The sequence below is a fragment of the Bidens hawaiensis genome, unplaced genomic scaffold, assembly GCF_021521415.1.
Source record: "Bidens hawaiensis isolate Kalapana, Puna unplaced genomic scaffold, B.hawaiensis_p1.1 tig00012269_1, whole genome shotgun sequence".
NCBI classification, from domain to species: Eukaryota; Viridiplantae; Streptophyta; class Magnoliopsida; order Asterales; family Asteraceae; genus Bidens; species Bidens hawaiensis.
The window spans coordinates 252,653-324,741 of record NW_027491994.1 but is presented as its reverse complement, the minus strand read 5'-3'; the positions used below and the strand labels follow the sequence as shown (position 1 = coordinate 324,741).

At 37.6% G+C, this 72,089-nt stretch overlaps 2 protein-coding genes and 1 pseudogene across 2 annotated transcripts; 1 reads left to right on the top strand and 2 right to left on the bottom strand.

Moving 5' to 3' along the window:
• Window positions 1-46,236: 46,236 nt before the first annotated feature.
• On the bottom strand, window positions 46,237-46,517 carry LOC143540528 (18S ribosomal RNA; annotated as a pseudogene).
• Window positions 46,407-49,255, top strand: LOC143540511 (protein NRT1/ PTR FAMILY 5.5-like). Its single transcript, XM_077033552.1, has 4 exons — window positions 46,407-46,454; window positions 46,555-46,769; window positions 47,734-48,218; window positions 48,349-49,255. Exons 1-4 carry the CDS (start codon window positions 46,427-46,429, stop codon window positions 49,160-49,162), a joined length of 1,542 nt encoding a protein of 513 aa, XP_076889667.1. The 5' UTR covers window positions 46,407-46,426; the 3' UTR covers window positions 49,163-49,255.
• Window positions 49,256-51,869: 2,614 nt separating this feature from the next.
• On the bottom strand, window positions 51,870-56,523 carry LOC143540510 (uncharacterized). The gene is made up of 8 exons (XM_077033551.1): window positions 56,497-56,523; window positions 55,183-55,686; window positions 54,559-54,714; window positions 54,403-54,474; window positions 54,232-54,333; window positions 53,676-53,732; window positions 53,158-53,585; window positions 51,870-52,562 (listed from the first exon to the last, which is right to left on the bottom strand). The coding sequence occupies exons 1-8, from the start codon at window positions 56,513-56,515 to the stop codon at window positions 51,936-51,938; spliced, it is 1,965 nt and encodes a 654-aa protein (XP_076889666.1). The 5' UTR covers window positions 56,516-56,523; the 3' UTR covers window positions 51,870-51,935.
• Between the last annotated feature and the right edge of the window lie 15,566 nt (window positions 56,524-72,089).

Here is a 72,089-nt window from a genome sequence, read left to right as displayed (position 1 = left end):
GAATGTCACATAAAACGTGTCCATATTTCTCGATTTCCGTGTCCGTTTCCTCGAAGTGCGTGCCACATACGGACGATACTTCAACAAAGAAGGTGTTGCCATCCTGACGTCCCGACAAATCGCCTCGTAAAGCGTGCCGACATGTTGAGAAGTATTGGTGTGCCTCGTTTTGCGTGTCAAGGTGGAGTGTTGATCAAGAAAGCATTGAAAAGGGTAAAAGACGTCGAAGTGCTGCTCGATTGTCTAAGGATATTATAAGCCAACGAAGGTAGCCATAATGCCCGAATAAAATAATAATAAAATATTGAAAAAGGCTTAAAACCCTAAGTTGAGGAAATACTTGATACCTCGATAAATAAAAGAAAACATAACAAAGAAAAGAAATATCAATATAATACAATGTGATTATTATTCTATGTTATAAATATTATTTATGTTTAATATAATTATTCTTAAATAATAAAGAAAAAGAAAAGAATATGTTTTTTAAAGAAGAAGAAACGTAAGGTTTAAAGAAAATAAGATTTAACTAAAGGTTTATCTTATAAAAGAATATAAGTTAAAATAAAGACTTTTAATTTATAAAAGAAAGAAAGAATACTTTTTAACTAAGGTTTTAAAGTCGAGGGAAAGATTATAAAAGACTAAAGGTCTTAAGCCGGATTGAATATCCGACTAACAAAACGTTATACTCGTACTATAGGTGCTAGATAGCAAGGGAAAGACCATCGAACAGTGTTTGAAGCTGATCAAAATCAAAAAGGTGAATACGCCCTAAACTTTACAAACTTGTTTTACAACGAGTCAAATATGTTAAATGAAAAGGTTTACATGGACTACGTCTCTCTAAAACATTATAAACAAAGGTACAAGTGCTAGCCCTCAGGCTGTCGTGTACGTTTTTCTGGATCCTTACATATGTGGTAAACACGGTGGGCACATCGCACCACACCTGGTCATACTACGCTTTCCTGCGGGGAGCATGACCATGTGTATACGAACATGTACTTAACTAAGTCGAACGCTACGATGTTTGCTGGGGTATTTAGTGTAGAAACTTGAGTTTATAATTGTGTTGTTTCAAAGCTTGGTTATTCCTATACCACGTTGGGCCGAGACCTACGTAGTCTCGAGGGGTAATCAAGTAAAAGAAAATATTTTAGCGTCAACATATTCACCAGCATGTGTTGCTGACATATTTTCTAAACATTTTGTAGGTTATCAAGAATAGGGCTTGGAAGCTCGAAGTGCTCAAGATATCCGATGGCTCGGATCTTTTTGTTAAACATAAATGTTAAATGAATGGTGGTTTTGTAAATAAACAAGTTATCTTAAACACTAAACGGGAACTTTTAAATCTTGTCTTTTGTTAATGTAAATATTATATTTTAAATCCACATGTTATAAAAACTTCCGCTCTTAAAACCGTTAACTCTGATATATATTTACAAATGTGGTACCAATTGTTGGTCATACGCCCAGCCCTAAGATGGGGGTGTGACAGACGGTCCGTATAAGCTTGTGACAGGCCGATGCTGTATAAATAATTGACTTTGACCCGTATCAAGTTTGGTTGAGATGGGTCGTATCATTATTAATCTTTTGTTTTGGCCCGATAAGGCTAAAAATCATTTTAACATGCTTTTAAGATTCGTTTAAGCGTTATATGACTTTGGACATGTTTGAAAACACTTTGTGAGTACTCTAAATCATTTTTACTAAGGTCCGATCGATAAATGCTTGGATACTCGCTTAAGCTAATAAAACAAAATTTAAACGAGTGCCAGATCATGCCTACCTTACTTCCAAGAAATTACAAAACTTAGGAATGACTTGTGAATGTTCCCAACACCTCTTGAACTTAATAAAAAACCTTATATTGCCTTAGAACACCTTGAACCTACTTGAACTTGCTTAGAACTTCCAGAACACTTGCTTATACTTGATTTTTGAGTGTGATGAGAATCAGAAGTTGTGTGGTGGAAATGGACGCGAAATGCCCTCATTTTTTAGGCACATGCATCTTATTTGAGTCACAATCGTGAAATAACACGCAAGAACTGAGTTTTGACACCTTTCGCTAAAATGGGCGGTGATACAGACTATATCAAAACGAGATGGTCTGTCTCATTCTTAACTTCAATATTAAGATTTACTTGAGATAGTCTGTCACCAAACAGTAGGTGTTTGAGACGGTCCGTCTCAATTGAAAACTTAGTACCTAGATCACATTTGATATATGACTGTCTAACGAGGAGAATGTATCATAAATTTATTTATTTATATATTAGACCCTAGACTTTAAGTTTGGGTGAGTGACAATTTGGTCTCTCAACTTTATAAGTTGGCAATTTTGGCACGGAAGTTTTTGCAATGTTGCAATAAAGAAGGAAAAGATTAGTATTTAAATTTGAATTGTTATTCAAGTTAAGCAATTTTTTTTTAAATTCGAATACGGAACTTGAATAGCAAGTTTAGAATGGCTATAAAAGACGCATGTATTTGTCTATTTTCTTCTTGTGTCGTTTGAGTCAATTAAATAAGAAAAGAGACGTTGTGTACAAAATCCCGGTGTCAGTAGTTCGTAGTTATTTTGATTCACCACTTGAATCTTTTTCATTATATAAATACATACTATAGTGAAGTCTGTTCAAACATACATAATCAAATTCATAATTTTATTTGAGACTTGAGAAATAATAAAGGGACCTCTTATCTAGACATCCGAATCTTATTTGGATTTCCCATACACGACGTATTGGTCTATATGCGGCGTATTAATCTCTCAAATCCCAGAGTCCGACACTCCCTGTGTGACTTAGAAATCTGTCAAAGTAATACGCCACATATAGGCCTAAACTCGATGTATTGCCCTTGAGAATATATTTTAGGTGATTTCACCCGTGTTTGGAAGTTATGGCTTTCATATGCATCGTATTGTTCTATACATAGCATATGTTGGAAAATTATACGCGGTGTATAGGCTTATACGAGTTGTATTTTTTTTAAATCTTACTTATGTGATCAATTACACATACGTAATGCTTAGAAGTGAAACATTCAATTGGCTTTTTTATGAGGATCATGTATACTTGCAATACGTATTAACATATTTGAATTTTGTACATTTATTGTTTAATACCTCTATGTGATCATAGGGTTCTTCAATCTCGGTATCTAGCCTTAAAGAATCTACTTATTAGTATAGGAAGGGTGTTGATGTCCAACATTTTCATTATGTGGTTGATTGTAATCTAAAATAGATATGAGAAATGGTGGACTGCAATACATTTGCCCCGCTTCATCAATTGCACCAATTTCCATTTGTCACAACTTATAGACATGACGTAAAGTAATTTACAAAACTATCATCAAACAAAATCAACAAGCTTAGCTTTTATGTAAGCACAAAGTAAAATTCAGTTTATTTGGGGTTTTACGAGAATGTTAATTTAAATTGCGAGTATTATTGATGTCCTCATCAAAAACATATGTTGAGGATTCAAATATGTTAATATATATTGCGAGTTTGACTTTGTAGATTAAGAGGATGCTTAAACTCGAAAAGTACTAAACAACATATGTTGTATTTAGATGACACAAAATCATAGTACGGAACTTTAAGTAATATGACAATATATTATATATCAACAAAAGGAGTATTTTATCAAGTGTCAAAACACCAATCAAAACAAAGTTCATCATATATTTCACTAATTTGAATGGTCTTTCTGTTGACCATCATCGAATAAGGAGGATTTTTTCGTGCGGTTGTTAGATGAACCCTTATAACTTACATGTGGTTTCTTAGAAGGGGACTTAGGTCAGGAAGTTGACAATACAAAGGCATTACATATATGTAATCACCATTTTACATATGTGTAACAATTCAATTACAATTATGTAACTCACATGAGATAATCATGTGTGGAAATGAATTCACTCTCATTAATGGAGTGGAGCATCGAGTTCTTTGATCACAATATCTAGATAGATGACAATCAAACTATGTAGCTATTAGCAACCATTATGGTCACAAAACATTGACGTTGACTATTGATTTGATAAACTATTAATTTCAAAGCGATTATGATGGTTACCGGAGAAGTTTACAAATGACTATGATTGAGGAAGACATATGTAATGGTGATTACATATTTGTAACTGAGATATTGCACACGAATTATCTAACAATTGTAGGGATTTTATTTGTTTGAGGGCGAAGATTCATGGTATATTCATAAGTTGTCCAACACTTGTAGGGTTTTGGATTATGCTAATCGTGAAAATGTAAGTAATTTAGTATAATTTTTACAAGGATTTCATCAAATAAATGAAAAGAAGTATTTGGGTTGTGTTTGTTGAAATGCCATGAATTTAATTGAGATGTTACACACATCTAAAATTTATAATAAAAAGATAAATAAATAAAATAACAAGCAGTCACAAGTTCATTTTGCTCACAAAAGTATAAAAAACATCCAATATTAACACCAACATATCATTATATAAGTCGTTACAAAAAACCTAAACATAACCAACACTCTCACTAATATAGGAAAAGAGAGTCTATAATCCACATTCTCGTTAACATGAAACAAATGATTTTAACCAGCTTTCATAATTTCACACTTGTTGAATAAGATATTGCACAACTATTTTTAGCGTCTTTGGTTGTTTCTCTTTTTTTTTATCTTGCAAAACCTAACATTCTAACCAGTAACCATAGAGCACAAAATCATTAATAACTACATAAACCACACGTTGTAAATGCCAAATAAATCATTAACGCCAACAAAAAACCTTCAAATTATTAAGAAATCTCTACAGTTTTACTTGATTACCTTAATCAATAACCAAACATATATATTCGATCATGAAATAGCAAAATAATATTCGTTAAAGCAAACAAACAAAAAAAAAACCCAGAAATCTGATTCTTTCTATGGCAGACAAAGAGATCGATTGTGGTTACTTCAAACCTATAATCACACAAATTCTGGTTCATAAACAACAAATATATTTCTCAAATGTGGCTTCAAATTATACCCACACACAATATACTCATACATTGATACATATTATTCTCAGAAATGTACGCGATGTACCAATGCAGTGTTGCAACAGCACACATCATATTCTAGTGATCAATTTTGTAATTAACGAGTCTTTCAATATCCTAAATATTCGAAACTCTTTGTTAAACTTAGTTAAAAAATAATGATAAAATTTTAATTATAACTAGTGTTCAACCCGGAACGTTGCGCCGCGAGTGGCGGATCCAGGAAATATTCTCACAGGGATCGGAAATATTTTGAGTCGGTATCTAGTTATATAAAAAAATTGTGTTCGGTTGGGCGGTTTAGATCGGGTCATACCGGTATATAAATTTTTTAGTTCCAAAAGCTATAAAAATACATATAATCTAAAATTAGAAAAGAAAATAAGTAAAGTTAAATAAAATATAATCAAGAGAATTTATGTGGTTTAATACTATATTGAATAGAATAATAACAAAATAAACTACAGTTAGATTCATTTCTTTTATATTTGCAAAAGATGAACCTTTATATCTAAAAATTTGAAATGAAGCCTTCACGTCTTTATTAAACACTTTCATACCCAAACAATTTAACTTTATAATTAGGCCCAAAGTAAACTAAAGCCCATTTCAATCAGGGCATCTTCCAACTTCCACATGCAGTCTTCTTTCACTTTCATTTGCATAAGCCGTCGGAGAAATTTCCAGTCATGTCATCTTCTTTCTTCTACCTTTTTTTCTTCATCCATCAGTTTTTGAAATTCTACATGGGTCGACGTCAAAATTTCACAGGGGTCGATCAAGATTTTAACACTATGATAGCACTAATTATATTTTTTCACACGGAGTAGGGTCCGCCCTGTGCGCTGAGCATGCTGAATATGTTCATGTACCTGTCGTATTGAAACGATGCACTAATATGGCTTCGTTTAGTACCATAATTAAACCAAAAAACTAAATTTGTAGAACTAAAAACATTAACATGTAAAAATTAAATCACTTAAAAACATTTATTCGGTTCTGTTTGTTACGGTAAGGAATACACAACATTGGTGAAACGCAAGCGTTAAAACACAAATTAAATACTTCAAATTAACATATAACAAATTAACATTTAAAAAATATGTATTTAAGTTGGAGTTTATTCGGTCAGTAAAACCCGAACATTGGTAAAACCGAGAGTTGTCGGTCCCGAGCGTTGGGGCGGTGAGACAAAGCAAATTCATTTGGTTTTGGTTACATTTTTTATGGTACCGGAACTAAAAAAAGGTCGGTAAAATTTGAACATTGTCGGTACCGGGAACGGCGTCGGTAAAACCCAAGCGTTGCCGGTCTCAGCTGTCGTGGCGGTTAGTCGACACGAATTTGGTTGGTCTCAGTTACGTTCGTTACATTACAAGAACTAAAACAAAAGGGCCGATAAAATCTGAGTATTGTTGGTCATGTGCGTTGCGGTGGCGAGTCGACGCAAATTCGATCCAGTTACGTTACTTACGGTTCCAGATTTAAAACAAAAGGTTGTTAAAACACGAGTGTTGCGACAGTGAGTCGGCAAAACCTGAGCGTTGTGTTAGTGTAATCTTGCGTAAGTGCGGGGACCTAGTTGTCGCACTTACAAACCTAGGGGTTATTGAGTTAGTTTTCTTCCTATTCTTGTCTAACTGGTAATTTTAAGGTTATAAATAGGGTTATTTGTAATCAAGTAATCACAACAACTTATTAATCAATACAATAAAGGTTTAGACTTAATCTTATTGTCTTCAATTGGCATCAGAGCTACGTTTAGGGTTCTGCACCGGCGGCGTGAGGCATCTCCGATCGAAGACCGAGTCCGGCGAGGAAGGCAATCACATCTGTTTTCAAGACCTCCGCGACGGGTTCAGAAGACAGATTGGAGATCAAGAGTGGCAACCAAGAAGAAAGATTCGGTGTTCACCTGATCTCCGACGAGGTTGGCGTCAAGTTTCCGGCGTAGAACAAAGACAACCTGTAACGTGATCGGAGTTCAAGATTCCGGCGAACAAGGTTTAACCGGCGGCGAACGAAATCTTCTGGTGTTCATCGAATTTCCGGTGAGGTTGGCGCCAAGTCTCCGACATACAAAGAGATATTCGTGAGCAACCCGGGTCACGGCGAAAGTAGTTTTCGTTTGTCGGCGGAAGGCAAAAACGTAACAGGAAAGTTTAAGGGTAGTTGTGTTGGGTTCACGAAAAGAAACTCAAAAGTTTCCTTGAGTTTTATGATTAAATCAAGGTTCACAAAAGTCAAAGCATCTTGATTGTTTTGTGGTCAGGAGCTCCCGAAATAAAGAATAACATAATATTTTAATTTTCTTTAGGCAAAGTTTTTAATAATTTGCATACTGTTATAATACTTCCACTAAATCATAACAAGATTAATATTAATATAGAAAATAATTAGAAAGAGAGTAAAGAAATTTTTATTGCAGGGATGATCTTTTACTCCTTACACACATGCATATTTATAATACTACAATGCAGACATGTACGTATAGTTGGTTTGAAATATGTGTGCATCCACATGCCTTTTACTTGCAAGACTATCCAAAATAATTCATTGAATCATAACACTCCCCCTTGGATGACACTTTTCAAACTTCGGGGTTTTGAAGTACTGCCTCATTAAAAACCTTGCTAAAGGAAAACCCAATGGGAAAAAACTTTAGCTAAGGGAAAAAGAGTGCAGTATATAGCTCCCCCTCAAATTGTAGGTCGTTACATTGTTCGTACATGGCGCATGCCAATATCATGAACATGTTTCCTGAATGTTGCTGTGGGAAGTGCTTTTGTGAAAAGATCAGCTGAGTTGTTGCTGGACTGGACATATCTCATTTCAACCTGATTGTCTTTAATAAGGTCTCGAGTATACTCAAAGTATCTTGGTGGTATATGCTTTGTTCTGTCACTTTTGATATATCATTCCTTCATTTGCGAGACACAAGCTGCATTATCTTCATAGATAGGAGTTGGAATTCGATCTTTCTCTAGTCCACAAGAAATCAATATGTGTCGTGACATAGATCTTAACCATACACATTCTCTTGAAGCTTCATGCAATGCAATGACTTCAGCATGATTTGAAGATGTTGCAATGAGTGTTTGTTTCTGAGAACGCCATGAAATCGCAGTTCCTCCATTCTTAAATACATATCCAGTTTGAGATTTTGCTTTGTGGGGATCAGATAAATAACCTGCATCTGCATAACCAACTAACCCTTCTTTTGAATCGTTAGGATAAAATAAACCTAAATCAACAGTTCCTTTTAAATACCGAAAAATATGTTTAATGCCATTCCAATGTCTTTTAGTAGGGGATGAACTGAATCTTGCCAATAAATTAACTGCAAAAGAAATGTCAGGTCTTGTACAGTTAGTAAGATACATAAGTGCTCCAATTGCACTGAGGTATGGTACTTCGGGACCAAGAATCTCTTCATTATCTTCGCAAGGACGAAATGGATCATTGTCAACATTGAGTGATCTAACAACCATGGGTGTGCTTAAAGGATTTGCTTTGTCCATATTGAAACGTTTTAAGAGTTTCTCAGTATAAGTTGACTGATGCACAAGTATCCCATTATGCATATGCTCAATTTGTAAACCAAGACAATATTTGGTTTTTCCAAGATCTTTCATTTCGAATTCTTTCTTTAAAAGAGCAATTGCTTCATTAATTTCTTTTTGTGTCCCAATTAAATTTAGATCGTCAACATACACAGCTATGATCACATATCCTGATGTTGTCTTCTTGATAAAGACACATGGACAAATAAGATTATTTGTGTATCCTTTGCTTATCAAATAATCACTCAAACGATTGTACCACATCCTTCCAGATTGTTTCAGTCCATACAAGGATCTTTGTAATTTGATGGAATACATTTCCTTAGGCTTTGAGCTTATTGCATCGGGGAGTTTAAATCCTTCGGGAATTTTCATATAGATGTCACTATCTAGTGATCCATACAAGTAAGCTGTGACAACATCCATAAGGCGCATCTCTAAATTTTTAGAGACTGCTAAGCTGATTAAATATCTAAACGTAATAGCATCCATGACAGGAGAATATGTTTCTTCATAGTCAATTCCTGGCCTCTGAGAAAAACCTTGAGCTACAAGTCTTGCTTTATATCTTGTAACTTCATTTTTCTCATTTCGTTTTCTCACAAAAACCCATTTATATCCTACAGGTTTCATTGACTTTGGTGTAATGACAATAGGTCCAAAAACCTTTCGATTGTTTAGTGAGTTTAATTCAGCTTGCATAGCATCTTTCCATTTGTTCCAATCTTGTCGATTTTTACAATCATCTACAGATTTTGGTTCAGGGTCATCATTTTCTTCCATGATATCGCTTGCCACAGAATAAGAAAATATATCATCAATATTTTCCATTTCATCTCGATCCCACATTATATGTGATTTACCATAGTTTATTGAGAATTCTTTATTGGAATCATTTATTTCTTCCTGAGGAAATGTTATATCATTTATTCTTTCCTGAGGGAAGGTTTTGTCAATCATTCCTTCCTTAGGGTCAGTATCCTTCTCAGAACCCTTTCTTTTTCGAGGATTTTTATCCTTTGAACCGATTGGCCTTCCACGTTTTAAACGTTTTTGAGATTCATTAGGTGCATTATTATGGTTTTGCTTGCTTGGAATCTCAACTCGAGCTGGAGCATTAGCAGCTGGTATATGAGATTTAGTGACCCTGTTTATATCAGTAAATGCATCAGGTAACTGATTTGCAATTTCTTGTAGATGTATTATTTTTTGAACCTCTGTCTCACTTTGTTTTGATCTTGGGTCTAGGTGTAACAATGATGGCACACACCATGATATATCTCTTTCTTGCCTTTTCATTTCTCCCCCTAATGTCGGGAACATTGTCTCGTTAAAATGACACTCAGCAAAACGTGCTGTAAATACATCACCTGTTAAAGGTTCAAGGTATCTTATGATGGAAGATGTTTCATATCCAACATATATTCCCAACCTTCTTTGGGGACCCATTTTTGTGCGTTGTGGTGGTGCAATAGGAACATACACAACACAACCAAAAATTCTAAGATGAGAGATATTTGGCTCATTTCCAGAAACAAGTTGTGTGGGAGAGTATTTATGATTTGCACTTGGTCTTACGCGGATTAATGATCCAGCATGCATAATTGCATGACCCCAAATAGAAACAGGGAGTTTTGTCCTCATTATTAATGGTCTAGCTATTAGCTGTAGGCGTTTGATCAACGACTCGGCTAAGCCATTTTGTGAGTGTACATGAGCAACAGGGTGTTCTACAACAATCCCCACAGACATGCAATAATCATCAAAAGCATGTGATGTAAATTCTCCCGCATTATCAAGCCTTACTCTTTTAATGGTATAATCCGGAAAATGTGCACGTAATTTGATAATTTGAGCAAGAAATTTTGTAAAAGCAACATTACGAGTCGATAATAAAGAGATATTAGACCATCTGCTGGATGCGTCTATTAAGACCATGAAGTATCTAAATGGTCCACATGGTGGATGAATTGGTCCACATATGTCACCTTGAATTCTTTCAAGAAACATTGGTGTTTCTTTATCGACTTTTAATGGCGAAGGCCTTGAAATTAATTTTCCAAGAGAACAAGATGTACATTGAGGCATTTTATCTATTTTGTGGATCTTTTGACCTTTCAGTGGATGCCCATGTGTATTTTCAATGATCCTTTTCATCATTGTGGATCCTGGATGGCCTAATCTGTCATGCCATAAGTTTATGATACCAGAATCGCAACAATTTTCTTTGACTGCCATATGTGCTTGAGGCACATTTATATATGTATAATGCAAACCAGAATGGAGCATTGGCAATTTTTCCAATATTTGATCTTTGCTTATGATATGCAAATATTTTTCATTACTAACGGTCCTTGACTGAGTATCATATCCATTATGATATATGTTTCTGAAACTCAACAAATTTCTTGTTGATTTTGGGGAAAATAAAGCATTTTCTATTTTGAGCTTTGTACCATTTGGTAATGCTAAATTAGCTTTTCCCACTCCTTCTATCAAGTTTGTAGGACCTGATATTGTATTGATGATCCCTTTTGTTGGTTTCAGTTTATAAAAATATTTTTTAGATCTAAGTATAGTGTGCCACGACAGGTGCTCTGGGAGTGCTTGGAGGGTAGAAGAGTGCCCAGGAAATACATAGAGATAATTATGGATATGTATACCAGGAGTGAAACAAGTGTCCGTGCGCCAGTGGGGGATACTGATTTCTTTCCTGTAGAGGTAGGTCTTCACCAGGGGTCAGCGTTGAGCCCGTTTCTTTTTGCAGTAGTCTTGGATGAGTTGTCAAAGTCGATTCAGGGGACTCTCCCGTGGTGCATGATGTTCGCAGACGATATTGTGTTACTTGCTGAGAAAAAACAAGATCTAAACATGAGGCTTGAGGAGTGGCGAACAACCTTAGAGACAAAAGGTTTAAAGATTAGCCGATCTAAGATGGAGTACCTCCACTGTGATTTTGGTGGGATAAACGACAATGAAGACACACAGATCACAATTGAAGGGCAGGTGGTCCCGCAGGTAACGAAGTTCAAGTATTTAGGATCTTTTGTCAGAGCGATGGGGAATTAGACAGTGATGTGACCCACCGAGTTCAGGTAGGATGGTGTAGATGGAAAGCAGCCACAGGTATATTGTGTGACAAGAGTTTCCCGACTAAACTAAAGGGAAAATTCTATAGGGTGGTAGTTAGACCTGCAATGCTATATGGAACAGATTGTTGGGCCATCAAGAAGGCACAAGTGCGGAAGATGGAGGTAGCAGAAATGAGAATGGTACGTTGGATGTGTGGGCACACAAGGCTAGACCGAATAAGAAACGTTGTGTTTCGCGAGAGATTAGGGGTGGCGAACATAGCAGACAAGATAAGAGAGTGGAGATTGAGATGGTTTGGACATGTAAAGAGAAGACAGACGACGAATCCTGTTAGATCCGTAGAAAACATTACTATAGAGGGGATGAGGGGTAGAGGACGACCGAAATTGACTTGGGATGAGAGGATTAGGCATGATTTGATAGACCTAAACCTCTCCGAGGACATGGTTGAGGATAGGAATTCGTGGAGAAGTAGAATTAAAGTTAAGGATTTTTAGAGAGAATTGAATACCTTAGGGCTTAGACTTAACTTATTTAGGCCACATACCATAATGGTATTTCCCTTACATATATTATTATTATTATAATTATTATTAGCTTTTATATAGCTGTTAAACTGTGATCTTATTATTAATATTATTATAATTAGTAGTAGTTTTTATATAACTGTTAAACTTTGATTTCCTTTATTTTGCTTTATTTTCCTTTATTTTGCTTCATACACATGTACTTAGAGCCGAGGGTCTCTCTGGAAGCCACCTCTTTATTTCTTTGAATAGAGGTACGGTGTGCCTACATCCCACCCTCCTCAGACCCTACTTATAGCTTTGCTGTCGGTGGGATTTTACTGGGCATGATTGATTGATTGATTGATTGAAGTATAGTATGCGTGGCTCCACTATCCGCTATACATATATCTTCTTCATTTGTTTGATCTTGTGCTCCGGTGATTTTCATTTTAAATCTTGAAAAATATTAAGAAAAAAAATAAGTGTATAACGAAGACATATGATATTTTAATAAGAACTTTATTTAATTGAAACACAAGTAGTACATGAAAGAGGAACTACATAATTAAAGATAATGAGAACACACTTAATAACTGCATCTAATTATAGTAGTCAAGCAACTTTGTTTCAAAGTTTTACCCCAAAGTCTTCAACGCTCAGGTCAGCATTGATATTATTAAAGTTATCAACATGGTTCACTTCTTTCTCTTTTCCTTTTAGAGAGGCTTGGTACAGTTCACACAGATGTGGAGCTGTGCGACAAGCCTTTGCCCAGTGGTTTGTACTTCCACATCTAAAACATGAAGTGCCATTGTTTTCGGACCTACCAGCTTCATTCCATTTATTTTGGTGGTTGGAATTGGTATTGTGTGGGACATGATAATTATTGGCTCTCTGGTTACGACCACGACCACGGCCACGACCACGACCGTAAGAGTTATTGTTCCATTTGAATGAATGCTTACGATCATTAAAATGCCTTTTGTCAAAATGACCACGTCCACGTCCACGGCCTCGTCCTCGACTTTGTTCCCATTTATGATCAGAATTTTTATGAGAACTTTTGTGAGCAACATGTGCTTCTGGTATTGCTAATGAACCCGTGGGACGAGATTGATGATTTTTCATCAATAATTCATTATTTTTCTCTGCTACAAGGAGTAATGCATTTAGATCAGAGTATCTCTTAAAATTCTGCAAACGATAATGTGTTTGCAAGTTTATATTTGATGCATGAAACGTGGAGAAAGTTTTCTCTAACTTTTCTTCCTCTGTTACGGGATACTCACAAAATTCTAGCTTTGAACAAATTTGGTATAAAGCAGAGGTGTAATCATTTACCCTCTTAAAATCTTGGAACCTAAGACTGTTCCATTCATCTCTAGAAGTAGGAAGTAAAACTTCCTTTAGATGACCGAATCTGCTTTTCAAATCTTCCCATATCATATATGGGTTATCATAATTAAAATACTCACGCTGTAGTAATTCATCAATATGTTTATGGATGAAAACATCAGCTCTTGCTTTATCCTGGTCAGAGCAATCATTGTATTCTTGGATTGCGTCTAACACATCCATAGATTTTAAATGTCTTTTGACATTTGTTGTCCAAGACATATAATTTTCTCCAGAAATGTTGAGTGCAGGGAATTCGAGTTTGCTATATTTGACATTTTGTTGCTAAACATAATAAGATAAATATTAGAATCCATATATATCAATCAACAATGAGATACAATACATTGGTAGAGCTATAAACATATAAAAGAAAAAGAAAATGCCGAAATCTTCAGATGGGAGATTAAAAATTAGAATGAGAAGTAGTATAAGCATTATAGTGACCAACAGTAAAACCGGGTGAATCATTTTGAGAACTTTATCTTGGATAAATTTAATAAGAAGAATGTTTGTTGTAAATGAAATGGGGTTAATGATTGGTTATTTATAGTGAAAATTTATAACCTTTTACAACGGTTATATTACCATTTATAACGGTAACATTACCGTTTGTGTGTATATATATAATATATAATATTAATTATTTTAAAGTAAGATAATAAATAAGATATTAAATACAGTTTATTTTATAAAATATATATAATTAGTATGCACAATAATAAGAATAGAATTGTTAGTGTAAATAAATCTAACTTCTAAATGAGATATTAGTGTGCATATATAAATAAAAGTTAGAATAGTTATCAAATTTTAATAACAATGTTTATACACATTATTGCTATTACTCAGTATATTAGTTAGTATATGTATATGCATAGATATATATATCTAATGTACATAATTAAAGAAGTGTTTATGATGCTTATGTAGATACCTTTGTGTCTATTACCTTTCTTGGTTAGGATATAAGCGGCTCGTGCTGATAACGTGTTATAATACTTCCACTAAATCATAACAAGATTAACATTAATATAGAAAATAATTAGAAAGAGAGTAAAGAAATTTTTATTGCAGGGATGATCTTTTACTCCTTACACACATGCATATTTATAATACTACAATGCAGACATGTACGTATAGTTGATTTGAAATATGTGTGCATCCACATGCCTTTTACTTGCAAGACTATCCAAAATAATTCATTGAATCATAACACATACCATGATTATAAGGTTTTTTTTTCTTTCGTCGATTAAAGAAACTGAATTAAGGTTTGGTTTGAAGCATCAACGAATAAGAAAAGATGGGTGATCAACAAAACAATCAAGTCGTAGGGCCAAGTAATCAAGTCGGTTTTCCTAAAGAACCGAGTTCCCTCTCGATTCAGTTTCCGATTCTTACGTCCACTAATTATACAATTTGGACGGTAAAAATCAAGGTCATCTTCAAGGTTCAAGGGTTGTTGGAGGCTATCGAACCAAGAACGGGAATGGTAGTTGATCCAAAGATAGATGGGTTGGCAATTGTGTATCTTTATCAAGGCATGCCGGAGGCTTTGGTGATGCAAGTGACTCACCTTTCCACCGCTAAAGAGATATGGGATACTCTTAAGACTCGTTTTGTTGGGGTTGATAGGGTTCGGGAAGCACGGATCGAGTCTCTTCAACATGAGTTCGATGTACTCAAGATGAAAGAAACGGAAACGATTGATGACTTCTCGACTAAGATTAGCCAAATAGCTTCCAAAGCAAGCAATCTTGGAGAACCGTTTGAAGAAAAGACCCTTGTGAGAAAGCTTTTAAAGTCCGTTCCGAGAAAGAGGTATATAGCGATTGTTGCTACTATTGAACAGTTTGCCGATATAAAGACCATGACGTTCCACAAACCCATTTCCGGTAAGCAAGAACAACTCCTATATACATATGAAGAATGGAAAGCTAAAAGCAATCAAGAAAGGCGTCATGGGAAAGGCAAGATGGGAACCGAATCAAGTCAACAGAACAAGGGAAAAGGTAAGGTTGTGGATTGGGAAAAGAAAGAACCCCGAGTGAAGAAGGATCGGTCAAAGATTAAATGTTATCGATGTGATGAACTAGGACACTTTGCCACATCATGTCCTAACCGAAACAATGAGACGAACGATCAAAGTAACCTCACTCAAGATGGCAGACCGGTTCTAAACATGATGACGGTGGCTCGGAGTAAGGAAGATGTCGTTTTTCTAAAAGAAGACCGGGTTGATCCGAAGCAATATGCTTCAACCCCATGTGATAAAAACACATGGATTCTTGATAACGGGGCGAGTAACCATATGACGGGAAATCCGGAATGGTTTTCCAACATCGATCGTAACAAGACCGGTAAAGTAAGTTTCGGTGATGGTTCGTGTGTCGAAATCGAAGGTCGGGGCACGATAGTAGTAGAAGGTCAAAGGGGAGAACAACGAGCCTTGAGTAACGTTTATTTCATTCCATCTCTCAAAAATAATATTATAAGTCTCGGGCAATTAGACAAAGGAGGATGCAAGATCGCGATCCAAGACGGTATCTTATGGATATTTGAACAAGATGGAAGACTTCTAATCAAGGTACCGCGTTCCTTTAACCGGGTTTATAAAATTAATTTAAAGGTTGTTTATCCGGTTTGCTTACAAGTCAATTTGCATAATGTTGCATGGATATGGCATGCTCGATTGGGGCATTTGAATTTCGATGCCCTTCGAGGCCTCTCGAAACTCGCGGATGGAGTGCCAAGAATCGAACACCCGATGCAAATTTGTGATGTATGTATGCTAGGCAAACTAACAAGATCAGATATCCCAAAAGAATCTAATTATCGTGCAAAGGTACCGCTCGAGCTCATTTATGCCGATGTTTGTGGCTCGATTACTCCCGAGACACATGGTGGCAACCGATACTTTTTACTAGTTGTTGACGACTACACCTGCTATATGTGGGTTTTCACGATAAAGACGAAAGACCAAGTTGCGGGTTTACTCATTGATTTCGTGAAAAGGGTGGAAAACGAAACGGGCAAGAAACTCAAAACCATACGAACCGACAACGGAGGTGAGTTTACATCCCATGTGTTGGAAGATTACTTATCAAGTATAGGTGTGGCACATCAGTTTACGGCCCCGTACACCCCACATCAAAACGGAGTAGTTGAAAGAAGAAACCGAACCATACTTGGTACGACTCGAAGTTTGTTAAAGGCGATGTCACTACCACAAGATCTATGGGGAGAAGTGGTTCATCACTTGGTTTATTTACTAAACCGGTCACCAACAAAATCTTTGAAGGATTCGACTCCGTACGAGCGTTTTAAAGAAAGAAAACCAAACCTTTCACACGTTAAAGGGTTCAGATGCACGGGGTATGTAAAAGTCCTTGGTACCGGTCAAAAGAAATTGGATGACCGAAGTGTTGTGATGATTCACTTAGGTACTCAATCGTATGTTTGATCCGATCAAAAGGGTAGTACACGTTACACGGGATGTCAAGTTTGACGAGTGTAATAGGTACGTGTGGGCTGATCTTGACAAACAAGAGGGCGAAAAAGGTCCTGAATGGACTGAGTTTATTGTTAGGTGTGATATTGAACCCGAATCAGAGCATGTGACATCCGGGTTTGACACCGGGTCCGTAGACCGTCATGATACCGGTGAGTTGGTTCGTATCAGAAATGGAAGTGAGTCGTCAAGTTCAGAAGGTGGCAGCCCACCTATAAGCCCGACTAGGCACGACACTAGCCTAAACGAAGAACCGTTACAAGTTATCCAGCCGTGTCTAACTACTCGAAAGACGGTTTTACCCAAGAAATTTAGCGACTTTCTGGTTGAAGGTATACCGACACCCGCCGAGCAAGACCCGACAACCGACGAGGTAAATCTCCTATTATTATTCGATGATGAGCCGGTTAATTTTCGAGAAGCGAATAATGAAAAACATTGGAGAAAATCCATGGAAGCGGAGATCGAGTCGATTGAAAGAAATAAGACATGGCGGTTAGTCGAAGCACCACCCAATGTAAAACCGATAGGTTTAAAGTGGGTCTATAAGATCAAAAGAGATGAAGCCGGGAAAATAACCAAGTACAAGGCCCGACTTGTAGCTAAGGGGTATGTTCAGAAATATGGGATCGATTTCGAAGAGGTGTTCGCACCAGTGGCGAGAATCGAAACCGTTCGACTTCTGATTCGGGTTTGTTGGAAACCGAACCATACTTGGTACGACTCGAAGTTTGTTATAGGCGATGTCACTACCACAAGATCTATGGGGAGAAGTGGTTCATCACTTGGTTTATTTACTAAACCGGTCACCAACAAAATCTTTGAAGGATTCGACTCCGTACGAGCGTTTTAAAGAAAGAAAACCAAACCTTTCACACGTTAAAGGGTTCAGATGCACGGGGTATGTAAAAGTCCTTGGTACCGGTCAAAAGAAATTGGATGACCGAAGTGTTGTGATGATTCACTTAGGTACTCAATCGTATGTTTGATCCGATCAAAAGGGTAGTACACGTTACACGGGATGTCAAGTTTGACGAGTGTAATAGTTACGTGTGGGCTGATCTTGACAAACAAGAGGGCGAAAAAGGTCCTGAATGGACTGAGTTTATTGTTAGGTGTGATATTGAACCCGAATCAGAGCATGTGACATCCGGGTTTGACACCGGGTCCGTAGACCGTCATGATACCGGTGAGTTGGTTCGTATCAGAAATGGAAGTGAGTCGTCAAGTTCAGAAGGTGGCAGCCCACCTATAAGCCCGACTAGGCACGACACTAGCCTAAACGAAGAACCGTTACAAGTTATCCAGCCGTGTCGAACTACTCGAAAGACGGTTTTACCCAAGAAATTTAGCGACTTTCTGGTTGAAGGTATACCGACACCCGCCGAGCAAGACCCGACAACCGACGAGGTAAATCTCCTATTATTATTCGATGATGAGCCGGTTAATTTTCGAGAAGCGAATAATGAAAAACATTGGAGAAAATCCATGGAAGCGGAGATCGAGTCGATTGAAAGAAATAAGACATGGCGGTTAGTCGAAGCACCACCCAATGTAAAACCGATAGGTTTAAAGTGGGTCTATAAGATCAAAAGAGATGAAGCCGGGAAAATAACCAAGTACAAGGCCCGACTTGTAGCTAAGGGGTATGTTCAGAAATATGGGATCGATTTCGAAGAGGTGTTCGCACCAGTGGCGAGAATCGAAACCGTTCGACTTTTACTCGTGTTAGCAGCAAACCGAGGTTGGGAAGTGCATCACTTGGATGTAAAATCCGTGTTTCTTCATGGTGATTTGAAAGAAGAGGTGTACGTATTTCAACCGGATGGGTTCGTTAAGAAAGGTGAAGAAAGAAAAGTGTACAAGTTGGCTAAAGCGTTATACGATCTACGCCAAGCTCCAAGGGCGTGGAATACTAAACTAGATGGGTCGTTAAAGGAACTCAGTTTCACTCGATGTAAACAAGAACAAGCGGTTTACAAACGGTGTTCCGGCCAAATGCTACTACTTGTTGGAGTTTACGTTGATGATTTGATAGTCACGGGTACAAGTGTGCAAGAAATTGCAAATTTCAAAAGACAAATGGAGTCACGGTTCGAGATGAGTGACCTCGGGTTGTTGCATTACTATCTCGCGATCGAAGTGAAGCAAAGCGATCGTGGGATAACCTTAAAGAAAAGTGGTTATGCAACGAAGATCCTAAAAGAAGCAAGTCTTTGGGAGTGCAACTCGACTCAATTTCCTATGGAACCGGGCTTAAAGTTGTCAAAGGAAGATGAAAATCCGATGGTAGATCCGACCGGTTATAGAAAGATAATCGGAAGCTTGCGATATTTAACTCATACGAGACCCGATTTGAGCTACTCGGTTGGTTATGCAAGTCGGTTCATGCAATCACCAACTCAAGCTCATGCTCAGGCAGTTAAATATATTCTTCGATATCTAAGAGGTTCACTAGACTTTGGTATTATTTACTCGAGAGGCGATAACAATATGTTGCACGGGTATAGTGATAGTAGTCATGCGGTGGATATGGATAATGGTCGGAGCACATCAGGTTTGATTTTATACTATGGTACATCACCGATATCATTGGTTTCTCAGAAACAAGGAACGGTGGCGTTATCATCATGTGAGGCTGAATTTATGGCAGCTACATCGGCTGCGTGACAAGCCTTGTGGCTTCGAGGTTTGTTGTCAGAGATAACTGGAGAAAAGGAAGAGATCGTGACGTTGAAGGTGGATAATTCATCGGCTATTGCCTTGATGAAGAACCCGGTTTTTCATGGGAGAAGCAAGCACATCAACACACGGTACCATTTCATTCGGGAGTGCATCGAGAGAGAACAAATCAAGATGGAGCATGTCAGTGGAGATTTACAAAGAGCAGACATCCTTACAAAAGTGTTGCCACAGTTGAAGTTTAACGAGATGCGAAGCTTCATTAGTGTCACAAGATTAGGGGGGTGATTGTTAGTGTAATCTTGCGTAAGTGCGGGGACCTAGTTGTCTCACTTACAAACCTAGGGGGTTATTGAGTTAGTTTTCCTCCTATTCTTATCTAACAAGTAATTGTTATTTGTAATCAAGTAATCACAACAACTTATTAATCAATACAATAAAGGTTTAAACTTGAATCTTATTGTCTTCACGTTGTTGGTCGGGCTTTGTGGCGGTAAGTCAACACGAATTTAATTTGTTTTAGTTGTGTTCATTTACGGTACCAAAAAAAAAAAAAGACAACTTCATTCAATGCCGGACCGCCACTTGGCCCAATAAGATGCCTAACAGCACCAAACTTTCATTTTAGATAATAAATAATATGTTTATTACGATACCGGAAAAAAAAAAACCAACTTCATTCTATGTCGGACCATCACTTGACCCAATAAAATGCCTAACGACACCAAACTCCCATTTTATATATATTAGATAATAATTGCTATGTTCAACGAGTTTACCCAACTTATTAACTACGAGTGAAAGGGTTGAATGTAACAGGCCACTGCTTCTTATAAGACGGTATAAGGGGCCTTGTCGGCCACACACACGTTTCCATTCTTTGAAAATCTTTGACCACATTTATTTCAATTTTCAATTAAATAAATAAATAAAATACGAACCGTATTTTTAAGGTCTAAATGTCTAATTAGACAAATATCCTACGAGTAGTGTTTTATATGAGGAGTTGCTCTAAGGTAGGTCGGTAAAACTAGGATGGTGGTAAAACTTAAACGTTGTCGATTACAAGCGTCGATGCGGTAAGTCGACGCGAATTCGGTCGGTTTCAGTTACGCGTGTTATTGTACCGAAACTAAAATAAAAAATAAACAAAAAATTATAAACATTGAGGTGGATAAACAAGGTGTCGCCGCTAAACTCGAGCGTTGGTAAAACCCAACCGTTGTTGATCCCGGATGTTGAGGCGCTGAGTATATCCTAATTCGATCGGTTTCCGTCATGTTCATTACGATACCGGAACAAAAACAAAAAAAATGCATTCGGTTGATTTTCGTTATGTTTATACTTTACTAGAAGCAAAACAAAATTGCGGTAAATATACGAGAATTCAGTCCCTTTCATCACGTTCGTTACAGTATGGAACTAAAACAAAACAACGAAAACAAAGCAAAAAAAATGGTATTTAGTTTGTTTTCATTATGCTCATGACCGGAAAACAAACAAACAAACAAATCACCTTGCACCAATAAGGTTGTCACACCCCAATAAAATGGGTGCAACCAACAGTTAGATTTACACTAAAACAGAGCTTTTAATAATGATCATAGCAGAAGTCTTACAAATAAAGATAATACAATTCAAAAATTGTATAAAGTATTTTAGTACTTTCTTCTTGCCAAATAGCCAACCCGTGCCTTCAAATTCCCAAGTCAAAGTCTACTAGTCATCATATGTTGCCTTGTCCATAATACATGCTAAATCAAGTTAGCTTACATCAGTGAGTTCTAAGTTAAGGCATGGTAATAATATTGGTTTTCGAATGTGTTTCATAACAGTCATCGGGTACATAGCCTCATAGTTTAATAAAGTGTTAATGTAAATAAGTTTTCGTGGTGAATTTGGTTAAAAAATTATTTATTGGATAAAGTAATTTTGATTAGTTAGCTGGATTGATACTTCCTGAGCAAATAATCGCAACATAATCTAATCAATTTGTTGTTAAAACTAACTTGTTTCCTTACAAGTTTATTATTATAACATAGTTTCATTATTTATTAAATCCATTCAAAATGATTATGAATTATCCTTGTTTATCTTTTTCCCTGAAATATCCAAATTATGAAGAGCCAGGGCTGGCTTGGGTTTCTTACAAAAACTTAGTTTAAACTTGCTTGATGATGAAATGTAGCTTGGTTATGCTCTTGTGAATTCACTTTGATTCTTACTACACAAGCTGAATCAGTAGCAATCCTATGAAGAACACCCTAGAACAGGATGAAGACCCACTGAAACTCTTAAAGATGAAAGAATGATTGTTGTTTGAGGTGTTAAATAGGGGAATGAAGATGTAAGTACGAGGCTTACACATTTATCCACCAGGTGTTTTACTCACCGACAAGTCACCATACACGTTCCAAAATGGCCAATCAAAACGCAGCAGTTCAAAAACTTCACTATCTGAAGTTTGCACTTAGCCATGGTTCTTGGTTTTCAATCCGCACGGTCATGGCTGAGGAAACCATGGTCATGGTCAGGAAGATTTTTCCTAAAAACTTAATAACCTTAATTCAATATTTGAAATATACAAAATTTCTTGGATAAATATTTATATATACATATGCACTTTTATACGAGGTATTACAAAGGTGTCGTTAGGTGGCCCAACGAGATGGGGTCTTTATGACACCAAAACTCTTAATTATATATAGGTGTATCGGTTGTTATTGATTTCAACAATCATTGTTTGGTCGCTGTTGGTCTCAACTAACGAATTGACTGCTAACGGTCCCATCTTTTAACATATTTGTTCCCAACGGTCCGTGACTAACAGAATAATAACGCTGTTACTTGCAGGTCGCCGGAAAAAAAACGTTTTTTGGTCAGAAAACTCACATTTTTTTCCGGAAAACTCAACATTCCGTCCCAAACATCTTTGTAACCTTGGATCAGACATTTAGGAACTTTTGTCTACAAACATCCCTAATTATGAGGTCGTCGGAACCCTATAATCATAGCCGAAATCAGTTGGTAGTGCTCAAGTGGTCGTGGTCGTTGGTGGTGTTCTGGTTAAGTTTTCCGGCAAAAAAAAATGTGATTTTTTTGACCAAAAGCATTTTTTTGGCAACCTGCAAGTAACGACGTTAAGATTTTTTTAGTCGAGGATCGTTGGGAACAAATACGTTAAAACATTGAATCATCACCAGCCAATTCATTAGCCGGGATATTAATAAAAACCAATATAGCTTATATATATATATACACACACACACATACACACACATATAGGATTATGATCTTGTGAGAACCATTTTGAAATTGAGAACTTTGAAAACTATTTTGGACCACAAAAAAACTTTTTTTAAAAAAACAAAAGTTTTATAAAACAAAAAAAACGTATTTTTCATCCCGGTTTCATAAAAAAATTTAAAAAAAATATTGGTTTAGCAAAGTAATACACATATGTATAATATATATTTTTTAATTCTATACATGTTATTTTTTATACACATATGTACAATTAAGATAAATGATAATGTACATATGCGTATATTACCGAAATCGAGATTAAATACAAATATAAATATGTGTATAATTAGGTGGATTTTTTTTGGTTTTTTATGAAACTAGAATGAAAATAACAATTTTTTTTTGTGTTTTTACATTTTAAAAATTTTCATTTTTTTTCGTTATATAAATTTTTTTATTATTTTTTTAAAAGAGTTTTTTGTGGTTGAAAATGGTTTTCAAAGTTCTGTTAGGATCTTCACTATTTATATATATATATATATATATATAAAAGATAATATGTTAAATTATTTAAATATTTTTGCTCAAAGAATAATGTTTAATTTAATTCTTCTTTTGTTTAAAGCTCAAATGTGCTATCGGTAGTTGGGCCAATGAAATTTTTTTGTTAATGTCTCACTAAGGAAATACATCAATGGAACTAAGAGCATCCAAAACAATAAACTCATACAAATCGCTACATCATCGTCACATCATATTTTAAACTTTTCTCAAAAGTCCAACTTTCTTTCACAACAACAAACATTCACAAACCTTTAAAAAATATTAAATATGTATACATATGTGTAATATTATATGGGTTTGTAAGAGAGATAGGGGGGGGGGGCATACTCCAAGTTTGCAAAATCAAACTTACAACAATCCTTAATTCTTCACAAGGATGAAGTTGGGCTCCCTTAAAGTTTGCGGGTTGCCACATGGATTTGGACATTGGGGGTATGTAGCCATTTGTGATTTGTGAATACTCAACATTTTTAATTTTATCTTTGGCGATAAGCGACAAGGTTTTACTACGATATACCACTTTTTCTACATAACTCCAAACACTCATTTACTATCCTTCCTCGATGTTTCCAGCCTGTCGTATTTTATAATACTATCTTTTTATAATACTATCTTTTTAAATCTAGCTATAAATGCAATTAATTTGGGGTGCAACTCCGTCTATAATATTGTCGAAAATAGGTGAGACTTCTCTAAAACATAATATTGTTTTTTTGCTCCGGGGTAGAATCTAAGAATGCTTGTCATATCTAAAGATCGTAGGATGCCATCACTTGAAGGATTAATGTTGGGTATAGATGATTACCTCACGATGTTAACCACACCAAGTTATGGGACAATTTGACCACTATCAATGCATGTAATTACCTAAAACGTAAAGTTAAAAATGGGTTTTACAAAAGACTACGCCAACTGCTCAGGCGTTCAAATGTATGGTTTGCAGACCACTTTCTTGCATGCACATTGTTGAAATGTTATATTAGAGGACTAAGATAGAGCCTCTGTGATACACGAGTGATTAAATAAATATAAAAAAAATTAATTTTAATAATATATATAATAAAATACCTAGTGGATTCATAGATAAACAAAAGTTTGCAATTTATAAATCCCTAAAACTTCTTTGAATACATTGGATAGTGATCTGTGCTACACACCGATGAAAAATATTTAAACGTCATATATATGTGTATATATAAATTTAATGAAATGCAAATGTCATATTTATAAAAATAATAATAATTTTACATGAAATATAAGAAATTACATTGTTATTTAATTTAAATACAAAAACATACAAAGACTAACAGAGATAAATAAAAAGTTAAAATATGTTTATAACTAAAAATAACAACAATGTAAAAAGTAATAGGTCAGAATGTTTACGGGTCATATGGTTATATATAAAATTGTTTAAAGTTAACAGTAAGTAAAAAGTATATTAAAATTGTAAATGACAGCTTTAACAACAATGTAAATGACATTGTAACATGCAATCAACAAAATCATATTATTACAATCCATTATTATTATCCTTAAAACATATGTTTTATCAATATCGAGTAAATAACATATGTAAAAGAAAAACATTTTATGAGTTATTAAAATTGATAGAGCGGTTAATTTTTTAAATACAAACGTAATTATAGGTTATAATTAATCCGTAAATAAACCGTTGTTATAATTATGTTAACTGTTGTGATATGTGAATTTACTAATGGAATGTCATTTACAAAGACCATTCAATATTTATTTTTATTAATTGTTAATTAGATGAGAAATATAAAGATGGTAACGATCTATTAGAATCTTATGTGGACATGCTAGAATGATGATATGTGTCCATATTATAGTGTTTTAATAGTATAGGTAGATTATTGGATGCATTTCAAATAGTTATTGTCATGGTAGCTTATGTTAAGAAAGCTCTTAAGTAAAAATGTTGTACAAAGGGGCGTTTGGGTAACTTTGCTTAATGTAACATGTAAAGATTGCATTTGTTTTAAATTTCAACACTTGTATTCAAAAATAAGTTATGTATTTTATCAAAATACTTTGAAAAATCAAGGTCATGTAATTTAAAAGCTCTAGGTCACTCTTGTACGTTAATAATGGAGCACGCACGATGTCTAAACGTAAATACAAAAATTGCCCTTATACTTTAGAATACATAAATTCGACCCCTAAACAAATGCACCTAAGTTTAGATTAACTATTTCATTTCAATTTCTGTTTTGGAGGAAAAATGATTTGATTTATATATAATTTGAAAGAACCAAGTGTAAATATTACAACAATTCAAATTAGACAAGTTATTGAGTCTGCATTATATACAGTATCCTTTGCAAAACAACCTTCATTCATCAAGTCAACCAGAGTGACCACCAACTATTTACATTTGGTCCTATACATTTACACACCGTTGACGAGAATAGGGGTGCGATCTCTTGTTGAAGCATCGATACACCAAAAACCATATGGTAAAAACAAGAACGCATAACATAGTTAATGTCCAATAAAACAAGTCTAACCGGCTGTTTTCTGTGTCATGTTGGAACCAATTTGTTTTCCCTCCCATCTCGCTAATCTTTCCAACTACATAAACTACTAACACGCTACTTATAGTCGCGACCCCGATGAAACTTTCGAACACAAATATTTTAAAGTTTAACATAGGCAAAGGCATATCTTCATTGAAGAAAATCTGAAGAATTTGCTCCAACCTCACATTAACATAACCAAGCATTAATAGTTGCGGAAGCAGCCAAAACGTTGACATTGGGATGATCTCCCCTGGCTTATTAGCTAGACCATAGTTTCTTATCACGCCTAGTCTTGACTTCTCGACTAATGCGGCTATTACACAACACATAATTGCTTTGATCATAGCGTCCATTTCTAGCGTACATAATGTTTCCATGTTTTGGTACATATTGTTGTATTTGAACTTGTCTCTTATTTCCTCATTAAGATAAATCCATGCAAGGTACGAGACACTAATCATGACTTCAGCTCCTAAAAATGTTAAAAATGTGACGGGCTGCATGCGCTTGGCTTGTTGAAGAAAGTAAGTGCGACAAGTGTGCTTATTAGCACAAGGTAACCATACATAACACATACCGGTAACATCCTTACAAGGGTTTTCATATCTTCAACTTCTTGGATGCTACAAAGTGTCCACCTATTTTGCCTACCTTTGTCATTTGGTGGTCGAATTGCAGCTTTCTCTATGAACCTAAACACAAAACTAGGTTCAAGTTAAAAAAAAGCCAATATTTAAAAAATCGGGTAACTTTGTAGAATACTAGTCAAATTTCATAAGTGTTCCACTAAAGTTACTCAAAATTTATATATTCTTCCAATCCAATGTAATTTTTTTGTAAATGTTTTTTTTAAAAGAAAACTAAGTTAGTTAAATCAAACATATATGAATTTAGGTTACTAAAAAGAGAGAACTTTTTTTCTAGTTTGAATTATATTTTAAAAATTATGAAACTTAGTTATTGGTTAGTAAATTGTTTTTCTTCACTATTATACCATTAACTAAAACTTTATTGAGAAACATATCAGTTATGAATCACCAATATTTATATATTTTTCAACTGCATTGCATATCTTAATTTTTTATTACTAGACATCAATATACTATATATATATATGAAGCATTTATTGTACGCTAATGCCTTAATGTACGGTAGGTACGCGAGACGCTTAAAGGCAAAAACCTAAAACGCTCAGAAAACTTAAACGCTCAGCAAACGCTCAAAAAACGGTCTTCGTGAAAAAAAAATGAAAAATTGATCGATTAACCATCCAAAATTGTTTTTTCGGAGAACAAATGATTGATTGGATATGTATTGACGATTCCGAGATGCTTGGATGTGATTTCATGGATCGATTCATGAAAAAATGGATTCCTGTATGTTAATGTACGTTAAGGATTAGTGTATTGGATCTTTTCAATACATATATATGCAAACACACTTTTTACTTGCCTATCTTATTTTTTAAAAATTTACAAAAAAGATTGTATATGATTGGAGCACCTCAGTAAACTTGGGTGACTTTATAGGAACATAAAAGTTCGAGTGATTTTAATAGAACATTTAGAAAATCTGATTTCCATTAGGTGAATTTTCTTTATTAAAGCATTCACTAAAAAAAAGAAGAAACATGAACCTGAAGGTAGTGATCCTACGTAGTGACAAATCACCACTTTTGATTTCCTGGGCTTTCTTTGAAATAGAGGCCACATATACCCTTAAGACACCGGTAACAGGACTTATTTCAGGATTATCGATGTATATTTTGTGTGACCATGATTTGTCCATTAAGAGAAACACACTCGTTGAGCTATAAAATGATGAAACCGCAAATATGATTGACCATGGTAGTAAAACAAGAAGAGTAGCTTGCACGACTACATAACCACTCCCAGATTTTATAAATTGTTGCTTCCAATCTTTTTCATCAGCATTGCCTATGAAATTAAGTGTTTTGATGGTAGCGTCACGAGTAGATCTTCCGATCATTATCAGTATTAAAGCAAAATAGAAAAATGATTGTTGTGTTTCAGTGATGCATTTCATTTTGTATTCACTACATGATCCAGTAATGAGACTGTAAAGCTTTGATGGTGTTGAAATCGACAGAAGCCCCATTCCCTATCCAAGGTTTAAACAAAACATTTCATCAATTCTGTCATTCTTGAAACAAGTTTGTATGTGTTCTTTATCTAATATTTTAAGAGATACATAGGAGATGTAGGCTGGCAACCTTTGGTCAATAATATTAGAATACTCACTGTTACAAGATGTTAGAAATATATATAACTTGAAAGTTAGGTGTGTCACGACCTATAGTAGTAGAGGGGTAGATTTACTTTTAGAGTGTGTTTGAGTAAGCTTTTCAAAGTTACTTATTTTTTCTCAAAAATCAAAAAAGCAAATTATTATGTTTGGGTGTATCATAAAAGCACTTCTAGGCTTTGCCTTTTTTTGTGTGCTACAAAGATGGTTTCTATAAGCAAGTTGATCCAAACCTTTTGTTTTGCATTTTACTTCTAGAGCACCAAATTATAAATACACCCATCATTTCATTATCCGTAAAACTAATAAATATATAAGAATGTTAGAATGTTCTTTTTGATCATTTTACCTACTTTTCTAGTTTTCCAACCACAAAAGCTAATTCAAACACCTTTCTTAAAAACTAATTTTGAGAAAGCCATAAGTAAATAAACACTTTTGTCAAAAACACTTTTGGAGTTATATAAGCTTAGCCAAACACCCTTTTAGATATTTACTTTTAAACTCATAAATGAAGTTTTAATCACATATATACTTAGGATATAATTAGTTTATTTGTTTATGTAATTATTAATTAGTGCAGGGTTAGTTATGTAAATATTAAAATAGATAGCGTACAAACTGTTAGGGTTATGACAGTTATGATTTAGACGGTTATACACAACACTCGTGACTGTTGTTTGCAGCGTTTGAAAACTATATATACGATCATGTACTCTTGTATTCATTCAATTCGTTAATAATTCCATTCAGATTATAGTTGTTCTATTATTTATCATCCCAATCCCCTATGGATTGTTAATTAGTTAATTCCAACAATTGGTATTCAGAGCCTAGGTTTGATCGATCGATCATAAGAAATTGAAATCCCGCAATAGAAGGATGAAACGTTTAAAGAGTATGAAAGAACACAGGGATGTTCCACTCAAAACCTATGTATGCAAGAAGAAACATGAAGAAGCGATCAAGAGATTCCACGATGTGGAATCTGGACAATCGAGTGTCCCTAATTCCGGTCAGATAAGGGCCGATGATGGCTGGAAAGAATGCCATGGTGTTCACCCAGACGGGGTGGTTATCGCATCACGTATTGCAGAAGGTAAAAGACTTTATGATCAATTCAAGAAGGAAATTGAAGAACGATTTGCGGGTTTAACAATCGGTGATGATCGTCTCCTCTACAAAGATGGAAAGAGGCTGACGAAACAACAGGCAAAAAGATTAAGAAGAAAGTTTAAAAGAATTAAACTTAACGGGAAACAGATTCAGATCGAGCAACGATCCTCTAACCAAACTGAAAAGATATTTTTAAATTGTTATAAGTGTAACAGTTCAGAACACTTTTCATTTGATGGCCCATCGGATCAGTACCAAAATAAAGTGCGTTTTGAATTAGACGAAACCAAAGAATTTTTAGTTTATGGAACTAATCATAAGACATGGGAAAATGTTTGGGTTATGAACACCTATTATACTGTCACACCCCCATTCTAGGCCTAGGGGTATGATCCATATTTGGTACCATGTTTGTAAATAAATCAGAGTAGCGGGTTATAGCGGAAGCCTTTATAATATATTCTATAACAAAGAATAATTATATACTTATATATATATACTCATATATATATATTTATTTTCTTTTCTTTCTTTTATTTGTTATTTATTTTCTCTTTTTATATTCATCGAGTATAATTCCGACTTAGGCATTAAGCCTTTATAATATTTTAATATTATTTTGGTCGGGCATTATGCCTACCTTGCTTGGCTTAGAAATACCCTACACACTTAGGCAGCACTTCGACGCCGTTCAATCGATACTCTTTTCTTTTCAACTCCTTCTCCTCACTTGGCATGCTTTTCGAGACACCAATACTTTTGGCACGCACTTTGAGGAAATAACCGGGTCGTCGGGGCAGTACTTCCTTCTTGTTCGGGATGTCGGGGAATGGCACAAAAATAGAGGTAACGGGCACGGAAAACGAGGTAACGGCACACGCTTTTTGAGATGGATCGAGGGCACGGACTTCGAGGTTTAGAGAGAGTAGTGAGAGAGTAATGTGTGTGTTTGGAGTGAGAATAGCATGAACCCGTAGCTGCTATTTATAGGGCTGATTTGGGACCCCATCGCGGTACGCAATGGGTTCCTTGGCTGGACCATCACGTACCGCGATGTAGGCCTGGCCAGTCACCCACTAGGCTTGCCACGTGGCGACACGTGGCAGGCACCGAGCCACGTGGCGAACGTGTTGTCACTTGGTGACACGTGGCGGACGTGTTGCCATTTGGTGACACGTGGCGGCAGACGCTGCCACCGTGTGCCACGTGGCACACGTGTCACATGTGTCAGACAACCCCATCGCGGTACGAGATGGGGTGCTCCTCTGATCCATCGCATAGCGCGATGGGTCAGAAATTTCGGATTTTGCAATTTAGTCCATGGGGTTTGGATTTTTGCAAATTTGATCCCTATACTTTAGAAACTTGACATTTTTTGCTAGAAATTTACGTGATGTTACATCCTCCCCACCTTGAAATAAATCTCGTCCTCGAGATTGCTTATGAGAACAAGTGGGGGTATTTCTTTCTCATTTCGGACTCGAGTTCCCAAGTATACTCGGGTCCTCGTCGGGAATCCCATTTTACTTTCACAATTTTTAAAGTTCGTCTTTTAAGTTTCTTAGTTTTTGAATCTTCAATTTGAATTGGTCTTTCGATAAATTTTAAGTTCTCGTTAATTTCTACATCTTTCAATGGCATTGAAAGAGATTCGTCTGCTAAACACTTACGTAGATTCGAAATATGGAATACGTCGTGTATCCCTTGCATTTCCTCGGGTAGTCACAAACGGTATGCGACAGTACCAATTCGTTCGAGTACCTCAAAGGGTCCAACGAATCGAGGACTTAACTTGCCTTTCTTGCCGAAGCGGACTATGCCTTTCCATGGCGAGACTTTCAAAAGAACTTTGTCACCGACACTAAATTCTAACGGCTTACGACGGACATCGACGTAACTCTTTTGGCGATCACGTGCCGTTTTAGGTTGTTCGCGGATTTGGAGAATTTTGTCGGTGGTTTCTTGGACTATTTCGGGTCCAGATAATTGATTATCTCCAGTTTCAGACCAGCACACGGGTGTTCTACATTTTCGACCATATAACGCCTCGAATGGTGCGGCTTGAATGCTCGAGTGATAGCTATTGTTATATGAAAATTCCATTAGGGGTAAGTGGTCATCCCAACTTCCTCCTAAGTCTATCACACAAGCGCGGAGCATATCTTCCAACATTTGAATTGTCCTTTCGCTTTGCCCATTGGTTTGCGGATGATAGGCAGTGCTAAGGTTTAACTTTGTATCGAGTTCTTGTTGGAAGCTTTTCCAAAAATGAGACGTGAAACGACTGTCTCGATCGGAAATTATAGATAGCGGTACTCCATGCAAAGCAACGATGTTGTTCACATAGATACGTGCTAATCTATCCATTGAGTACAACTCATTGATAGGAATGAAGTGTGCGGATTTTGTTAAACGATCCACAATTACCCATATCGCGTTATGTTGTCGAGTCGTCTTTGGGAGTTTGGTTATAAAATCCATGGTTATCAACTCCCACTTCCATACATGAAGTTCGGGTTGCTGAAGTAATCCCGAAGACTTTTGATGTTCAGCCTTAACTTTTAAACAAGTTAGACATTTTGCAACATGTGAAACGATATCCTTTTTCATCCCATTCCACCAGTAGTTTGGTTAAAGATTTTGATACATTTTGTCACTACCGGGGTGCATCATGTACTTAGATTTATGGGCTTCGTTCAAAATCTTTTCACGCAAGTCTCCGACCATCGGTACCCAAATTCGGTTTCCCATTATAAGGATACCATCGTCACCTTTGACAAGCGAGTCAATGGTGCCGTTATGTTTTTCATCGGAGATCTGGTTTTCATGAATAGCTTGAGCTTGAGCAGATTTAATTTGGTCGATAAGATCAATTTGAATTTCTAGCCTTAACGCTCAGACTCTTTTTGGCTTTTCGTGTTCTTTACGACTTAAGGCATCAGCCACAACGTTGGCTTTACCTTCGTGATAAACGATTTCACAGTCGTAGTCGTTAAGAGTTTCCATCCAGCGTCGTTGGCGCATATTAAGCTCTTTTTGCTCAAAGATGTGTTTCAAGCTTTTATGATCGGTGTACACGATAAATCTTACTCCATAGAGATAGTGCCTCCAAATCTTAAGTGCAAAGATTATGGCGCCTAACTCTAGATCGTGAGTTGTATAGTTCTTCTCGTGCACTTTGAGTTGACGATAGGCGTAGGCGATTACTTTCTTTCGTTGCATTAGCACACATACCAAACCAGAATGAGATGCATCACTAAAGACAACAAAGTCTTCGGTACCTTCTGGCAAGGCCAGTATAGGAGCTTGGGTAAGCTTTTGTTTGAGTATATCGAACGCCACTTGTTGCTTTGTTCCCCATTCATACTTGATGTTCTTATGAGTTAAAGAAGTTAAGGGAACAACGATTCGGGAAAAGTTTTCGATGAACCTACGGTAGTAGCCGGCCAATCCCAATAAACTTCGGATTTCGGTTGGCGATTTTGGGATTTCCCACTTAGAGATAGCTTCAATCTTCGAGGGGTCCACTTGAATACCGTTAACGTTTATGATATGTCCTAGAAATTGAACTTCGTGTAGCCAGAACTCGCATTTCGAGAATTTGGCGTATAACTTCTCGTTCTAAGAATTTCGAGTAGGGTTCGAAGGTGATTTTCATGATCGTCCTTAGACTTAGAATAAATGAGTATGTCGTCGATGAAAACGATAACAAATTTATCCAAGTAAGGCTTACAAATTCGGCTCATCATGTCCATGAATGCGGCTTGCGCATTAGTAAGTCCGAATGGCATAACAGTGAACTCATAATGGTCATACCTTGTTCGAAAAGCGGTTTTCGGAATGTCTTCGGATTGAACTTTAAGTTGGTGATAGCCGGAACGAAGATCGATTTTTGAAAAGTAGCTAGCACCTTGAAGTTGATCGAAAAGGTCGTCGATTCGAGGGAGTGGATATCGATTTTTGATTGTAACTTTGTTGAGAGCTCGGTAATCGATGCACATTCGCATGGATCCATCTTTCTTCTTGACGAATAGTATCGGTGCTCCCCATGGTGATGAACTAGGTCTTATAAAACCTTTCTCGAGAAGCTCGTCCAATTGTTTCTTCAGTTCCTTCATCTCGGTTGGCGCGAGGCGATACGGAGCTTTGGCGATCGGAGCAGTACCAGGAATAAGATCAATCCTAAACTCTACTTCACGATCGGGAGGAATGCCAGGGAGTTCGTCGGGAAAGACATCGGCATAATCGGAAACAACAAGAACGTCTTTGATATCTTTGGGCTTTGATTCTTCGGTAACGTAGGCCATGAATGCTAAGCATCCTTGATTTAGACATTTGTTAGCCCCTAACATAGAAATTAGGGTAACTCGGCCAGCGTCTTTATCCCCTTCAATTCGAATAGTTCGTTTATCAGGGGCTCTAAGTTCAATGGTCTTTTTATTGCAAAGGATACGTGCATGGTTATCGGATAACCAATCCATACCCAATACAACATCAAAACCAGTAAGAGTCATGGGTAGCAATTGAATAGGCAAAACATAACCGGCTAACAAGATTTTTTCCGTTTTCTAAAGCTTCGGTAATTTTAACAGTTTCGCCGTTAGTGGTCTCGACGCTTAGAGTTTTATTGAGTTCGATTAAAGGTTCGTTTAATAGACTACAAAACTTATAATCTATAAAACTTAAGTTGGCACCCGAATCAAACAGGACTCTAGCATAAGCGTTGTTAATAAGAAACGTACCGGTAATTGTTTCCGGCATGCCGGCCGCTTTCTTTGTGTCTAAGACAAAGACCCTTGCATTGCCCTTCTTGGGCTCATTCTTCTGACTGCTACCACCCGCACCACCAGCCGCGGGCTTATTCTTGGGGCACTCAAAGCTAATATGTCCCATCTCTTTACAATTATAGCAGGTCATCTTCTTCTTCCAACAATCAGCCGTAGCGTGGCAGGGTCGGTTACATGATTCACAGACTTGAGAATCAAAGTTGCATCTACCTCTATGGTATTTCTTCAAAATTTTACATTGAGGGATGCCAAGATTGGAGCTAGACCTTCGTTGATCTTTACCCTTGAAGGGGGTATCTCCACCTTTCCTTGAGTCATGTGTTGTTATCACCTTTTTGTCTTCCTCTTTATTGTGGATCATTCTGCCCATCAAGTACCCAGCCAACTCCATCGCAGAGTCGGCGGTTTGTGGCAAGTGCGATCTCACCATGTCACGAATCTCTCGTGGCAGTCCCCAAATGTAACGTGTCACTTTGCTGGAATCAGGGGTAACCAGCTGGGGAACCAATCGACAGTATTCGTGAAATTTCGTATTGTACTCACGAAGGTTTGTTCCAACAACCTTGTGAGCCAAGAATTTGGTTTGGATTTGGTCCGTCTCGTGCATCGGACAGAACTTTGACAATAACAACTCTTTAAACTCGTTCCAAGTCAAACTATACATAACTTCCCTTCCTCTACTCATCATCAGCGTGTTCCACCATTCTAGTGCTTCGCCTTTGAACATTTGGGCGGAGTATTGAATCTTCTCCTCCTCCGTACACTTGCTGGTGATAACAATCGTCTCCATCTCTTCAAGCTACCTTACAGTATTGATGGCCCCCTTGTCACCGTGAAATTCTTTCGGTCCGTAATACTTAAAGTCTTTAAATGAACATCCTCCTATCTTGAGTTTCTTAAATTCTTTACGAACCCCTACATCAGCGTTTGATTCATGCACGCTCTCTTCCTCACGTGAAGGTCGAGTACGGGGTTTAGAAATAGATTTACGAGAAGGATTTTCAGATTGAGTATGTTTTGTTTGTCTAGATCGTGATCTATTTTCAGATTCTTCTCGAACAACTTTTCTGATCATTTGTTGTATTTGATTCATGTATTTATCGGGAATCGGTTCCTCTCATTCTTTTTCTGGACCTTTCCCTTTCACTTCGCGTCTCTCGGCTTCCTTTCGGGAGGCCTCTCGATTATCACTTTGTCGAGACATATTTTTATCTTTTATTCTTTTTATCTGAAATTTTAACACATTTCTTTTCTTAATATACAAATTTATTTATTTCACATTCATATACATATCATAAATGATATGTATATTATTGTTACAACAAACTTATAGATCCTATCCTTATTACATATGATACACATATCATAAAAACTATATTACACACATAACTTCATCTCTTAAACACATCATCTTCATTTTCTCAATCCTTCATAAACTTCTTCACAACTTTGGTGAGCTTGTTGCATTTGCGAAGAAGCTTGTCTCCCATCTTCTTCTTTTTCTTCTCATCCATAGTAATCTTTTTCCTAAGGTCATCAGTTTCGTGCAATGCTCGATCCAAATGCTCCTCCTGGGACTGAGGCATGTTAGTCGGATACCCATATCTTGAAGGTGGGTCGCGGTAACCCATCATCACAATATCGTAGTGGTTCTTGGGATCAGGGTATGGAGTTGCCGTCTCATCAGATTGGTAATTGAAGAAAGCATTGGCAGCCTCATTTTGTTCTTGAATTTCTTTTGCTTGCTCTTCAAGGGATGGAATCTCACTTTGGTATGGTGGGAAGCTTGATGACGCCTTACCCTTGAGTTCCTGGAGAAATTTCATGTATGGATCCACAGAACCATAGCTTGGAGCTGAGTGTTGTTCTTCCTCCGGTGTGGTTACTTCATTTGGGTTGTCGGGAAATTCTTCTTCCTCAGGATCTGTCTCCTCCTCAGGTTCCTCTTCCGATTCTTCCTCGGGGTCGGTTTCTTCTTCTGGTTCCTCTTCTTGTTTCTTTTCTAGTTCCTCCTCGGTCATTGTGAGCATGTGAATCTTCTCGTATGGCATAGTCACCCTCATCTTGGGTTTGCTAGATGATCCTTCCTTGTTGACATGAGAATTGGCAGTATCCATAGTTGAAGTGCCGGTATACCACCTTCGTTGATCGGAGTGGCATTGCATCCAGTCAGAGGATGAAGAAGATTTTGGTTCTTTCTTAATTGGTAAATTGGAGAGGAAAGCATATGAAGGATGAGGATTCAATGGTAATTGTGTTGAACTTCCGGATGGATGATAGGTGGAAATTTCAGAAGGATAGTATGTCGGGATCTCGGAAGGTTGATACATAGGAAGGCTTGACGGATGATAACTTGAATGCCTTGGGGGTTGGTATATTTCATGTGGTGTGTTATCTAGGTGGTAGATTGGACTTGGGTTGGGGTTTTGTTTGTGTTCTTCATTGAAGAATGATTCAAAGTAGTCCTTACTCATGACGCCTTGTGGAAATTTGTAACACTTCTTTGCTCTTCTTACTTCCTTGTCATAATATTCCATTAATTCTTCATAAGACATCTTTAGGGTGGTATAGATTGTAGAGAGGGAAAGAAAATGTTACCAACCAATATTATCCCTATTCAAATAAACAAGTAAATATTTCCTATGCTTGAATCGAAGCTTGGGTATTGTTTTATGATACTCAATTCGCTAAGATTGATGGCTCTGATACCAACCTGTCACACCCCCATTCTAGGCCTAGGGGTATGATCCATATTTGGTACCATGTTTGTAAATAAATCAGAGTAGCGGGTTATAGCGGAAGTCTTTATAAAAACATAAGGATCGATATTATAAATATTTACATTATAAAAGACGAGACAAAAGTCTCGTTTAGTATTTACTTGTTTATAGTTTACAAAACCACCATGTTTTAATATTTACACAAAATTATCTGAGCCATCGGATTCTAGAGCTTCTTCGTTCTTCAAGCTCTAATCTTGATTACCTGCAAAATGTTATTAAAATACGTCAGCAACGAATGCTGGTGAATATGCTAACGCTAAAATATTTTCTTTACTTAATTACCCCTCGAGACCACGTAAGTCTCGGCCCATCTTGGCTTAGGAATAATCAAGTTAAAACAATCATCATAAACTTGAGTCTCTGCACTAGGTTACCTCAGCGAAACACCGCAGCGTTTATGACATAACTTAGGTACAATAAATATACACATGGCCATTCCCCACTCGGACGTAACTTAGGTCCGGCACATCGTGGCTGGAGGTCGTGACCAAGCGTGGTGCGATGTGCCCACCGCATTCCACACATGTAAGGATCCAGACAAACGTATACCATAGCCTGAGGGCTGGCTTATACACTTATTTATAATGTTTTTAGAGACACGAAGTCTCATGTAAAGTCTTACACATAACACGTTTTTTTGTTTGAAAACAAATTTGTAAAACTAGGGCGTATTCACCTTTCAATGGGATCAGCTTCCAACACCGTCCGTATGTCTTTCCTTCGCTATCTCGTACCTATAGTACGAGTATAACATTCATTAGTCGGATAAACGATCCGGCTTAAGACCTTTAGTCTTATCATCTCGATGAACCTTTAGTTCATTATTTCTTTTACTTTAAAACCTTTAGTTATAAAGTATTCTTTATAAACCTTTAGTTTATATTTAAAAACCCGACGTTTCTTCTACTTTAAGAAACGTATTTATTTTATTATTTAAGCATATTCATAATACTTAAATAATATATTCTATAACAAAGAATAATTATATACTTATATATATATACTCATATATATATATATATTTATTTTCTTTTCTTTCTTTTATTTGTTATTTATTTTCTCTTTTTATATTCATCGAGCATAATTCCGACTTAGGCATTAAGCCTTTATAATATTTTAATATTATTTTGGTCGGGCATTATGCCTACCTTGCTTGGCTTAGAAATAACCTACACACTTGGGCAGCACTTCGACGCCGTTCAATCGATACTCTTTTCTTTTCAACTCCTTCTCCTCACTTGGCACGCTTTTCGAGACACCAATACTTTTGGCACGCACTTCGAGGAAATAACCGGGTCGTCGGGGGCAGTACTTCCTTCTTGTTCGGGATGTCGGGGAGTGGCACAGAAATAGAGGTAACGGGCACGAAAAACGAGGTAACGGTACACGCTTTTCGAGATGGATCGAGGGCACGAACTTCGAGGTTTAGAGAGAGAGTAGTGAGAGAGTAATGTGTGTGCTTTGGAGTGAGAATAGCATGAACCCGTAGCTGCTATTTATAGGGCTGATTTGGGACCCCATCGCGGTACGCAATGGGTTCCTTGGCTGGCCCATCGCGTATCGCGATGTAGGCCTGGCCAGTCACCCACTAGGCTTGCCACGTGGCGACACGTGGCAGGCACCGAGCCACGTGGCGGACGTGTTGCCACTTGGTGACATGTGGCGGCAGACGCTGCCACCGTGTGCCACGTGGCACACGTGTCACATGTGTCAGACAACCCCATAGCGGTACGAGATGGGGTGCTCCTCTAATCCATCGCGTAGCGCAATGGGTCAGAAATTTCGGATTTTGCAATTTAGTCCATGGGGTTTGGATTTTTGCAAATTTGATCCCTATGCTTTAGAAACTTGACATTTTTGGCCCGAAATTTACGTGATGTTACATATACCAATCACATGTGTGGTAATCGAGGTTTGTTCATAAGGATGGAAGAGGATTTTGGGGTAAAAACCAACCAGAAAATGAAAAATATTGATTTAATAATGGGAATGGGAGATGTTTTGGTAAACCTGAATGGAAAAGATACACTGATCAAAGGAGTGTATTATATTCTAAGTTTAGACAAGAACGTGTTAAGCTTGGAGCATTTAATTAAACAAGGATTTAAGGTTGAAGTTGAAGGAGATATGTGTCGCATTAATTGGGATAATGGTGACATCATGCAAGTCGAAAACTCGAACAGGTCGGGTTCAATCGAGAAGGATAAAGAAGCATCCTTGGAAGAATATTATGTAGCCCTAAATTTGCAGACGAGGCAAATCCGCAGTAGTGAAGAAACGGTCCCGAAGCACCCGAGAATATCTTCCTTAAACGATTGCATGACGATACTTAACACCTTGCATATTTATAACCTTGTTTATAGATACAATGACGAATTCAGATCTACATTTAAAGATCTTGTGGAATGGTATCATGAGGTAAATTTGAAGTCTCAATTTGAAAGACCCATTCCACCATACCTAAGTGATGGCACTGAAATAGATCTTTATGATATATACATGATGACCCTGTTAAACGGAGGTTATGTAGAAGCGACTGTCAACAACGCTTGGAACTACATCGCAATGGACATCGGATGCGAAGTAACCATGAAGTATGAAATAAAAGCCGTGTATCTCCTCTACCTTTTGAAGGTATCGAATGGTGCTACGAGATATTAAAGACTAATGGATTGAAGAAACCGGAAACTCCTACCACTCCACCCGGATTGAAGGAAGGAACGGCATCCAACTAAAGATCCATGCAAAGACCTAAGTATCTAGTGATTAAGGGGGATAATGAAGTTTTAATCACATATATACTTAGGATATAATTAGTTTATTTGTTTATGTAATTATTAATTAGTGCAGGGTTAGTTATGTAAATATTAAAATAGATAGCGTACAAACTGTTAGGGTTATGACAGTTATGATTTAGACGGTTATACACAACAGTCGTGACTGTTGTTTGCAGCGTTTGAAAAACTATATATACGATCATGTACTCTTGTATTCATTCAATTCGTTAATAAAGATTATTCCATTCAGATTATAGTTGTTCTATTATTTGTCATCCCATTCCCCTACTGATTGTTAATTAGTTAATTCCAACAATAAATGAAGTTATTTTCTGTATGCGAGCCTATGAATGCAGTAGTAAGTTTAATTTTCTTTTATACTTACGTTTTGTGCTTCATATATGCAATTTTTTTTAAATAACTAAAGTAATTGAGTAGGGTAGTATAAGCTAGAACTCATTTGTTGATTTATATGCACATCAAGTTGACATGTAAATTGATCAGGCAGGGTTAAGGACTAACACGCATTTGGACGAATTATCTGATTATGGACTGCTGTTCATTTTAGTTAAACTTTTACTGTTTAGTTACTCTTTAAAGACATTGCTTTTATGCCTTGTTTAAAGTTTGACTTTGTATGAGATACTTCGTTGTTGTTATGCTTAATCGAGGTTTAACAACTATTTTGCATGTGTAAACCCAACCTCTGATACACCCTGAATTCAGGGTGTTTCACCAATAATCTACATTTGGTGACAAACCAATTTAAGCTTATGAGCATATTCCACAATAGATAAGGTGCTTTTCTGAAGTTGTCGCAGAGAGTTGCAAGAGTGTGTGAATGTTAGGGGCTTAACTTCTTATGGGTCATGGGGTCCTAAGTGGAGATTTCTCATGAAATTTTCCAGGAGATCGATAACCTATCCTGATACTACTCCCATGTGAGCATGTTTAACTGTAGAGTTTTTCTTTCATCCACTTACATTAAGCCAAAACGCGTTGGTGATATTTGAGGCGAGACATTCCATATGAACCAAGAAACTCTCATGTCCACAACTGATGTGGGATTCCCCAATGGTGTTACAGATGATAAGCAAGGTTTGTTGATTGGACTCAATCTTTAATGTATACGTTGGATTTCGAGACCGCTTTTCGCTCAAGGGTGGAAGAAGAAGCAGACAATGAACCATCAACATATCGGAGATGATCTTGATGGATTAGAAGGTTAAGGACCTGAGTTCTCCACAAAAAAGGTAATTTGCAGAGGACAATTTAATTATGAGAAGGTGAAAGCATGGTAGGATCGGAAGAGGTTCCAAGTGCAAAGTCATTGGCCATGGTAAGGGTGTTCAGGGTCCGGTTTTCGCGGTTTTTAGGTCAAACCGTGAACCAAACTGTTAACAACGGTTTTTATTTTTTTGTAAACCGAAATCAAACCGTAGAACTTTTAAACCAAAACAAACCGTTAGTAAAGGTTTGGTTCCGGTTTGGTTTCACGGTTTAAGATTGTTGGATTTTTATACAAGATATCAAAGATAAAGATTGATATAGTTATAATAAAGTTGTAAATAATTTGCATATATTAATAAGTTTATACTTGTCCACATTCAAGTTTAAACACAAGCTTATCTAAGATACGCAAAGCACAAAGCTGTCTAAATATGAACAAAACACAACTACACAAGTGTATATGATCGGGATTAGGGGCTTAGCGCATTTCTTCTTAAATGTTAGTATATTTCATAACACTTAACAACTATGATTTAATTATGAATAGCAATATATATGTGCACACACATATATAATATAAAATATTTACATAAGTAAATCACACGGTCCAGTCCGGTTTTATACGGTTGGTTTTCGACATAAACCGTAAACCAAACCGTTTGCTACAATTTGAAATTTTAAAACCGGCCGATCAAAAGTTAGGATTAAAAACCAACAATGAAACCAAACTGATCACCGGTTTGGATGGTTTCAGGGTTTCAAACCGAACCGTGAACACCCCTAGCCCATGGAAGTAAAATGGAAGGATAATTTGATTGTGTAGTGTAAATTATCCGTTTTAATCTGAAAATTTTCAACCCCCACTTTATAAAAAAATTTATACGCATCGAGTAAAAACATCATATTCATACATTTAAAATATCACAAGAAAGAGAAATACAAATGCAGAGGTTGTAGTGGAGATGACGAGCATCGAGTAGCTGCCGATGTAATTATCCATTAGAAAAAGAAAGACCAGTGGCAAGATCTTTGTTATGCCTACCCAAGTGCTTATCAAACCAGCAGCATGGGTAATTCCAAGGCCCCAAACGTCGGTTAAATATAGGACCAAGAACATCACAGCATAACTTTCAAATACTCCAGCATTATGTATCACTGTCATTATAATAAACAGATGATCATAAACATACACTTACAACAAAACAAATCATTATACTGAAAGAAGGTGACTCACATTTCAGATCGAGCATCCAAGAAGTTTAGCATTTTCGTTTTGTGTCTCCACTTGAATAGTTGAATGCTTTGAGTTTTGACTGAGTATATGAGAGACGTGTTTCCTTGGTTGGTATTTGTAGTGTTAGAACTTAGAAGAAATATCTTACTTGTATACCTATATAATTTCTCTTTTCATACGGCATTCCGTTTTTCTATGTGTTTTTAATACATATTTTGAATTTTTTGATTCATTCATCCTATCCGTATTTAACAAAACTTATCTTTTCCTGCTAAAAGATGATTTAACAATGCCTATTTAATTTTAGTAAGGAATATTTTTTAATTTTTTTTTATTAAAGTCGGTGGAAAGCAAAAGCCTACATGTTTGCGTGGTGTTGTTTTCAAAAGCAAATAGACAAATACTTGAATCCACTAAATGGTACTGTAGAATTATAAACTTTGTTGAATAATATGTTCATTAAGGCATGATACATCCCCTTTAATTCAGGGTATTCATTTTTAAGTTCAACTATTCATTTTTCTTTTTAAGTTCTCCTTTAATTCAAGGTTTATGTGGCAGCTTCTTAATAATTACATTAATAAGCTATATCTAATCGATAAGAGGTAAAGTATATTTGGTTTATTAAAAAAGATAACTTTTTAATGGATAAGTTTTAGAAACACCCTGAATAATAATTTAGATGTTACCATTTAGTCTGTCATGCCTCTTAATGATTAAGTACAATTGCTAAACAACACTAAGTATCACTTGTTTTTTTCTTTGTGTGTGTGTAAAAAGAATAGTTGAATTACTTAGTAACCATGTATTAAACTGAAAGTTTTATGCCTTAATAATCAACAAATAGATGCATGAGATCATTTGGCTGTATACTTGAAATGTTATTTATGCATTAACTACCGATGCTTTATTTTATCAGCGTCCTATGTAATCTGCCGAACTTATCGGTTATAATCCTAACTTTATGAGTTAAGGTCTCTGTTGGTTGTCAATTATCGAGGGATTACCAACAGATATTTCAACCTTTCATTTTTTACATATTTATATTTTAATGGAATCCGTCTCATCATCACTAACAGATTTTTGTCAATAATACTCTCTCGTCCGTCACTAACAGATCGTCGTCAATAATACTCTTACATCTGGTAATCTCTAAGGTATCTCTTGTATTATTTTTCTTGTAGTTGTGTGGTGCTTTCTCATCAAACCTCCCTGATCAAAATACCTTGTGTTGTACGTGATCATTCACATCCAGTTAAAAATAACACAATCATAGCCTATTAGCCACAAAGGGGGAAACAAAAACATAACAAAAACTCCTATCCAACAATTTTTTGATGCAAAAGTTCTCTGTGTGGAGTTTGTTTTTATTTCAAAATGTAACTAAAACGAAGACAACCTAAAGAGTCCACTCTACTCTAATATCTGGTGTTCAAGCAAAAGGAGAGGTCCAGGATCACAAATTGTGGATATTTATTTGTCCTTTACGTTACTCAGTTCTACTCAGTTGGCTCACCAAAACAGACTAGATTGGCTTGTTATGCATATTTTTCTTTTGTTTGTATATCGTTTGCCGTTGAATATGATTTTTGCTTTCTAGATAACAAATTTATTAAAATAAACTCTATCATAACATAACTAAAGAGTTTGGTTTAGCGACAAGTTAATATACTCGATCAAACCTGATAACACTTCTACCAACATGAAAGGGCGATGGTTCATAAAATGAGATTTACTATAACATACCATGGTAATTTGATTCAAACATTAACCATATTGAGTAACAATATATTACATGTCACTTCCATGTTATCTTTGAATAAGAATATCAAATAATTAAGCGGTTTCCCTAACAAATCAAAAATAAGGTTATCTTCTTCGTAATACAAGATAAGTAATAAAGTTGAAGGGTAAAACTATTTAATGATATGAACAAGTATTGTTAAGATATTTGCTACCGACCAGATCGCAGACTATTACTCAGTCAACTTTTCATTTTTTTGCTTGTCCGAATGGCTTGTGATTGCAAATGTACCCAGAAGACCAGCACACAATATTTCATCTGCAGTTAGAATACAAATTTAGATCAAAATCATGCTTTTAATATAATCATATTAACTTTACAGCTTTACTACAAACCTCTTCTAATTTGAACTTGGACCGTTTTTTAGAAGAAGGGGTTTGGGATTCCTATTTTTCCCTCCTTATGACTTTTAGAAATAAGTTATAAGTTATACGTTTGTAACTTATCAACTTATCCTCTCACATAATAAGTAATCCCAAACACCTTTTTTAAACTTTTCATAAGTTATAAGTCATAAAGAGATAAAAATAAGGAATCTCAAACACCATGATGCCTTATTGTGGTTGGGTGCTTTCTACGATTCCGTATTAACATGATGCTAGTACTCATGCAATTTTAAATTCGGCTAAGGGTTAAACGAGATAATCAAATCAGACAATTTGGTATGAATGTAACATCAGGGTTGAAATGTTTTCGGCTTTCACAGATTATGATGTGAAGAAAGAAAGACAACAAGGAATGGATTATTTCACGGGATGAATCACATTGATCAAGCACTTGATTTACTTGATTTCCTGAGTGTTTTTTTTTTCTTTTAATTATGGGCCTTTATTAAAATGCCCAAACTAAGATTTTCTTTATTTGACTCCTTTGATTTATGGTATATTTAAATACCACAATAAGAAAATGGCACAATGTTATTTTGAACAATTATTGAATCGGATGTTCCCTTCTGACTTAACTTACCCACTTTGCCACCTAGATTTAATTATAAGCTAATAGTAGTTATGTTAATCTTAGGATTCTATTTGTATTTTCCTAATGTAGTTCAAAAGCTTGCTCACTTGGTGTTCAATTATGTGAATGTAAATGGTAGCGACCTATTTTGTTTGTTTAGTGAAAGATGGTTTTATTAACTTTTAGGTTTTATTTTTATTATTTTTTTTTTTTGTAAAACGTAAGCATTTTTTTGTAAACAAAAGATGAAAAGTTCTTTAACATAAAGCAACTAAATTTTATAAAAGTGACAACGAGCATCTTGGATGCATTATTTGACTTTGCACAAGGGAGGAGATATATTAAAGGTTTATTGGATTTTAGTAATACTAATTAAGTGCTATTAATCGATAGTAAATTTAATTGAGTTTATCGTCTCTGATAGTTTTAAATTTAAAAATATTGGCTCTTAGTAAGCCCTCATTAAGAAAACCTAACGATGTTAACTTTTTTCCTGTATTTCAAAATGATATTTTATGACTTTTGATTGGAAGGAGGATACGAGTCGATTGATGAAAAACTTAGTTCGGAACTTAAAGCGGAAGGAGGATACGAGTCAAAATGTAACTAAACGAAGACACCCTCAAATAGACACGGTTTTCCAACCGAAAGAGTCTATGTTACTCGGTTCTACTATGTTGGACCACAAAAACCGACTACATTGGATTGCTATGCATATTTTTGTATTGTTAATATATCTTTTAAAAAATTAATGCTAGTTATTTTTATTGAAATATGTTGGAATTACTTATCACTAACATTTGTTGAAAATTTTATAGAAAAATGACTTGTTTTATAGTAGTAATGATATAACTTTAATCTTTAACTATAAACTAATGTTAACAAAGTGTATATTTTTTTTGGACTAACTCCTTGCTACGCTTCTTTATTTCCGTTAAAATAAAGAAGAAATATGGTACTAAACTCAATTATTATCCACTTGTTATTATATTCTCGTTACTACATTGATAACACCCTTCAAGAAGTCAAACGCGTTTTCCTGGCATAAATATTCAACGAAACCACGTCTACGTATACTCGGTACAATATTTATTTTCTTCGCTGAAAATTCCCCACTGCTGCCTCCCGTAGGAGTCTGGGCCGTGTCTCAGTCCCAGTGTGGCTGATCATCCTCTCGGACCAGCTACTGATCATCGCCTTGGTAAGCTATTGCCTCACCAACTAGCTAATCAGACGCGAGCCCCTCCTCGGGCGGATTCCTCCTTTTGTTTCGATCGTACAGCTGTAAACTTGAAAACGAAAATGGTGAATTTCTTGGATGCACTAAACAGTAAGCCACTTCCTTTCAATTTTATACGTGTCACTGTCAATATACGTACGTACATATATTAATTATTCAAAACTTTCTGATCTCGTGTTTTGAATAACAGTGATACATAATGCTACAATAGTCCAGACATACGCTCTGCTTATGTTGATGGTATATTTAACCGATGTTTGGGGTCTTGGAATCACCCATGCTGCTTGTTTAATAAACATTTGGGCCGGCATAACAAAGATCATGCCATTGGTCTTTCTCTTTATTATGGATAACTACATCGACACCTACTCGATGCTCGTCTTCTCCACCACCACCTCTGCATTGGTTAGCCATAATACATCTTCTATAAACTAATTAACACCAATATTTACCTATGTATATGCGGTATGTGTCTATTAAAATATCAGATAAATTAAGAACACACACAAACTTGTTATGAGATGAGTTGATCGACTTGAAGAAATGTTTATTAGAGATAATATATTATACTCCGTTAATAGTGGCAGATCTAGAAAAAAATTTCATGGGTATCCAAAAACTTTTTTTTGGAGGTAGTGGTATCCTAGCAAATATTTGCTTAAGGGTATCCAAATACATAAAACGAAGAAGGAAATTATGTTTGCACTTTGTTGTGAAAGTTGAGAGTAATCTCGGGCACCCCTTAGATCTGCGCATGCAATAGTTATGGTTATACTTAACTAGTGATTTACATGCACGTTGCACGACGATATCAATCGCTAAATCTGGTGCGATGGTGAAACCCAAACATTGTTTTCTCATGTCGTTGAGGCGATTAACTTGACGTGAATTTAGTCGATTTCGGTTACGATCGTTACGCTACGGAATTGTAAAAAAAATACATATAAAAATTGAGTTGGACCAATGTGGTGGTCATTTAGTACAACCCAGGCGTTGAGGCGGCCAGTCTGCACAAATTCGGCCGAATTCCCTTATTTTCGCTACGGGACCCGAACTAAAACTAAAAATATTTGATCAATATTTGTTATGTTCGTTACGATACTGGATTTAAAACAAAGAGAACTTGTGTTCGGTCGGTTTGTGTTACGTTCATTACTATACCAGATAAAAAATTGTGGACCAAGACGGCGCCGTTACATGGCCCAATCAGGGCTTAGCGGCACCAAAGTCCTCATTTGTTCATATTAGATAATGGATAATTATCTTTACCAAAATTATGTGATTTTATTATGTTTCATTTGTATCTTTATCTTTCCTAATTATGTAAAATATATTATCTCTAATAATGTTGTGGTTTAATCTTGGATAGGGAATGGGGATTCTGTCGATTTCAACACCATCTTGGCTTTACAGTCTCATTACTGGATCATGTAGCGAATACAAAATGAAATGCATTAGTGAAACACAACAAATTGTTTTCTATTTTGCATTGGTATTGATAATGATTGGAAGATCTGGTTGTGACGTTATCATTGAAACACTTGATTTTAAAGGCAATGCTATTGAACAAGAGTTGATGTTCAATTTTGTGACATCGGGGACTAATTTCACAGCTGTGCAAGCTAGTTTTCTTCTTCTAACACCATGGTCATTTATTTTCGGGTTTTCAGCTGTGTATAGCTCGTTGGCCGTTTATCTCTTGAAGGGGAAATCTTGGTCACAAAGAATATACATAAATAATCCTGAAAGAAGTCCGGTTACAAGGGTTTTAAGGGTATTTGTGGCCACTATTTTAAGGATACCCACGGAAATCAAAAGGCGCGCCTTGCCATTTCGTAGCAGCTCAAGTTACAGGTTGTATAGATTGAAGTTTGAACTTGAGATAGCATTTTTTTTCTCATTTTTCTTAATAAAATATCTAACATGTGTGTCTCAAAATATTGGTTCTGGTTCTGTTGTTTAACTTGAACTTGCTTTGTGTTAGGTTCTTAGGCAATGCTGCAATTCGACCATCAAATGACAAAGGTAGGCAAAATCGGTGGACACATTGTAGCGTACAAGAAATCGAAGATGCAAAAACCTTTGTAAGGATGTTACCAGTGGGTTTTATGTATGCATTCCTTGTGCTAATAAGTACAATCTTTAGCACCTACATTCTTCAACAAGCCAAGCGCCTAAAACCGGTGAGTGTTTTTGGACTTCCGTTATTTAATTTCTCATACATTGCATGGCTTTATCTTAATGAAGAAGTAAGAAACAAATTCAAATACAACTATACGTACAAAAACAAGGAAATGTTGGGTACACTCGTGATAGACGCTATGATCAATGCAACAGTATGTTGTGTAATAGCAGCACTAGTCGAGACATCAAGACTAGGCGTGATAAGAGAACATGGTCTAGCTAACAAGCCTGGTGAGATTATCCCAATGTCAAGTGTTTGGATGATTCCACTATTTTTGATGGTTGGTTATTTTAACTCAAGTTTAGGTCCAATTCTTCAGATCTTTAGTGATAAAGATATGCCTTTTCCTATGAGAAACTTTCAAGTATTTGTGTTTGAGGGTTTCATTGGCGTTGGAATCATGAGTAGCGCGTTGGTTGTGTGTTTAGTTGGAAAGATTAGCCAGATGGGAGGGAGACCAAGTTGGTTCCAACATGACACTGAGAATAGTCGGTTAGACTTGTTTTATTGGGCATTAGCTCTGTTATGTGTTATAGTTCTTACCATATGGTTTCAGGTGACCCGCTACTTCAAAAGGAGATGGTACGCGAAACCTAGACATTTTAATGTATAAGATGTAATGCATATAGTTGGTGAAGGCTATTGTACGTATGATCGACTTTGTAAATAGATAAGAATCGTTGATAACTCCATTAATTGTGAGAACCTGTTACGTGCTTTATTTGGTTATGCATAATAATATATTATTAGTTGTTTTATCATTTATTTAATTATAAATAGTTTGCCAAGTAATAGGTAGTTATTCCTTTGTGGAGATTATCAATGAAAACATTATGATTTGATAAATCAAAGTCTCTCTCAAAAATCTGATTTCTATTATGGTTTCTATCTATTTTCTTTAGACCATTTGATTAACGAATGAGGTTCGTAACAGCGGTCTTGATCCACTCTATGAACGCTCAAGAATGGAACGAGTCGTTAGATCGAATCATATCAACTATTGCTGAGATGATCGATCTTCTCAAAAGCATTCGGTTCCCAACACATGTCGCTTCCGCACCCACAATGCCAACGCTGGCCACCTCTTCCGCCACTACAAAGCCAACACATGCCACTGCCGCCTCACTACCACCCACCATTGTCATCAAATCACCTCCATCAACCTTTGCACCGCCACTAAAATCTGCTACAACGTTAGTCACCCCGAAACCAACAGTAAAATGGGTGTTGTCTGACACAAAGCCAGCCTCAAAACAGGGTTGTTTATCTACGCCATCGACACCGAAATCAGCCCCGCAACAAGTACCACCACCTGCACTAATAACCCGGCCAACACTTACAGCCGTATCAATGCCTAAAACTACACCATCACATGTTCATAAAGTGACAAAGCAGGTCACGGATCCAACAGAGGAAATAAAACAAATGACACCAATTAAATGGGCGGTCGAAAAGCGCGAGTGGCGGCCACCATGGCGTCTCAATATTACTTCTCCAAATGCCGTAGGAAGGACCGAGTGGCGGCCACCGTGGCCTATCACCGAGCTTTTTCCAATCTCATCCTTGAGGACAAGGATTGTTTAACGGGGATGGATGGTTACGTGCTTTACTTAGTTATGCATAATAATATATTATTAGTTGTTTTATCATTTATTTAATTAGAATTAGTGTGTCAAGTAATAGGTAGTTATTCCATTATTTTAGTAGAACATGGGTTAAGTAGTGGGTAGTTTGAGTCTTGTTTCTATTTAATAGTCATGCATTTATTTTGTGGAGATTATGAATGAAAACATTATGATTTGATAAATTTCTCCTAAAAATCTAATTTCTATTCTGGTTTCTATCTATTTTCTTTAGACCATTTGATTAACGAGCGAGGTTCGTAACAAAACCTTTTAAATTTAGCTCTAACCAAATCCTTTCTTCCCAAATGAATATAGTAAACATATGGCTGGCCAGTGTTCGATAAGTCCGTTTGGTGTAACACTCAAGATTTTATTTTTATTTGTAGCTTTTCGTTTAATTACTTACTAGTGGAAGAGCTCACACGTTACGACGGGGACACAATGGAATTTTGGTCGGTAACGGTTTGGTTGAGTATGGCACATGTATTTGCTATAACAAAATTTATATTTACTATAGCTTACGATACAAAAAGTTAAATAGCAACATTATCAAAATAAATAATGAAAGATTGATCGCTCCTATAAACTACAAACGTGAAATAAGCCTGGATGTCTGTGTGTATAGTACGACGGCCCCTGAAACAAAATTTTACAGGGGTTGGAAGAGATTTGATGTTAAAATTTCATAGGGGTCAATCGGGATTTTAATATATATATATATATACCTTTAAAAAAAATTTCACAAGGACGACCGACACCTACACCTTTGGTGTAGGTCCGCCACTGTGAGTGTATATGGTTTTTTAACGATGGGCAGGAAGGAAGATTAATGGGAATGGATTGTTAAACTAGGAATCGTTTCACAAGTGATAATTACACCACAATTTAGAACACAAGCTGCGAACATTCTATTTTTCTTTCAATCGAACAAAAAGAAAATCAAATAAAACTTGTTCGAATTTAGAATCAATCTATTTCTGATCTTATTTGCGAATTAATTAGAGGTGTATGGTAGCATGCGTGCTTCTATTATTCTTTCTTTCAATTTACAGCCGTGGGAACTTTTGAGGTGCTCGGTTGCCTGCTTGCTACTTGGCTCATGTTTTCTTTTTGATCCTATTGGCTTCTTCTTGATGAACAGAAGGAATAAAAGGAGTTTGGTTCCAATCAATTTGAACACACAATAATTGCTTATATTTTTTTATTTTTATTTATTTATTGTTTACATGTGCCATTAGCCAACTATATCTCCTCTAACAGAACTAGATGTTCATTATCGGTCACCCTGTCATCCCAAACGGCACTCCCACACGGCAATGGTCGACCTGGAACACCTTGTAACTCCCTCACAGTCACTTGTTCATCACTGAACCGTTGTAGTGCATGGCAAACCAAATTCTCCTTTTCTTTGTCGTTGCCAACTTATGTAAAATATGAACATGTGTAGTTCCTTCCATCATACATACAATCTAAACAATAGTTATAAGTACAATCATTATACCCCACCTAAATGCCACACATTATCTGAAAGTTACAGCTTTTGTAATTTATCATGTTTTGTAAAATCGATTCAGTTTGATCAGTTTATGATTGATTTTCGACGGGTAAACTACATATTTTCACCAAAAAACTCCCGCGTGCTCAATTCGAAAAACTTCTCACTATGCTTCAACTTGAAACACCACCTTTTTACATATCAACTAAAGTTTCAAAGCCAGTAAACAAAAGATTTGAGCGTGTGCCTTACATAATAATACAAATTCACCCGTGAATGTCACTTAAATTTGCTACTTTTTTCTTGCTCAGTATATTACAACTATAATATGTTGACTTTAACATTCTCCATAATAATGGGCACTGTGAGAACACAAACAACATAACCGTTAATCCGGCGAACACGTAAAGTGGAACAATAGTTATCATTCTGTTAGTGGCGATTGCAAGATAAAGGGAAGCACTGAATGCAATCAGCATTGCCGTCACCGAGAGAAACAATGTAAAAAGACCGATTATCAGCTTATTTGGTAGGGTGTAAAGAAAGTTATTAACGGTGTATCGCGTTGTGAGGATAGATAAGAACATTAAAACTGAAGATATAGACGAGAAGAGTGAAACCGCGGTTGCTATTATGAAGATTGTGAATGTTTTTTGGTTGGTGAAGATTGGAAGACCGGTGTCGTTGGTGCCACCTGGCACAGTGATGCCTGCTGCAAAAACTACGGTGGCTATGAGTGATGCAACAAATGTGCATGATGAAGCTGTTTCTTTCATCCATTTTTCACCGTCTTTCACTAGTTGTTTATGTTCTTCAGTGAATACCATTAAAGGGGTCTTACCAGCATTGTTCTTCATGTATTTGTAACTCGGCTCCACACACGTCTCTACTGCCTGCACATGATATATATGCTAACAATTAGCAAATCAGGTAAATATTCTTTTAAAAACGGGTTCGGGTTGTCTAATGTATATACAATGTTCTTATCTATCCTCACACTATTGTGTTCAATGTGAAATAGAAAACTACAACATTACAATAATAATCTATTTATTTTCACAAGAAAGTTGTAACCATCGAAAATACACTTTGTATAGCTTTGACCCATTAGACACGTTATCCTTTATGTTTATTTTAGTGATGTGATCCGCTTCAGACGTTTCCTTTTTTATTTAAGCTTTTAAACGGTAAACGATATGACAAGTTGCCATTAAAAAAATCATCAGTTAAGGGTTGAAATTGTCTACTTGTAATAATTAAATCTAACAATAACTGATCAAAAATAGAAACAGAAAAATTCGAGTTTCTTTTCCAAATGGGGTCGTATTCGTAAAAAACTTGTCAACCAAATTTCTGTACTTTTAAATATATGTATCAAATAGATGTAACGTGTTGCCGTGTTGGTAAAAGTTTTTAAAAACACCCATTCAGTAAATAATTAGTTAACCCCAATTTGGTAAATTTGTTGATATGCTAGAGAAAAATTACCTTAAACCATTGTAACTCCCGTTGCATCTGTAGAGCAGGCCCTGGGAAAAGATTCAGTCTATCGATGGGTGCAAGCTTTCCAGCCAAATGCAATATATTGTTATTATAGACATCTTTATGTTTGGTAACCAATTGCCTATAATGACTCATGTGATATATGAGGTTGAACACTTTCTCATGACGATTTAAAATCGCCACTTGTAATGCATTCCTATTTTCTTCGTCTGTTAACCAAATTGCAGTAGGAAGTTCCATGATAATAGTTTCTACTAGCTCATGTATTCCCAATTTGGTTGCTAAAAAGAATGGTTTAGTGACTGCTCTCGCAACTTCATTGTGATCCAAAGCGTTTATTATATTACAGAATTTCTCTATAAGTAACAAGAGATGACCATGATTCAACTTTGTGTTGAGAATGTTTCTCAGTGCTGTGAAAAACCAGAGACCGGAAAAATTAATCATCAATGAAACGACTTGAAAACGTGATCTCGTTGATGTTAAAAGTGGTTATATGGTACCTATGCTGTCTATGAGTCCCTGGATCTTTCCTTGCATGTTATGCCATGGCATATTAGCTACACATTAACAATACAAACATATTTAATAGTGATAGAGAAGATTTTTTTTATTTTTGCATAAAAATGGTAGATACTATGGACCAATATTTTAACTCTAGCAATTGTCTATCTGTGCATATTAGAATAATTTAGAAAGAATTACACAGAGGAAGAAAAAATAGAGTAAGACTAGAATAACCTCCTAAACTAGTAATCAAGTCAAATGTTGCTACTTCAAAATCATTATAAGCCATTTAATACAAGAAATTAAAGCATGGTATCTTGCAATTTTATACAAAAAAGTCCTTTATACTATAAGCCATATTTAGATCGAATTTATGTATTTAAATTAGAGTGGACATATTGAGGGGCTTGAAGACACGATACAAAATCATTGTGTAAGAGCAAAAATAGAAATGATAGAAAGAATGAATAAGCTCCATATACAAACATTACAAGCCAATAATGATTTAACAGCAATAATTGACTACATATATTATGTATAATTATAAATTACCTCCATGATTATCATCCTCCAAGTCCCTCGCACCTACTGAACTATTTTGATGATCAGCTCGCACTAGAATAGTAGTTTCGTCATGTTTATCTTCAGCACCAGCTGTCAAAAGTTATGCATATTAACATCTGAAAACGAGTATCACGTATTACAGAATATTTCTTTAAGTACCTCTCATGCCTTCCATTTCTTTTCCCCTCGTGTCATTTTGTTCTTGTGCGGGATCAGTTATTTTGGTATAAACTTTTGCATAAAAACTCAAAATTAGATTTGCCAAACTTTAATAAAATGTAAAAACCCTTCTTGCTAGTAAGTTGTAGTGCTTACAAGAATAATATATCCAACTTTGCCAAAAGTTGAAGGTGATTCCGCTTAAGAAGGCTTCCGGCTTTCCAGCTATTAAAGCCAAAGGAGAATCTTCACGATCCAAGTACTTCAAACTCAACAACTCACCATATATTCCAACTAATTTCAAAGCAATATCTGCAACATATAAAGCAACTGAATGATTTTTTTTTCGTTTCTTTTTAACACAACAATGTCCTTTTTGGTTATTTTTTAAGGCACGAGATCGATTTATAACACCAATATATAGAGGTTTCGATGCCAACAATCGGATTCGACTCGTTTTTAAATAAACTCCATCAACTCGACACGACCCGCCTAATCCTTTGCATTAAGCGACTATTCATACTAACTCAATGCTAATCCTACCATCACTCTAGTACTTATTATTACACCACTAAACAAATGAAACCGATAAAACAATAATTAAACTAATCAAAATCTAACTAATCTATTTGTTTCACAAAATCGGTCCTCTTCTTTAACTTTGATCTTAATCCAAATTACTCAAAAAATTTATGTTTTAGGTTCTTAATAACCAGACTTCATTAAACACTCAAACCACTAGTTATCAGATTATTACAACAACATCTAAACATTACTAACCGTAGAATCCTGCAGAGATCACAAGCTTTAAAAGTAAAAAACCAGACTCTCCTTCATAAGGACTTTCTTGTATCCCGATATTATTAGGAGCGGGACGATCTAGAAGATACTCAACCATTTTTTTCTGAACATACTGAGCAGCTCTATGAATCGGAAAGTAACCATCTTCCCCACAAATGTAAGGCAAATTGCTGTTCCTACCAATCATCATCTCAGCAGCTTTCAAATTCCCAATCGCAGCTGCAATCGAAAGGGCTGTTTCACCTTTATCATCACACAGAACAATAGCATCCGTGTTCATCTTTTTCAACAGCTCACTTACAAAATGGTTTCCATTCGCTGTCCCAGTTCCAACAGCTATATGAAGCACTGTCTTTGAATCTCCGGTAATTGGGGCATTATATGCTTCTGGATTTTGTGGAAATATATAGTTTTCAGCAAGCTCCCAGTGGCCACCCAATGCAGCTCTATATAGAAGCCGGTAATCTTTCTTTTTTGTTTCGTCTACAGATCATAATATAGAGTTAATGTTGGACGTAATTTCCGAGTTATGGAAATTGCGTTAATTAATAAAATCATTACACATAACTTATATGAATTGTATTTAATTTATTATATCCAATTAGATTGGTAGATAACCACATGGGTTTAGTTTATTGTCTAATCAGCCATTAGAGTCTATCTCTAATTGTATCGTAGATGTGTACAAAACCGGTCTGCTTTGGTTAATGCATGGCCCAACTCGTTTTAGTTTAGAAACCGGTTTAGGAGTAAAACTGTTCGAGCCAATCAAACCGGTTCCTTTCGGTTTATAAACCAGTTAACTGTTAAAAACAGCGGTTTTATGCCCAAAAAAAACGGAAGCTTTTATTTCCCAAATCGGGTCTGTTTTTAAAACCGGTTTGGTTATTCAATGTCCAAACCGCTATACGAACCACCGAACTGGGTCAGTTTGGAAACCTGTTTGTCCCAGTTTAGACCGGTTTTAGGTTGGTGCCGTTTTGGGTTCTAAACCAGTTATTCTGTTCATCTCTATTGTACCGAGTATACGATCAATATATTTATAGTTATGAGTTTGTAAAGTTATATTATTTTGGTTGTAGGATTGAGAGTTATTCAATCCAAATTCGTCGTTTACGTTTTGGTGAGTTATATCAATTCGTTCTTCTTGGATTTATCAGGGGAGCAACCAAAATGATTACATAATTATGCTTAGATTCAATTCATTTTGAGGAATGCAATTATTAAAATAATCGCTGGAATAAAAATGATACAAAATGTTATAACGTACAGATCATTAACTTTGAAATATACCTTGATTGTTTCCGGGCATTGTTGTTCTAGCATATTCAGCATCGTTGATGCATCATGGTATATAAATGGATACATAACGCGTAATATGTATGAGATAAGCAGAAAGTCAGAAAGTGGACTTTTTCTCACCCCAAGCCTAGTTGTTGATGGAAAATGAGCAGAAATTTTGGGTTTAAGACTTTAAGGTCATAAAAGATTTTAGAACCCAATAAGCTCATAAATAATTTATATTCTATTAAAATGCAAGTTGCCAAGCTGGCAAGTCTTTCCTTTAGACTTTTGCCAACTGAATTTGTTTTTCCAAACTTTTGCCAATTAAGTTTGTTTATATTAAAAATCGACTTGATAAGTTTCGGATTGTATACTTTGCCTTACACACTACCCACCAACTTTGGTTTTCTATACATTAACCACCAGACTTAGTTTTACCTTTTAAACGTTGCCCATCAACCTTTATGTCTTTCAAACTTTAACCACAAAACTTTATGTCTTTCAAAATTTGACAACCAAAATTATAAAAACCAATATCAACACTTTTGTCTTTTATACTTTGGTCACCAAATTTCAACTTTTGTCACATAATATTTTGTATAGCACCTTTAACGAGACAACCCCATATCGATCAAGATCCCGCTGCGTCCCCACCACAACACACCAGTTTAAAGCAGCCATAGAGAGTAGGTTTGGAACCTCTCGGTTTCCTAACAAGGTAACCAATGGAATCATGGCGGCATTATGTAACATCCCGAAATTCCTAGAATAATATAATATTTACGCCAGGTGGATTAATTGAGTTAGTGAAAAAATAATAATAATATAATAATGATAAAGAGGTAGCGGGCTTGGTTTAATGGAAGTAAAGATGGATCAAAAAGAAAAGATGGGCCTTAGGTCCATAGGCTTAAGGGAGTATAAATACCCCTTAAACCCTAATTCTTTCCATTTTATTCATTTCTACACCATAGCCTACACCATCAAAAACACACACAAACACTATCCTATATCCAGAACCAAGATCTGAAGGCGAAAACCCGAGATTATTGGTGCTAGAACGTTGAGACGAACCAAAACAACATCAAGACTAGACCGTGTTCGTAAACCTACTCGTTTAAGGTACGTTTATATCGAGAACTTGTTCGTTTAAGTTCGGATTTAGTCTAGAAATCATAGATCTGTTTTAGTATGGTAAAAACGAATCCAACAAAGCTAAACTTACTGAAATTGGTTACAGTTTGATAGGTTAATTGTTAGTATGAAAGACCCGTATGTATATACATAAATCGCACCATGTAAACGCGAATGTTTGGATGGTTAATGGGTTGGGGTTTGTAGGCGTTGTATGTTTGGATGGTTAATGGTCAATGGTACCAAAATCATGTTGTTTCATCGCAAATTCGAGGGGTAATTGCAGATCCGAGGGTCTGTTGACCGTGTATGTTCATATCGATTTTGAATTTGACCCTTGAGTCAAAGTCTGGATAAGAACTGCAGATGATTCGTTATATTAAGATAACGAATCAGGTATTTTGTTACTCGCTTATTCGTTAAGTCAAGATGACGAATTAGCTCACCCAGTTCGTTATGTTAAGTTAACGAATCAGGTGATTCGTTACTCACCCAATTCGTTATATCAAGATAACGAATCAAGTCAAGATAACGAATTAGGATAACGAATCAAATCATGGGCAGGTAACGAATTAGGCTGTGTTCTGATAACGAATTAGGCTTAATTCGTTATAACGAATGAGATGGCGAATTAGATAATAATTTAAAATTCTAATGGAAAATGTGTTATGACAGTTAATGGAAATAAATTTTTTTCCAAACTCGACCCCAGCCAGGGCCTCTGCCACTTGGACCCTGCTAGGGGCTGCCGCCCCTAGAACCCCGCTGCCCCCGGACCCCGTTCATTGTGGTTTATATAAAGATAGAATTACGGTATGAGTAGTAATAGTTAATTAATACATGTAATTATTACACAGTTAGCCGTGCACAGCTCAAGAAAGGAATAACTATTAAAGGTGAATGTAACCGCATTCAGGTGAGTTTCTAGCCCCATTTCCTTGTTATGTTTTTGGGTCTATGTGCATACTTGATGTGAAGTGTGAGTACACTTAGCTTAAGTGGTAAGTGTATGCTATAGAGGATATACGAGTTATTTATGAATTCTTGATGGTGCGTGAACGATCTTCGGATATTGCACGTATCGCCAAGGAGCATGATTGTTAAGTGGTTATTAGTGTGTATGAATGCTATGATGTGACTTGTTTATTATGTAAATGATGAGCTGACAAGAAGTGTGTTGTAGACAAGTAGAATAAAGTGTGGTAGAAGTGGTAAGGGGTCTACTAAGGGTGTTAGTGGCATGACGATTGTACGTGGTAGGGTAAGCCTATGCGTGCCTTCGTTATTAAAGTGGCATGACGAGAGTACGTGGGAGGACAAGCCTCTACGTGTCTTTGTTAACAAGTGGCATAACGTGAGTGCGTGGGAGGGCAAGCCTCTATGTGCTCCCGTAAACAAGTGGTTTAAGCGTAGGTGATAGATAAGTGGTCAAGCGGTAAGGTGAGCAGAATAGACAGCGGATTATGTGTCTTCGGACACGTATGTAATTGCATGTAATGATTGTATGGTAAGTTGCTTGATAAACTAGAACTCACTCAGCGTAGCTGACTTTTAGTATGCACGCAGGTGAGGAGACTAAGGAGCTAGCATGAGGATGGCACATGGCATGGATTGAATGGTTGGCATCTGAAGCTGGAAGAGAAATTATGATTCAAATATGATGTTGTATATGTATGTTTTAAAGTAAAGATCAAATGTTTTGTATCGAATGATTAAAGTTAACGTTTTCGCGAAAGTTTTAATAAACTCTGATTTGTAGAACTGTGTTTATGAGTAAATCCGACGCTAAAGTGAAGCACCGGGAACGGGGCCTTACACATTAAGGTTCCTTTGCGAACCGATGCAACGAGTTGGGTCTTAAACTCGTATAACGTTTAAAATTAGAGTAAATTACACGTTTTGTTCTTTAGTTTTTTTCTCCCTTTGACGGCCAATACTTTCAATACAAGATGGGAACTACGAAGAAGTTTGAGCGAAAACAAGATACAAGAAGCTAAAACGTATGAGGAAGTTGAGAAATTAAGGTACCTTAATTTTTTTCCTCCCTTTGACGGCCAATATTTTCAAAGCAATATCGTAACTACGAAGAAGCTAGAGCGAAAACAAGATACAAGAAGCTAAAACGTATGAAGAAGTTGAGAAATCAAGGTACACCAAAATTCCTATTTAAATAGCATTCGCGTCCCCATCTACCATCTCCCTTTATACAATTTAATAATTTAACTAAAAGATCCATTTGTCTCTAAATTTGTTTATTTTAAAATAATCCGTCATCCCATCCTATATATTTATCTCCATATTCTTATTTTATTGTTTTTTTTTTCTTTCGTTTACAATTTTAACTATTCATTTGTTTCCGTATTATCATTTCTCAGAGCATTCTTAGGCCTTGACCGGTTCTCCATCCCTATCTTTATAATTACACTAAAAAATATTACATTTTTCTCTTCAATTCAATTAAATAATATTTTTTATATTTTTATCATTAAAGTTTTCTCTCTCATCTACCTACAACCAATTCAACAAATATTAAAAAATAAATATAGGCAAACAAAATTTCCCCAAATTTATAAAAAATAAACAACTTTTCTCTGTCCACCATATAATTTATACTCACAAGTCACAACAACTCACTACCCCACCCTAAAGTTTATAATTTCCACTCCCATGATTTTAAGGGATGGGTTAAGAATGCTCTCACACTACTAATTTATGGGTGACGATTGGGTAACTTTTTGGCGAGTTTATAGGGTCAGGTTACCCTGGTTTAGGACATATATAGTGAACATGCTATTTTATGAGCTTATTGTATTATTCATGTAATACAAGAAACTTAAAACAAACAAACAAATGCGCAACATCTTTGGGAAGCATAGTTGCTGGGATGACAATTCACATAGTCGATCATGATAACACCCATTGAGAGTAGTATTCATTACATGTTGTGACTATGCCGGATATATATGCCTTGATTTGTCATTGTATATTGAGTTTTCAGATCTATCAATCGCTCATTGGTTGCACAATGAATGCAAATAGATGAAAAAGGCTTTGGCCATCTTGTAATATCTTCCACATATTGACGTAGCCATGCCGCCTTTTCTCTGGATTTATCAAAGGCCATGAACACAGATTCTGTCGTGGATCTAGCTATAACAGTTTGCTTGGAAGACTTCCAAGCTATAACTGCTCCTCCGTGTGTAAAACTTACTTACTTGTAGATTTGGAATCTTTTATATCCGATATCCAATTTGTATTTTTGTATCATTCGACTATAGCTGGATCATGGTTATAATTAATGTAGTCCATAATCTCTTGTGTATCTCACATACCTTTGCACACTTCTCATACTTTTCCATTGTCTTGTATTTTTGTGTCATTCGATTATAGTCGGGTCTAGTACCATGTCATAAGATACATTTAGACTACCAATGATCATTGAGTACTCTAATTGATCCACACGCTCTTCTCTATTTTTAGTCAACTATTGAGTGGTATTCACTTAGGGGGTATTCAGTGGAATATGAGCAATACGTGTGTCATCATAACCAAACTTCTCAAACATCTTGTCCAAGTAGTGAGCTTGACTAAAGGCAATATCATTTTTCATTACAATAATCACATGTGTTAAACCTATGTCTTTTTTGTCAAACCCCACTTTCAACATGTCTTTAGTGGATTTGATAATTTTATCATCACTCCCAATGATAAGCATATCATCCATATAAAGGTATATAAAATGGCATAACCTCCTAACATGTCTCCACATAGACACGTTTATCATACTCAATTATTTTGATACCACCGCCTGCAAGTATGACATAATCAAACTTTTGGTTTCATTGTTTTGGTGATTACTTCAAGCCATACAAAAGACTTGACAAGTTTACATGCTTTTCCCTCTTGATGTGGGACGGAGAAACCCATGGAGCACTCCATTAAAATTTCATTTCCTAAATCGCCATTTGGAAATGTGGTTTTAACATCCATTGGTAAACTTAAATTGTTTAAAGCCGCAATTGCAAGAACCAACCTTAGTGTTACATGCGAGTAAGTATCAAATTAATCTAGACACTTTGTTCGTTAGCCTAGCCTTCTACTTATCAATAAGGCATCAACGACCCCCCCCCCCACCTTTCTTATTTTCTCAGCCATATACACGATTAAGAAATCATAGGCCTTAATTGTAGCAATTTGTTGTTCTAACTAATGTTTAAGGGTACAGTCATTCGTCTTGATAAAGAAATGCCGTCCCACTTGTAATGGTTTCATTTCTACACATTAAGAACCAAGGACAAAAGTTCTTCGTCATAGGTAGATCTAAACATGTTAGTGGAAGATAAACCGTTGCTAAGTCAGGTAATTGAGTGGTCCTTGTGAGTCAGCATAGCTCTGGGTGGTCCTCCCATTCTGGTCTCCATCAGCTTAGATATATTGGCTTTACATCGATGACATGCCTATACTTGTCACTAGATTTGAAACACTCCCCACGTAGAAAACATGCTTTTTTCGGTGTCAAAATTCGAGGTAAGTGTTTTTGTTGGCTTGTACTTGTGGTGGAAGACGAGATATTGGGCTTGCTCACAGTTTTAGAAGGTTTGTTGGTGGTATACCCTGTTAAATATTTCCCAGATCGAATGCTCCTCAATTTTGACTCATATTCTAATGCTAGACTCATTGCATTGTAAACCGTATAAGGTTTTATGAATATGTACTTCAGCCTTTATGTCAACCTTGAGACCATTTAGAATTATCCAATTGACAGTGGTCTGGCCAATTAGAGACCTTGGCTGACCAATTTGCGAAATACTGAGAGTAATCTTATACGGTACATGTTTGACGAATGTTACCAAGGTATTCATTGGGGTTTTGGAGTGAACCAAAGATATTTTGTAAAGCATGTACAAGTTCCTCTCAAAACGACATCTCTTGATTTGTAGATAGCCAAGAATACAAATTGAAAGTGTTTCCTTTGATGTGCATAGCAGATACATTAACCTTATCTTCATTTAAAACATTGTAGTATTTGAAGTACTTTTCGGACTAAAGAATCCAACTTCTTGGATCGTCAACGCTGAAAGTGGGTAGCATGATCTTTGTAAAAGGCCGGTACCGGTTATTCCGCCCAGAAGACTCACCATCATAATACTTCCATGGCTCGCTGTTGGACTTCTTATCGTTGTGACTCTAGGGTAGCAACACCATTGTTTAGGGACTCAAACTGGGTTACGATGGGTCTGTTTGACCACCATTGCCAAAGTGTTGCCATGGATACTTGGAGCCATTGTCCGGAAATATAACTAAATTATAGAACCCAAAAATCTGCGAATTGATATAAGGCTATTATTCTTACTAGCATTCAAGTTACAAAAACTGTTAATAACTCTCCGTAATGTTTATATCTAGCTAGCAAATACTTTAACCAAGTGAATGGGTCAATAACTTAAATATGGGAAATAATTTGACCGAGTGGATCAATAACATATAGAACTGAAGAGGTAGGTCCCAGCAGAGCCCAGTTGGACCCGCAAGACTCACCTTGAAGAGGGACGTCTGCGCAACGACCAACTGATTCCGCAGGACCCACCATGCTCAGAGATGAAGACCTTACGCGCAGTACGCCAGCTGTTCCCGCAGGGAAAGCCTCCCAATGGTGAAGTACCCCGCTTGTTCCCGCAGTTGCGGATACAAGCCATCAGGGAAGGCTACCCGCACTGATAGCAAGGCTACACGCACAAGGCACTAACTCTTGATACTTCAGTAATGTCACCTGAAGGAATGAGCAAGGCGGGAATACTCCCGCCCAAATGAGCCAGTCCGTATGCTTCTGGAAGATCTTTTGTACTATACCTGCCAAGGTATGGGCAAAACAGATGATCTGACCAAAACAGCCCATGAACCAATCACAGGGTGACAGCTCACCGACAAAAGTACGAGGAGGAGCACCCTCTAGTACTGTTTGTCACTATTAGCCGCTGCCTACTCACCAACCCTTACTATGGGACGTGCGTAGCCTACAGTTGGTGGAACAGTGCATAGCCGGCAGTAAAGGAACAGTATACAGCAGGCCTTGTCACTATCGGCCGCAGCCTATCCACCAACCAGCATGGCTTGTGCGTAGACCACTGTTGGTAGAACAGGAATACTATTCAGCCGGCTGTACCTTCTTGGAAACCTACCTTCGGCTATAAATACTCCAACACCTTGGAATGGTAAGGACATTATCGGATATCTCATTATCTTATCTTCTCTAGAAATCTCTTAATATACACTTATATTCAGAGCAATCTAGTCTGATTCTCACGCCGGAGGGTGGTCACAATGAGGAACCCCCCCCCTTCTCAGTGACGAGCTTACGGTGTCTGTTTTGCAGGTCACCTGAAGAACAACTTTGCTGGACCTCATCCTCGTGGGAAACATCTATATAACCCCCAGATTATCCGTAATCTGCCCGGGGTCACTTAGTGTTTCTTCATTGGCGCCATCCGTTTATAAAAGCTAGAACTAATTCTTAGTTTTTTCAAAATTTCTGAAGAAATGGTTAACGTTACTCCGGTCCCAAAGCCAGTAAGTGACCAAGAAACCCCGATAACCATAACCCCAGCAACTGGGGGGAACACCGGCGGTTATACAAATTTTACGAACACTACCCCGGTTACCCAAGCCGGGACAAGTGCAGTAAACAATATTTCACTGGGGTTCACTGATGCCAAGTTGGAGAAACGGACGAGGGTCCCTCGCCAAACACTCGATCAAGTTAAGGCGTGGGCCGAAGCACGTCAGAAAGAGTTCCAAGCTGAGTTGGATGAACGCTTGCGTTCACTTCAACAGGCTGACGAATTCGGCAGTACTCGCCAACATCTCAACATGAACAGTGAGTGCGAGTACTCGGACGATGAGCGGGAAGAATCCGATACCGACGCAAACCCTCGCCATAAGGCAAAAGGGAAGCGTAAGGAAACAGACTTCCAACCGACAAGGAATTTTGGAGAAACCTTTAAACCAACGAACGCGGGGAGAAACCCACGTGACTTCTCCAAAACCTTTAGACCAACTGCTGCAAATGCAGGAAAGTCCAAGTTTGCAAGGGACATTGCGGAAGCAATCGCCCCGAGAAGTGCCAAACAAATGTCCAACATCGGCACTTATGATGGTCTATCCGACCCAGACGACCACTTGAACAGATTCATTGCGGGGGCAACCGTCAGTAACTGGACGGAACCCACGTGGTGTTATATGTTCCAGATGACTCTGGTTGGAGCGGCCAGGGCATGGTTCGATCGTTTACCGGTCCACCACATCTATGATTGGGCGGACTTTCAGAATAAGTTCAGCCAACACTTCAGCCAACAGAGGAAATATACTGAAGAACAGTGGACGATCCTCAACTGCGTTAGAGAGGAGGATGAATCTTTACTAGACTTCATCACTCGCTTCAACTCCAAAAAGCTGAGTCTGGGCAACATAAGTGAAGATCTTGTTCGCGCCGCTTTCATCCAGGGCGCCGAATACCCAGAGCTTATCCGCACATTGACGGGTAAGGACGGCATGCCATCCACATGGGATGCCATCATGACGGCGGCCAAGAGCTTTGCCGAGACGGAGAAGCAACTGGGAAGGGATCTTCCCCAGAGTACACACCTCTACACGTAAAGGACTAGAGAAAACAATGTTCGGATCGCCCGGCAGAACAAAAAGAGGAAGCTAGGTATTTGGCAGTCAAGGGTAAACTTTGACACCTCATCCAGCTCTCGCCCTCTTGTTGGCGGAAGGGATAACACGCACCCTTCAAGCCGAAAACACCGGTGGACGCCACTCACCAAAAGCATCACGGAGATATTTGCCACCGAAAAACTACCATGGCCAAAAGCTCCAATGATCCGGCAGCGACCTAATGCGGATCAAAGTAAATCCTGTGACTTCCACGGGACAAAAGGTCATAGTACGGAGGAGTGTACATCCTTGAAGGATATTGTTGAAACATTCGTTAAGGATGGAAGACTTGCACACCTTGTGGCATCAATCAAGAAGGGAGGAAGGAATGATAACCGGTACAGAGGCAACGGACGAAAGCCCGTTGACATCAGCATCAACATGGTTCATGGCAACATCAGAGGAAGAAAAAGGCGAGCGACAGAACCATGCGCGTGGAAGGAAGCTGAGGTGCGCTTCCCGCGAGTGCCAGGAGGACCCAGCAAAGAAGGCCCTAACGTCATCAAAAGCCAGCTGGGGCACTACATCACTTCTCGCACTCTTGCTGACAACGGCGCCTCGTCAACGGTGATGTACAGGCAGTTCTTCGACAAGCTAGATGACGAAGACAAGGAACGCCTGGAAACGGTCTACGCCTCGATGGAAGGGTTCGACGGCAGCACAAACACCCCCCTGGGTATCCTATCTTTCCCCGTCACTCTTACGGACGGGAATCACTCACGCACAGAAGATGTGGATTTTGTCGTGATGAGGAAGCCACACCACACATACGACATTCTCTTCGGAAGAGACGGGATGCCAAGATTCAACGCCGTGGTATCTTCAGTCCACGGCATGATGGGATGGCCAACAGCTGAGGGTGTAGCGATGATCACCGGCATTCCCCAGAATTTGGTGAGCGATAACGGCACCAACTTTGCTGACAAGAAGCTACAAAAGTGGCTGGAAGAACTTCAAATCACCCACACTTTTACCTCAGTGGCGCACCCGCAGGGTAATGGTGAGGTAGAAAGAGCAAATAATAGCATCGTCGAAGGCATAAAGAAAAGACTCTTGGAACACAAATCCGGCTGGGTGGACGAGCTTCCGCACGTCCTTTGGGCAAACAGAACGCTGAAAAAGGCCAGTACGGGAGAAACCCCGTTCAGTCTCACTTATGGCACTGAAGCCATGGTCCCGGTCGAAATTGGTTTACCCTCACCAAGAGTCTTGATTCAGCCAGAAGACAATGATGCGGAAAGACGGTTAGACCTTATGCTAACCGAGGAACGCAGAGACTTAGCCGCAGTGCGTGAAGAGAACTACAAGCGACAAATGCAAAAGTACTACAACACGCGGGTAAAACTCTGCAACTTCAATGTAGGAGACTACATACTGCGTAACAACGAGGCTTCGAACCAACAACGCCCAGGAAAACTGGCCCCGGTCTGGGAAGGGCCATACATTATCAAAGAAGTTCTGGGAAAGGGCGCATACCGGCTCGAAAGGCTCGATGGCACTCCCATCCCAAGAACATGGAATGGAGCTCAATTACGCAAATGTTATATGTAGATCAATTCCAAACTTGTAAAGAAAAGGCCTAGAGCCACTTCTAATGGAAATGATTCTCCTTTCACAATGTGTTGATAGCCTTACCTTTATACTTATGAACTTCCCACACTGATGTGCCGGTATTTAACGCATAAATATGGGAAGAAGTAAGTCGTTACGTGTGGAAGGCGGCAAAACCCGCATAAACACAAAACGGTAAAAATTTCAAAAGGAAAACCTTCACGCAGGTCAGTCATAGGTAAACTTTGGTCATCTTACTAAATGAAAGTGCCGGTCCTAACCACACAAATCATGATAGAGGAAACTGAACTAACCTATTGACAACCGCGCGTCGAACGGTTAACTTATTCAAAATGCTTAGAAAATTTTTAACAGAAGAATGAGGAAAACCTCCACGCAGGTCAGATGTAGGCAAAGTTTAGCCATCCTACTAAGTGCAAGTGACGGTCTTACCCGCACAATCACGAATGAGGAAGCAAAACTTCAACCTATTATCTACCACGTTCAAAGGTTAACTTATTCTAAACACGTAGAAAATTTCAAAGGAAAAGATGAGGAAAACTTCCACGCAGGTCAGATATAAGTAAAGTTAAGCCATCCTAAGTGTAAGTGACAGTCATACCCGCACAATCATGAAAGAGGAAGCATAAACTTATAATCTGCCACGTTAAAAAGTTAACTTATCTAAGTACTAAAGAAATTGCTAAGTTAAATCAAAACATGCGTAAAATAAACAAGGCAAGGAGTTAGCACATAATCTTTATTCCATCAAAATTCAAATATTACAAAGGTTGCTGGGTGCATACCCGCATACAAAAGAAGCTATACAAAAATAAAAATCTACTCTAATGGTGGAAAGGGATCTTCGGGATCAAGCTTCAGGACCACTTCCACTTGGACCCGCACCATCAGTAGAGCGTGGCGGTTCAAGGAAAGCTTTAAGGATAGCCAGCCCATCATCAGCAGCAGCAACTTCGTTCACCTTCTCCACCACCGGATGCGGGAAGGCGGCGTACTGGTTCATGCTTGGTCATAAACAGCTTCAGTATCCACATCATACAAAGGGAAGTTGGAAGGCGGGATGCCTTTCTCAACGAACCCTAGACCAAGCAGGAAGCCGGCCTTTTCCCCATCCTCATGAGAAGCGTTGAGGGCTGCGCTCATGGCATCGTCATATGATGTGTCCGTGAAGACTCGATGCACAACCTACAAGAAAAAATACAAGTGTCAAAACCTTTTCTATGTGCAAAGAAAAGTGTAAAGATATGAAATTACGCATACCTGAGACAACGCTTCTCGAAGAAGCCATTCCTTGGTAACCAGAGCTTCCTGGAGGGCAGCTTTAGCTTGGTTACGGGCGCGTTCGGCTTCACTTTTGTTGAGGTTGGCAAGCAACACTTCTTTAGCCGCAGCCTCTTCAACGCCCTTTAGCTTCCGCTCAGTGTGGTCAAGCACCCCCCTCTGGTCCAAGATCTCTTGGAGCTTCTTGGCGTCTTCCATCGCCAAGGCATCATGAGCCTGTTGGAGTGCCTCCAGTTTGGCTTTAAGTTCCTCATTCTCGAGGCGTAGAGGCTCAGCAACAGCTTCAGCCTTGGTGGCCCTTTCAGTTGCGTTCCGAGCAGTTTCCTTAGCTAGCCGAAGCTGTTCGTTAACAGCTTGGGCAGCCTTGGAACGGGCCTCGAGACGGGCCTGAACTTCAACTTCAAGGGCCTTGAAGGCCTTCTCCTTCTCCGCAGCAACGGCGGAGAGCCTCCTATTCTCCTCCCGGACAGCCCGCGCCTGAGCTACTTCTTGGATACGAGCTACTTTTAACTTGTCGTTTTCACGACAAAGCAGCTCGACGCGCGGCTGCATCCGGGCCAGGAGAACCCGAAGCTCATTGGTTAGCCTACCCTCCTGGTAGCTAGCCATGGCTTCCCCCAACGCACCACTGGGAGCTGCGTGACGAGCCCACTCCACGCACTCCACAGGTGTGCGAAGGGTTGTTCCTCGGCGGATGTTCCATCGTGGAACATACACTTCATTGGAATCTGACACTGCAAAAAACAAAAAGCAGTTAGGAAAAGATGATATAAAAAAAAAAAAAGGCCAAAAGAACCCTACGCACCTGTAGGGTCGACAACAGGCCGATAGCCGCCAAACCCATCACCTGAACCCAAGGAAAATCCGTCCAAGAGGTCAGGCAGATGGGAAGGAGGCAGAGGTTGGCGAGAAGCCCCAAGCATACCTGAAGGATCGGCCGTCGTTGCCGATGACGGAGGAGGCATGGTGAAGGCCGCCGAGGTAGTAGAAACCAACGGAGGTGAACTCACCGTAGGTGAACTCACAACCGTGGTCGCCGCTGCGGAGGAGTCCGCAGAAACAGTCACCGCCAGCTCAGTGAAAGATTCAGTAAATATGGCACTGACAGCCGGCGGTGATGTCATCACAGTTGGAACAGTTGGCTCAACTGGGTGAGCAACTGAACCAACTGAAGCAGGCGCAGCCGCCTGGGTCATCGCCTCAGGTAGGCTGACCAAGCCTACCGTCATGGGTCCGGAGGTGCTCCTCCCCGCTCCACCCTAGAATGCGGTAGCATCCACGTCTGCACAAAGAAGATAAGTATTAATGATGGAAAGCCATGAAGTTAAAAGTAAAGGAAGTTAGTACTTACGGGTTTTCTTGAGCCTAAAAGTGCGAACAGGCGGGGACGAACCCGATGGAGCCGGCCTCTTTACGCCGCTCACCGTCGTCATCCTGGGCTCTCCGGAGGTGACAGTCGTCGCAGCCTCCGGAGCAGTGGTCTTATCACCACCAGGGTTCCCCGCCACCTCCTCGCTCTCGGTCTCTGAATCAGACTGAGGCACCGGATCGGCAGTGGAGGCCACCTTCGCCTTCCCCTTTGTTGGTGCATCTTGTGACCGTCGCTATGCAATTCAGACCAGCGGAGACGCCATAGGTGAAGTTAGAATAACTTCGCCTTAGGCGAAGTTAGAACAACTTCGCCAACGGCGAAGTAAGGACAACTTCACCTTAGGCGAAGTTATCACAACTTCGCCATAGGCGAAGTTATGAACAACTTCGCCTACTGACGTCTACTGAAGTTTATATATATATACGTGTCTTGTTTAGGTTAAGAATCCAGTAATTCAGAGAGTTGTGTGTTACAGTTTGAGTGTCGAGAGAGAACAAACAGGGAGAGAGTGTCGTTAGGGACGACCCGAGGTAGAGCTCACCTCGGGTCGGACGTGTTTCTGTTTATGTTACGGTATGTAACGTGTTTGTTTAATTATTATTATAAAGAATCTGCAGATTTGTTTATCCCGTTCTTGTATTTGTTTGTGTATTTGTTCGTGTACGTGTTTGTGTTCTTCATCTTTGCACCAATAAACGAGTCTAGGAGGATTCCGCACTCCTAGACCTCGTGCGGATCTCGTATCGATCGGCGACGCCCCAGGGGGACCTACAAGTGGTATCAGAGCCTTAGGCTCTTATGCTATGGTTCGAGATCTGCGTTTTGGTGTTTCTGGCACGTTTCTGTGCGTTTCTGGCCGAACAGCGCCGCAGGCGAAGTTATTGTTCATCAGGCGAAGTTGCCGTCACTGTTCGTAGGGTTTCAGCGAAGATATAAGGTCTGGCGAAGTTATGGACAGGCGAAGTTATAGCCAGGCGAAGTTATGAACAGGCGAAGTTGACTTCTCGGCGAAGTTAAAAAAAAAAGAGTAATTTGGTGTTTTCGTCTGTATGGCCACGGTGTACACGATTATTGTGAGACCGAAGATGTTGTTCCGTCAACGAGTGAAACTTGTTATCTCTGGGTCTTACGTGTGAACAAATACGTGTCAACTCTGGATATGGAGTTGAGTTTGTGAATGGGATATTGATTGAAACTGGATATTGACACATATTTGGGTGTTTGTGGGCAATGAAATTGTTGTTGTTCGAGGTTGACCAACTGAAGAAAGTCAAATTGAACTGAAGGTTTTCGTCATTACTGGATTGCGGTCAGAGCATATTATTTATGTTATTTTCAAGACGTTCGAGAATTGGATCCTGAAAAAAAAAAAATCTGTAACAGTGATATTACATCACGTGTTTGAGTTATAATATATAACGTGTGTTCGTTTCGTGTGTTCGTGTGATTCGTGTTCTATACTCGTAACGATCTACGCAGGGATTCCGCACCTGAGTAGACCGAGATATCTCGTGCGATCCGTCAGGGTACCTACAATTGGTATCAGAGCGTTTGCTCGATTGTGTGGTTCGGGATATTCACGCGGGTGTAGAAATCGTCCCGTTTCGACTATTCGCGGGACGTGTTTTCTGTGTTTTTGAGTCAATCTTACCTCCTACCATCGTATTCAAGCCTTTGCACCGTCAAAAACCTCGTAAAATCCAGATTTCAGATCTGCAAAAACGTCCGTGTTCATCAGGCGAAGTTGCCGTCAGGATACGTAGGGTTTCGGCGAAGATATAAGGTTAAGCGAAGTTATCCACAACTTCGCCTACCTTCTCAAGTTCGCCTAACTCAGCAAAGTTCTCTACAACTCCGCCTACCTCCTAAGTTCGCTTACCTTAAGAGAAGTTAATCATCTGCGAAGTTCTTCAGCGAAGTTAATCAGCGGCGAAGTTAAGGCTTAAGCGAAGTTATCCGTAACTTCGCCTACAGTACCTTTCAAAAAATTTTTGATTTTTTTTCGGGTTTCTTACTTTTCGGGAAAGATGTCATCGATTAACATCTCTGAGTTAGTGAAGATGGAGGTTGAAGCAGGGTCAGCTACTAAGGCCCCAAGATTGCTGAAGGGAACCGATTTCGTTGTATGGAAGGATCGGTTCATACAATACGTCAAATACCAGGATGCGAAGATGTGGGTATGCATCCAGGATGGTTATATTCCACCAGTTATGGAGTATGAAGGTCGTGATCAAATAAAAAAATATAGCAAAATGGAAGAAGAAGAGAAAAAGATGTATGAGGCCGAGAGCAAGGCTCATGGTGCTATTACTATGGCTCTTCCACAAGAGATCCTTCATACGTTTAGAAAGTACACGTCAGCAAGAGAGCTTTGGGAAGCTCTTGAGAACAGATTTGAAGGGAATGTAGGAATCCGTGCTTCAAAGATAAAATTGCTCAAAACCCAGTTCTCAGTCTTCAAGTATTTGAAGAATGAATCTTTAGATGATATTATCACTCGATATTACCATCTGATGACTGAATTGAGTAA

Excerpts from the sequence above, each read along its gene's own strand:
- LOC143540511 (XM_077033552.1), top strand. The coding sequence starts at position 46,427 with ATGGTGAATTTCTTGGATGCACTAAACA. Across the intron at positions 46,455-46,554 it reads TTTCTTGGATGCACTAAACA|TGATACATAATGCTACAATA; the intron begins GTAAGCCACTTC and ends TTTGAATAACAG. Across the intron at positions 46,770-47,733 it reads CCACCACCACCTCTGCATTG|GGAATGGGGATTCTGTCGAT; the intron begins GTTAGCCATAAT and ends AATCTTGGATAG.
- LOC143540510 (XM_077033551.1), bottom strand. Across the intron at positions 54,715-55,182 it reads GATCTCTGCAGGATTCTACG|ATATTGCTTTGAAATTAGTT; the intron begins GTTAGTAATGTT and ends TATATGTTGCAG. Across the intron at positions 54,334-54,402 it reads AGAAATGGAAGGCATGAGAG|CTGGTGCTGAAGATAAACAT; the intron begins GTACTTAAAGAA and ends AACTTTTGACAG.